The 72,089-nt window shown below is 40.0% G+C and overlaps 5 protein-coding genes and 2 long non-coding RNA genes across 14 annotated transcripts in view; 2 read left to right on the forward strand and 5 right to left on the reverse strand.

Moving 5' to 3' along the window:
• Positions 1-5,537, reverse strand: part of LOC133738518 (disease resistance protein At4g27190-like) — an 8,609-nt gene extending 3,072 nt beyond the window's left edge. Inside the window, exons 1-2 of the mRNA XM_062166075.1 lie at positions 5,481-5,537; positions 1-2,874 (exon numbers count right to left, since the gene is read on the reverse strand). The exon at positions 1-2,874 is cut by the window's left edge and continues 1,305 nt beyond it. Of these exons, the coding sequence (XP_062022059.1) occupies positions 1-2,274 (2,274 nt within the window). The 5' untranslated portion in view covers positions 2,275-2,874; positions 5,481-5,537. The remainder of the gene's footprint in view (positions 2,875-5,480) is intronic.
• Positions 5,538-7,807: 2,270 nt separating this feature from the next.
• LOC133738522 (uncharacterized) lies at positions 7,808-11,174 on the reverse strand. 2 transcript variants are annotated; one of them, XR_009860149.1, is made up of 4 exons: positions 10,657-11,174; positions 9,420-9,627; positions 8,296-8,556; positions 7,808-8,202 (listed from the first exon to the last, which is right to left on the reverse strand). It is a non-coding gene; the product is annotated as an uncharacterized LOC133738522 (long non-coding RNA). The 2 variants fall into 2 exon arrangements; XR_009860148.1 differs by having other exon boundaries at positions 8,296-8,559.
• Positions 11,175-21,485: 10,311 nt separating this feature from the next.
• LOC133740536 (uncharacterized) lies at positions 21,486-26,976 on the forward strand. Of its 7 annotated transcripts, none has more exons than XR_009861288.1 (10): positions 21,486-21,636; positions 22,042-22,098; positions 22,199-22,488; positions 22,596-22,720; positions 23,072-23,178; positions 23,262-23,512; positions 25,115-25,199; positions 25,327-25,430; positions 26,254-26,334; positions 26,649-26,976. It is a non-coding gene; the product is annotated as an uncharacterized LOC133740536 (long non-coding RNA). The 7 variants fall into 7 exon arrangements; XR_009861286.1 differs by having other exon boundaries at positions 22,596-22,672; positions 22,955-23,178; XR_009861284.1 differs by having other exon boundaries at positions 22,596-23,178; positions 25,291-25,430.
• Positions 26,977-28,961: 1,985 nt separating this feature from the next.
• LOC133737676 (disease resistance protein At4g27190-like) lies at positions 28,962-31,391 on the reverse strand. The gene has a single exon (XM_062165186.1). It carries the CDS (start codon positions 31,389-31,391, stop codon positions 28,962-28,964), a length of 2,430 nt encoding a protein of 809 aa, XP_062021170.1.
• A 76-nt stretch (positions 31,392-31,467) lies between these two features.
• On the reverse strand, positions 31,468-35,299 carry LOC133738520 (disease resistance protein SUMM2-like). Its single transcript, XM_062166076.1, has 3 exons — positions 34,928-35,299; positions 33,899-34,745; positions 31,468-33,723 (listed from the first exon to the last, which is right to left on the reverse strand). Exon 3 carries the CDS (start codon positions 32,734-32,736, stop codon positions 31,537-31,539), a length of 1,200 nt encoding a protein of 399 aa, XP_062022060.1. The 5' UTR covers positions 32,737-33,723; positions 33,899-34,745; positions 34,928-35,299; the 3' UTR covers positions 31,468-31,536.
• Positions 35,300-43,957: 8,658 nt separating this feature from the next.
• Positions 43,958-48,945, reverse strand: LOC133737677 (uncharacterized). The gene is made up of 2 exons (XM_062165187.1): positions 45,259-48,945; positions 43,958-44,722 (listed from the first exon to the last, which is right to left on the reverse strand). Exons 1-2 carry the CDS (start codon positions 48,943-48,945, stop codon positions 43,958-43,960), a joined length of 4,452 nt encoding a protein of 1,483 aa, XP_062021171.1.
• A 22,387-nt stretch (positions 48,946-71,332) lies between these two features.
• Positions 71,333-72,089, forward strand: part of LOC133736285 (type I inositol polyphosphate 5-phosphatase 2-like) — a 1,711-nt gene continuing 954 nt past the window's right edge. The window contains exon 1 of the transcript XR_009859489.1: positions 71,333-71,445. The gene's annotated coding sequence lies outside the window, so the exon portion shown is untranslated. The remainder of the gene's footprint in view (positions 71,446-72,089) is intronic.

Here is a 72,089-nt window from a genome sequence, read left to right on the forward strand (position 1 = left end):
AAATAAAACCTTGAGATCTTCCATTCCATCAAAAATTGTGGCTGGCAGCTCCAGTTTATGAAAATCTGTGCATAGCAACAGTAAAAGCTCAGTAGTACTCATATTGGTTGTCAGTGAACTACAATAAATAGATTCCTTGTTAACACTATTCTTGCGCCAATGGTTCAATTCTTCTCCCCGTCTTAACACAACTCTCCTTTCAAGCTGATCATTCTTCTTCTGTCTCATCTCTTCCGAGGCAATATACATGGCTACATGGCGCACCACATCATGCATTCTCAAGTTGCCTTTCTCACCGTTCAACAATAAAGAACGATCTTTGAGTATGTCAACCAAAGATTCCACATAGTCCCTTCCTTCAGATATTGAATTAATGCCTCTAAAAAGCCCAAGCACAATCCCAAAAACAACCAATAATCCAATTGTAAAATCTTCACTCTCGGGAAATAGACAACATAGCAAAAAACATGATTTGGCTTGCTCGCTTGGTAAACAATTATAGCTGAACTCTATTTTTCCATACACATGCTCTATCACTCCTGGAACGTCTTTTGGGCAAGCTTGTTTTAGTTGTCTGAGTGCACTTCTCCATACTGGAATTTTTCCATCTTGTAGTGCCCTTCCAACCGTAGAAATTGCAACCGGTAACCCACCACATTCATCCAGAACCTGTTCTGCTATAAGACGCAGATCAGGATTTTCAATGGAACCTCCTGCTACCTTCTTAAACAAACTCCAGGCATCATGTTTTGGCAAACTACCAATGAGGAAATTCTTTTTGGTTCTCATCTCTTTAAAGATATCTTGATTCCGTGATGATACCAGAAGTTTGCAACTTTTTGGATCACGGGAAATTGGAATTCCTAGTTCCCACAGATTTAGTTGTCCCCAAACATTGTCCAATATTACAAGGACCTTTTTCGTACCCATAGATAATCTTTCTCGTAACTTGGCTGCTCTGTCATCCTCTACTTTAAGTTCCAGACCTAGAGCTTTCGCAATTTTACCCTGGATTTTGATCAAGTCAGGTTCTTGTGTAAACTCTGCAATTGCAACATCATCAAATAGATCTACTTCACTCGCTTTGGCACCAATTTCCATCACCAAGGTTGTTTTGCCAATTCCCCCCATGCCACAGATTACAATGGGGTTGGATTCATCATCCGTCAGGGCATCCATTACATCTCTTATGACTGAAATTCTTGATTCAAACTCAACAGGTCTTGCTATGGGAGTGGATTGTAATAACAATTTGAAATTGCTCTGAGTCCCCATTTCACCAAACACATTTGATAGTTGTGAAATCAACATGATCTTGCAGCTTTTCTTGATATCAACACGAGAAATTCCAATTGCTTCCAAATCAGGTATTCCACAGACATCAGTCAGTATTACAAGAATCCTCTTGGAATCGGATGCCTGTAAAACAGCACGTAGCCTCTCTGCCCGTTCAACCAAACTCCCATTCTCCAATTTCAGGTCTAGCATTTCTGCAATTTCACCTTGTATTCGTTTCAAGTCTGGATCCTGGGACACAACTGCCATGGCAACCTCTTCAAAGCGCTTTTTTTGTTTCATTCTTTTCATGAACTCTTTAGTTGTTACTGTATCTATCTCTCTGATTGTCCCAGAAATGCCAATCATACTGATCTTGTCATCTTGCAGAGCCGTCAAGAGATCTTTTGTGTAAGGCAACCTATATTGCAGACGCGCATAGAGATCCATAGGTGCAGGTGGTTTAGCAGGATTGGATGTTCCTGAGGAGGAGCTAGCCCCTTCATGTGGCTTGGCCGGTGCCTCAGTGGAATCCTCAAAATATGGTATGGCTGGATATTCAAATTTCGGCGGAGGAGCAGGACAAGTTATTGTGGTGAAATTTCCATCTGTAATAAGGTGATCAACCTCTGGAGCCATCTTCGCTGCTTTCCTACTCAAGGAATGACGAACCTTCAGATTTGGACACCACCCATTTGAGCTGCAGCATGTTGTTGCCTTGGCTACTCTTCCTTTTTCAAAACATGTCTCCTTTTCTTCTATGGTCTGCTTTACTCGTTCCAACCAGTTGTCAACTAGAGGAAGAATATCCTCTAAGTTCCTCTTCGCTGCATCTACACTTTGTTGTACCCCATCTCTTTTGGCAGTCAGAGTTGTAACCTTCGCGGTGAGATCTTCAACATTGCTCTTGTAGTTAATCAGATAACCAAACTGTCGCAGAACAGGTGCGACTGTGTACTCTGCTAATTTTCCAACAACTGTAATCACAATATCTGCCATTTGTCTACTCTGTTTTTCTTTTTGATGATCAAGGAAAGAAAGAAAGGAAGGAAGTAACGGCAAGAGGTTATTTTCTTGCCCAGTGAATGCAGATTCACAGAATAATGGAATTGATGAAATCAAAATCAAGGAAATGAAAAGAACTACCAACTAAAGTGAAGTGTTGTTTTGATTTTGGTTTTTGGTATTCTTTTTTTATTCTGTGTATACAAATTCACAGAACAATTGAATTGATGAAAAATAGCGATGACACGAGGACAAGCAAAGTAAGGATCAAAAAGAGGATGCAATAACTTTTTTTTTTTTTTCTTCTGGCTGAATAAGCAAATGGCAAAGATACTTTTTCTATTTAGTTTTTCTGGTGATTACAGTATGAAGATTCAACTAGAGTAGAGCACTATCAAAGTCCAGAAGCAAAAGGAAAGAAGCAGGGAAGCCAAAGTAAGGTGGATTCAATTGTAATTTGCAAGGTGTACCTTTCTCAAGCAGCTGTTAAATTTGTTTGGTGATAGCAGAAGTGGACACAAATGCGACAATATTCTTCTGAGGGTAGAGAAGAGATGAGCTTAATCTGTATAGTGTTTATCTTGAATCTAAGTCCTTTTTCCGAGTAAGCATCACCTAACACTCCCAAGTCAGAACTTATTCAGATAAAAAAAGGGTAGTTCTGTTGTCAAAATATAAAAGACACAAGTAGCTAAATAGAAAATGTCAGAGTGATTCATTTGTTACCGTCAATTCAAGCATCCTAGTCTTGAAGCGGGTGACAAAGATGTAAAAGCATCTATCTCTGCTAGTCTTTCCCGGCAAACTAGGGTATTGTTGTTGGCCATGTGATTAGAATCCATCTCCCAATGCCAACTTGACTTAAAACACACTTTACCGGGTGACGAAGATGTAAACGCATCTATATATCTGCTAGCTTTTCCTGGAAAACTACGGTATTGTTGTTGGCTATGTGATTAGAATTCATCTCCCAATGCCAACTTGACTTAGAAAACGCAAATAATTTTTTGAATTGGAATTTACTATATACTAAAGCCTCGTGCCTCTGTTCGTACTGTTTATTCGATCTTAAAATTACGGTTTTGCCCCTCTTTTATTTTGTAATCACAGCCTTGCCATTCGTAGCATGCTCAGCTTTTTTAATTATCATTAGGAACAAAAGAGTTGGCTTATAAACAACCTTTTACACAGAATATATGCAGCCCACGTTCACATTACCTATCAACGTGGTAAGTGGCTAAGGAAACAGTCAAATATGCAAGCAGTAAAACAACAAATCCTAACAACTGTAACATTCTCCCTTAATGACATGACTAGCTCCGGATTTCACCCTGAAATTCAAGGACCCATTTTATGAGTAATTCTACCGAAAATCCAGCAAAATTACTCCTAAATATGGATGACCCAAAATATGTAAAAACATTCTAACGCTTCTCAATAATCATATTCATTCTTATCTCCTAGAGCCTACACCCCTACATGCTCCTCACAATTCATAACCAACTCCCTGATAATACCATGAGGGCAGGAGTGAAACCTTTTGATCCTCTTTTGATAAAAGAAAAAAAAAAAAAAAAAACAACTCCCAGATAATTTCAATAAATTTAAATCTACTTAAAATAAAAAGTTATACAAATGTTGGTAATCAGAGCAATCTAAGGATTAAACCGATATATCACATAAGTAGGTTAAATAATAACCTACAATGAAGATTGATGTAGTGGACACTATGCCTCGACTAACTTGCAGACTGGGCACAAAAAACCGAAAAGCCTTGGGAAAAGCATTTGAAAACTGTTAGAGTGAGTGGACGAAAAACAAATAAATTTTAAGGAAATAAAATAAAATTTAATGTTTCCCTAAATTTGTTTTCATATATAACCAAGCTTGTAGTAAATTCTCGTGAAAATATTCTTAACCAGCCTCTAGTACTGAAATCTCAAAATAATTCAAATCATCTGTAAATCATCTCGACACATGCTCTGATACTGATATCTCAAAATGTACTGTAATTCAACTCATTTAATATACGAATATCTCATAAACATTTCAGAAATTTCAATTAAAACTCTCTCATGATAAAATAGGCGATGACTGGAGGGTACTACCGACTAGTCATCTCATGCCACCTGAAGGATACTGCCGACTAATCATCACATGTCATCTGGAGGGTATTGCCAACCAGATGACACATTGAAGGATACTGCCAACTGGAATATATAAATTGTGGAGGGCACTGCCAACTGGAATATATAAATTGTGGAAGGTATTGCTAACCAGACTATTACCTAGACGGTACTGCCAACCAGCTAATACATGCATGCGTTATCATCATCATTTTTCATAATTTATCTCCTCGAATACATAATTCTAAACACATAATTTCTCATAATATTTAACTCATTATTTTTCATTTCATCTTTGACTCATCAACTGATAATATTTAAATCACAATTTCTGAAAGAAATCCTTAATAATTCATAAATTGTTGAAGGAAACCTAATGTATGTGTGCCTGATCCAAACAGGATTACTTGCTCTCATTGTAATATGGTAGAATATTATAGATCTCCTAATCAAATATTGATTAGGATTCGTCGTACTCCAAAATATTGTATATGTAATCCTCTATATAAAAAGGCCCATATTATGAATGAAAGCATCTAAGTATTCTCTCAAATTCTCTTGTCCTTAAACACGTTATCAGTAACGTAGCTCTAACCCTAATCCAAAAAGCCAAAACCCTAGAAAATCTCAAAAACCCTTCAGCTAGCCAGCGTCTAGCCAAAGCCCAACCAGCCTTGCCAGTGCACCTCCGCTCACCCCCCCGCACCAGTTAGCCTCGCTAGCGACCTTTTTAAGGTAAACTTTTCTAAAAGTTGCTTTTGATGATGACTAAGAAGGATCACAAATGGAATAAACGAAGGAATACTAAAAGGACAAGGACTCGAAGAAATTAAGGACGATTTTTTTGTTCTTCTAAGAAGTAAAGGGGAGAGAGGGTGGACAAATGAAAGCAGTAGTTTTTTTTTTTTTTTTCCTTTGCTTTTATTTTTCTATTTTGGGGTGGGGGTTGTAGGATGAAGAATAAGCAAGACCAAAGACAAGAAAGGAAACAAATCTAACTAAAGCTTAAGCAATATATTCGAACAATAGAAAGAAAGCCAACAGAATTGCGGGGAAATGGCAACTAACGCGTACCTTTCTCGTTCGAATTGTTTGGTTGTTGATCAGAGAAGGGAAATGCAGAAATTTCTGGAGCCAGGAGTACAGAGATGATCAATAATGATCTTATAATTCCAAGTCTACTCTTGCTCTTCACCACTCAACTAAAGCAAGTCAAGCAGTGAAGTCTGGGCCCAGGCTTTTATTAGTGGGCGCGGTAACTCTTTAATCATGTTCATACCTTTTCAATGAAAATGTGGGCCTGGTGAACAATGGAAACACATATACATGAATCACTAGACCTTTAATTATGAAAAATGGGAACACATATCTCGATCTGGATGAGCTCTCAATTTGGAGCTCTTTTAAGTTTTGAAATGCCAAGAATGTTCTTTTGATTCCACACATATTTCAACTGATGGATCACTCAATTCCATTTTCTCTAGGCAAGGGAGTAATGTTGCAGTAGTAGCAGACTTTTCTTTCAATTCTAGACATTCAACGTCAAATTTTCTGGCTTCTGCTTTCTTGAAAAGCAATCGTTCTCTTTTAGTTTCTCGTAAGAGCCGATTAACTGCAACAGCCTTCCCAGTTTTAGAGTGACGAGCCACAAATATGAAGTTCGTGTTGGCGACGAAAAATTCCGAAGGGGAATTTGGCTCGCCAATGGATTCTGACTGGAGCAGGAGCTGATCGAGAGTGATCGAGAAGCTTCCTTCGTCGTTGACTTGGAGTTAACCATCGGCGCAAAGGAGGGGGGGGGGGGGTACCTGCAGAAAACTATCCAACGCAAATAAATGAGTTGTGTGCAATAGAAAGAGTTGGAATCAGATATCTTATTTGGTCATTGTGCCCCCTATTTATAGGTGAGGGAGTGCTTGCAGCACAAGTGGCGTTTAATATCACCTTTATTACCTGTACTTATTATCGCCATCATGCCACGTTATTATGATCGTCATTATGCCGCGTTTATTAGCCTCCTTCATTGCAACATTTACAATGGTAGTTTTCATCGTATTCATGATTGTCATTACTCGCACACTTATAACGATGTTTAATTGTCATGAAGGTGAGTCAAAGTCGTTGACTACGCCCACAGTTGGCTGAAAGGGCTAGAGAATAAGAAATGTCACAGCCTTCTACAAACAAATTTTCTTTTTATCAAGTCGAATCAGTCACAGCATTAACCAACCACTTCCCGTGAACAGGAGCACAATTATGTATAAAGAATTATCAATTTAATTTGAAAATAATGTTAGATTCAATATCCCACCAGGAAATTGCTAAAAGTATCCAACGCAAATAAATGAGTTGTGTGCAATAGAAAGAGTTGGAATCAGATATCTTATTTGGTCATTGTGCCCCCTATTTATAGGTGAGGGAGTGCTTGCAGCACAAGTGGCGTTTAATATCACCTTTATTACCTGTACTTATTATCGCCATCATGCCACGTTATTATGATCGTCATTATGCCGCGTTTATTAGCCTCCTTCATTGCAACATTTACAATGGTAGTTTTCATCGTATTCATGATTGTCATTACTCGCACACTTATAACGATGTTTAATTGTCATGAAGGTGAGTCAAAGTCGTTGACTACGCCCACAGTTGGCTGAAAGGGCTAGAGAATAAGAAATGTCACAGCCTTCTACAAACAAATTTTCTTTTTATCAAGTCGAATCAGTCACAGCATTAACCAACCACTTCCCGTGAACAGGAGCACAATTATGTATAAAGAATTATCAATTTAATTTGAAAATAATGTTAGATTCAATATCCCACCAGGAAATTACTAAAAGTATCCAACGCAAATAAATGAGTTGTGTGCAATAGAAAGAGTTGGAATCAGATATCTTATTTGGTCATTGTGCCCCCTATTTATAGGTGAGGGAGTGCTTGCAGCACAAGTGGCGTTTAATATCACCTTTATTACCTGTACTTATTATCGCCATCATGCCACGTTATTATGATCGTCATTATGCCGCGTTTATTAGCCTCCTTCATTGCAACATTTACAATGGTAGTTTTCATCGTATTCATGATTGTCATTACTCGCACACTTATAACGATGTTTAATTGTCATGAAGGTGAGTCAAAGTCGTTGACTACGCCCACAGTTGGCTGAAAGGGCTAGAGAATAAGAAATGTCACAGCCTTCTACAAACAAATTTTCTTTTTATCAAGTCGAATCAGTCACAGCATTAACCAACCACTTCCCGTGAACAGGAGCACAATTATGTATAAAGAATTATCAATTTAATTTGAAAATAATGTTAGATTCAATATCCCACCAGGAAATTGCTAAAAGTATCCTTGATGATGTAAAATGCATCTTTTAGATGTAGACTATGAAGCAAGTAGCATGAACTTGAAATGTTATCATTTCTAGTTTTGGATCTGAAAAGAAGAAAATTCTTAGCCCTACACTCCTACAGGAAGCAATTTCTACCCTAAAATGACTTATCCCAACTTCTCAAGTCTTGTGAAGATGTTAGAACAAGTAATTTGCTAACATTCTCTCAAAGTTGCTACTTGTACAGTTACAGGAATTCAAAGAATTGACTCGCTGCAGTTTAATTACATCAAAAATGGATTGAATTTACAAAGACTTTAATTGCCATGAGTTCAACGGACTGTTATCAACCCTTCATATGGGGTATAGGGTTCTATAGACGTTATGACTGGTCAATCCTTCCAATATAGTGTATAGGTCTTTATTCTTTGTCCCAAATATCTCACCAGCCTTCTGCAGAGTCTCCTGAAATGTTCAAGTTATTTATAGACAAGTAACAGTCACTAAATCAACCGTAAAATAGCACCAAAATTGAGCTGACAGAGAAAGAGCATGTACCTCTTTTCTTTGCTAGTGGGAGTTTAGTTCCTTAACATTTGCCAAAAAGTGCCAACTGCTCCCAAGACAAATGACTCTTGGCAATGCTCAAGATCAGAAGGTCAGAAAACTTAAAGCATCCACCTGGTCATGCTAAAAATGATTTCTCATGGCAATAAGAGGAAGAACTATATACATCTCACACATCACAGAACTGTCAATAGTCAAGTCGGATCCCATCCATCACCGGCATTGTTGGTTGAGACCCATTGACATTCTATCCTGCTACAATGTATTATTAAGAAGTTTATCAACGTCAAATACAAGTGATAACCACAGCAAGAAACAGGGGTCAAAGAAATATTACATAAGGGTTTCATTATTTAGAAATGGAAAGTGCTCTCTGTTCTGAACTATATGCATTCACTCAATCATAATCCATTAACTCTAGACTCTGAACCCCATAATATAAAGCATTCGAGTATGTGACCAAAAGACCAAGCATCTGCAGTTCTACACATAGAGAGTATGTGCCAAGAACCTTCATTCACACAAGTGATGTTGAAATCACTCAAAATATGCACACCTCAGTAATGCAACGGAGAAAAGTTCAATCATTATAAGTGAAACATGTCAAAATTCTTGATTTGTGCCTTCCATAATGTGGAAACTCTCAATGTAATTTGGGCTGAGATTAGCAATTCCAGAAAATGAGAGGAGAGAGTTGGTGAAGTTGCTATGCTCATCAATATCAGTTCTTCTCTTACTATCAGTCTGACTAAATGGTGGAGATACTGACTAGAACCATCAGACTTGAATGATGTAGTGCTGGCTGCACATGTTGTCTCAGCATATGCAGACTACTCTAATGGATCCAAGGACCCACTTTTAAGGGTATAAGTTCTGCACTAAATGAATGTGACTCGATAGGATCAACATAATCTCTTCCACATGGATCCTTAAGACTCCTAATGTAGATGGAGAACTACCTCTTTCAACATTTCCAGAAGCTAAACACTTAGGTAACCAGATGAAAGAAAAGTTTAATTAATGTCTGCAGAATCCACTATATACTTGGAAAAAAGTAAAAACATATATGTGAATAATCCTAGAATTAGAGCCAGAGCAATGAATTCACGAATAACCTGAAACGGAAGGGGCACCCATGTCAACTCCCATGTGGAATAGCAAACTCCGAATCTCGCTCTTGTTGCTCTTTAATTTGAGTTCTTCTTCAAGCACTTAGAAGCTTGATTTCACTTTGTCCTTTTTCCCCAGACAAAGGTTGTTCCATATCTCTTTCAAGTTAAGGCTGCCACCAATTTATAGCCTCTCCAAGACTGGAAAATCAACCTGTAAATGTTAAGTTGTGTTAGTACATACCTTGACCTGTATAACATTTCATAATAGCTAAATCAGATTCAACCGGTGAGCTGTGGGCGGTAACCGATTCTTTGCGGGTCATGGGTTCAAATGTCACTACCATCATGGGATGCGATGTCGATAGAAAAAAAAAATTAAAAAAAAATTAGCTAAATTACCATTCAATACGAACAACACTTTATCAACCCTTACATTGCAGAAATAAAGATTTATGTGATATAACAAAGTCAAACGATTGAATTCTCATATGATGAAAGCAATCATACATTGGATAAGTTTTAAATACCCGAGTCTGAGAAACTATCAACACAGTACAACATATTAACAATATCTATTACTAAAAGGATTTTTGTTTTGTCAGCAATAAGAAGGAAACTTTGTCTTCGTTTGAGAGAACAAATTCTCCATATCTCCATTAAGTTTCATTGGACATGAACTATACGGTTGAGAAACTCAATTTAGTTGTAGAAAACACCAGTGCAAATTCAGTGCTCTATTGTTCTCATAGAGGTAGAAAAGAGCGGCAACTGTCTGTTAGTCATAAGTTTTAAGACCATTCCCATGACTTTCACAAAACAAAATTCAATTCAAAATTGTGGCAGCTCCTTCGGATAATGCTTACGGTTATCTTATTACTTTCCGACTCGGCATGAAAATTGAAAACAGCCGCAAATACCAGCAAACAAGACATACTCCTCATTTTCTATCTCCAAGGCCACAATTGTTGAGAGTTCAAAAGGTCAGGCTTATTGAGTTCAAAGTGCAATTCAGCCTAATGATCACAAATTTTCGATAAATGCACTGGTCTAATGGCATGACATATAAACACATTTGATTTACCACTTGTCTTTTTCTTTCTCAGCTATTCATTCCCCATACAATCTACTTTGATATGATCCACATATGTATGACTCCATAACCAATCACAACCCAGTTCAAGTTACCAAATTTGAAGCAAAACCCAAAAATCCAAACACAGAAAGACTAAAAAAGTGTTACCTTGACAGAAATGGTTCCAGCTAAAGCATCAAGGTCTTCAAGCAGTTTCCCAATTCGGACCTCATTCCAAGGATCCCTGTACTGCTCCCTCAGTATAAAATCAGTAGAGAAATTGTACAGAATTGTAGTCCTGCTCTGAGACGGAGTCTTGTTCAGCAACTCGCTCTGCGGAGGAGCGTCTGCTGGTGGGTCCAAGAGCCTCTCGAACTTGTGAGACCTCGCTTCCCACAGTGCCTGCGTCACCGGCGAGTGGAACATTCCGGGCCACAAGCTGATGGGCTTCCGGGTCAAAGAGTCCGACCCGAAAGCGGGGAGGGTTGCCACTACCGGAATGGTCGTGTTGGAATTGGAATTGGAAGGAGATGAATTTGGGTCCATGGAGTTTCTTGGGGGTCTTGGAATTTTGATTTCTGGGGAAATACAGTGTATGGAATTGACTTGATTCCGTTTTGGTAGTTTAAGATTTGGTCAAGTATTAATTATGGTTCGCGGCCTCCGTAAATATGGGGGCTAAGGCTATACACGTTTCTGGCCTATTGACTCTTCCTGTCTATGACGCTATGTAACGATATTGACCCATATCACATGCTGCCTTATTTCTTTAGTAATGTCATTTTTTTTTTGTTCGAAAGGGGTTTGGAACCCAGCTAGCTCAGTTCCACGTCCGGTTTCATTTATTATATTAATATTAGTACTTTACAAGGGAGGGGGACATAAAACCTGAACCATGTACTACAATAGAAGCTTAGTAATGTCATCTTTAAACATGTTACAATTAGTTTTGTTAGTACACCAAAGGCTGACTCAGCTGTTCAATGATGACCTCCCCACCAATAGGCCTGGCAACAGTGCGGTCACGGGCGGGTTACGGGCAGACTTAACGGGTTGGCAGTCTTAACGGGCTCAACCCGTTATCTTAACGGGTTATAACGGGTTGAGCCCGATGGGTTCGCGGGTTACCCGTTCGAACCCGTTAAGACCGCTAAGGTTTTTTTTTTTTTTTTTTTTTTAATTTTAAAATTCTTTTCTAATCAATTACCCACTAAAACCCGTTAATACCTGTTAACAATAAATTGGCCATTGAAACCCGTTAAGACCCGCTAACATAAAAATGAATTTATTTATTTTTTTTTTTTGCATTTTTTTAAGGGGTTTTTCCCGTATACCCAAAAAGTTCCTGTATTTTTCCCAACTGCCCAACACTTTTGTATTCTACTATTAACTTTGGGGAAAGACTGAAAGGGGTAAGTCTTTATCTAAAATGTTTTTTGTATCCTACGTTGACCTGTAGTTTTGTCAATATTATTTGACCAGAATTTTTTTTATTTTAAACGACAAAAACAAAAACAAGACTAGCCTTCAACATGCCTAAGTTTTTCTCCTAACGGCCTCTTGCCTAACGGATACTTTAACAGGCGGAATCACTGTTGCTTGTCCTAATTTTTGGTTTTAAAACTGGTTTTTTCAGATAAATAGTACAAACTTGACTTTGGATTTCTATAAGATACAGACATTTTGGATAGTGACATATGAAGAAACATGAAGGAACATGATAAATAAGGAAATAATTAAAATGACAACGACATTTGTTGAAGAAGTGGATGAGTAACCACATGAATTTATTTATTCAAAATATATACATGTTAAACATTCAGAGCCTCATTCTCAGGTAAATTTGCTGTTTAGCTATCCATAAGAATGAGAACAAGTACTTACTTGTACTGAAAGCACACTACTTCACACTTTAGACAGGAAGGGAAGCACACTGCTAAACTATTTGAGAGAAGACTCTTCTACTCAAGGTGTTTGAATCTAGAACTGATATGGCTATTTTCGAATATTGGATGGATGTTTCCGTTTTCGAATTCCTTACAACTTAAACTAAAGCTCCTTATATAGAGAGCGGAACTCAAACTAGAATTCAAAACTCAAAAATGTACAGGACAACTCCGTGATCTTCTGCTTTTCTGAGTACTCCTGCTGGTGGAGGTCGTACGGGAAAAGCAAAAGCATGTTAGGTGAGAAGTGAAGTGTTTTTTACTTTTCCTTGTCTTTTTCTTTTGAAAAGGGAAAAGCAAAAGTAGCCTTTTAGAAAAGTCTAAAGGTCTACAGTTGCTATCTTGGTGCTGATTCTTCACCTGCTGCTTCACATGTTCTCATCTGTTTCTGAATGGTGGCCAAAGACAAAGGAGTTGTTGTCTGCCTGGGCCATGCGAGTTGTTGTTGCATTGTCCTCGACGTCTGTATCAACATACATTTTGTAGTGGTTGTCAATTTCAAGTTTTTCCACCCAGTGCGTGCATGCCATTGCCGAGTCTATCTCTTTTCTGGTGAGAGATAGGAATAGGTCACTACTGACTACGTCAGGATGATCGTAAGCAGTGATGATTGTCTTTTCTCCTGCTGCCAGGAAGGTATTGTGGACATCTTCAGAGATGATTTTTTTGATGTAGTCTAAAGCCATGGCCTTCATCCACGGGATGCTTGAGTTTGGTTGGCCATTGTATGCTACACAGGCTGGTTGAAGATATTTTCTTTGAATAATTCTCACATAATGATATGGGGGAATATATTCAACCTCACCGTTTGCCTTCTGGATCCATTCTGGAGGAGTGGATCTGAACTTCAGTCGAAGTGTACAGTCTTTCTTTCTGATATTTTTGACTGTGTTGACAATGATGGGAGGCAAACCTTTCAGATCATCATTTGTTTTGCTCCACAGGTTATGGACAAAACCATTTTCAACAAGCCAAAGCTTGTGTTCTTGGGGATGTTCACTCTGAACATTTACCAAGTATCTTCCAACATATGATCCTGAGACAATGAAGAGGGTTGGAGGAACTAGGTCTTCTGAATTGTGCCTTCCTATCAGATTGTGGAATTCATGCCAATCTGATTCATTGAGTGCTATGATAGGGACCCTAGCACTTTCTGGATTTTCAAGGAAGTTAATTTTTTCTTTCTTGACAGCACTCTGCTGTAGTTCTTCGAACTATGGCCTGCCATTTTCATAGAGTTCCTCAGCTAAGACAAAGAGAGCTGGAAACATTAGACCACTGCTTCTTTCCTGAAAGGCAAATAAAAGGTTATCCAAAATTGCCTTCTGGTGGTAAGCAAGTCTCCTGCCAGTTCTGAACACAGGAGTATCGAAAGTTCGAAGTTCATAATTGAAAACATTTATTACTCCAGTTGGAGTAGGTTTGCTTTTTGGCAAAGCAACAGCTGTCAACGGTCTTGATGAGCCTTTACCATCTGCCGTTTGAGACGGGCTAGCCAATCCTTTACCCTGGGATTGATCAGTTGTGGCTAGTCCTTTTGGACTTAGCAAGAATCTTTTGAGGATTTTTTCTTTGGGATCCTCAGTGTCTTCGTGTTCTTTCCCAGCTCTTCTGCTTCTGGGATTGCGACCTTCATCGTCATCATCTCTTCTGTTGAACATGGCTAATTCTCTTGTTAAGGCGTCTGGAAGATAGTTCTTGTTTCCTGCAATTAATTCAACAATATAATCGTATTGGTTAAGAAATAATTGCCAGTTTGCTAATCTTCCTCTATCAGCAGCTTTATCAAGTTTGAAATTTTTGAAGTTCTTTACTCTGGCACAATCGGTGCGAACAGTAAAGGGTTTTCCAAGAAAAGCTGGAGAATTTAAAATAGTTTTCTTAACAGCCAAAATTTCCTTTTCCCCTGTGGGATAATTCAGTTCTGCAGGGCTGAACTTGCCACTACAAAATTTACAGATCTTTTCAATGTTAGTTCCAGGCGCTTTCGCTAGAACCACACCGGACCAGTAATTATCACTCGCATCTGTCTGGAGGATAATTTCATCATTCTCTTCTAGTTGTTGAAGAGGAGGGAGGTTTTTGGAGAGATTTTTTATCTGCTTCACAGTTTTTTCATCATCTTCTGTGAAGTTCCATTTTCTTTTGGAACTTGTTTTTGGAGATAACATTGCTGTTAATCCCGAGATTTTAGGGATGAAATCTCTCCCATAGTTTATGACACCAAGGAATCTTTCTAGACTCTTAGCATCTGGAATTCTATCTGGAAATTTCCAGATCTTCTCAAGGATATGAGGTTGGAGTTTTATTACTCCATTCTTGATGTTTATTCCTAGGAAATCGACTTCATCGAGGATAAAGAAGACTTTCTTTTCTCCTAGGATAATTCCATGCTGAACTATCAGCTTTACAACCTCATAGAGGTGTTTCATGTGTTCTTCTCTGTTTTTGGAGAAGACAAGGATGTCATCTATGTAGACGACGCAGAACTCCGCGACATGCTTGAAGATGTTGTCCATCTTTCTTTGGAAGATTGAGGGAGCTTGCTTGAGACCAAAGGGCATTACCAGCCATTCGTAATGACCTTGTGGTGTTCCAAATGCAGTGAGAGGTACACTCTCAGGATGCATCTTGACTTGCCAAAAACCTGACTTTGCATCGAATTTTGAAAAGACCTTGGCTCCTCTGAGTTGATTGATCAATACTCTTACTTGAGCAATTTGATAGCCGTTTTTGACAGTCTTCTTATTGACATCTCTGTAGTCAATAACCATTCTAGCTTTTCCTCTAAGGGTTTCCGCATGATTTCTCACGTAGAATGCTGGAGCATGATGAGGGCTAGTGGAAGGTTGAATTAATCTCTTGTTCAGGAGATCTTCAATATCTTTTCTGAATTCTTTTTTATCTTCCTCTTTGTACTGAGGAATGGCTTTGACATGACAAATAGCATTCATGTCGTGCAGTCTCAATTCACAGACCACTGGGTCTTTTTCTCAAAACTTTTGAGGATCTGTGTCGATGTTCTCTTCAAGTAGTTTCTTGATTTTCTCAAGAGTAGGAATTTTCTGAGACTCAAGCTTATTCTGAAAATGCTTGAGATTATGCTCATGGATGAAACTAGCTTCTTCTTCTTCACTAGTTTCTTCTTCTTCTTCTTCAGAAGATTCTTCAACAAGCAATTCTTCTTGTTGTTTGATTTGGAGTATGGGTTCGAATTTGGGTTTGTAGGTAGTAAGATCACCACTATTCTGTTGCGATCTCTGATATTGGGTAGTGAAGTTTGGTCCTACCACACTTTTGGCCTGAGTAAGCCGATCTGCCCAGAACACCCGTTCTCCTTTTCTGAAGCCTATCGTTTCTTCATCCTGAATAAATCGCTGTTGGAGAATAAAATCATTTCCCAACAAGAAATCTGAGTCTTGGCCTTCAGATTGCCAGACATTGTGGATGATAAATGTTCCTCCACCAATGGTGATATGAACATTTTTTGCTACTTTATTCATGGTGAGATGGCTTCCATCAAAAGTTACACCAGTAGCATATCTTTTCTTATCTTCTTTCCAGAGTTCTTCTGGAATTGCAAATCTCTATCTTTGCAACAGTAAATCCTGATCCATTATCTACAAAGGCATGTAGATGATATTTTTTATGATCAAGGAATTTGAGTCCAATCTCTATGTAGTTGCTGTATCTACTAGTAGAGACGACCTTCGATGGTTGAAGCTCATTTTCTTGAGCTTGTTCCTTTGGAATGAATGGTTTACATTCTTCTGGAACCTTTTCCTGAGTGGGAGATACATCTTCATCCCAGTTTGTAGGAATTATCTCTCTGCTGTCTGGATTACTGAACCATGACGGAGGGTCATATCTGACCTTATAGTCAAACTTGCCAGAAGGTTGGCCAAGTAGATCCCATGTTTCAGTATCTTCCATAGCTCTTTCTAAGAGATGAACAGTTTCTGGTGGTTTCACCAGTTCTATCTTTTCTGGTATTTCAACCAGTTCAATATCTTCATCGATTTTTTCTTCATCGATTACTTTTTCTTCTTCTATTTTTGAGGAAGATGGTTCCATGGTTTCCGGGAACAGAGATTCAACTTCTTTCGCCTTTTTCTCAGCGAAATACTCTTCATATTCTTGTTCAACCAATTGGCTGACAAGACCATTCTTGGTTTTTCTTCTTGCTTCAGCTATGAAGCATTCTTTGTGATAAGTCTTTTTTGACTCTTCACAAAACATAGGGAGACCATTCTTTTCGTGACATAAGCAGTAGTCACAAACGAATGTACCAGGGTTCACCTGATAAGAAGACATTAATGATTCTGTCTTACTTTCTTCCCAGTTCTTGATTCTTAGAACATTCATTTGTCTGGATTCGAAGTACTCTACTTCAGAATCTGTCTCAGACTCAGATGATTCGTCTTCATCAGACCAGGCAGAGTATACTGACCTGTCATCTTCTTCATCATCTGAATAGGCTATTTCGTAGCCTTTCATGTTAGCTGTTTCTACTATAGGCTCATACTCGTCAAAGAGAGCTTTAGTAGATCTTTTTTCCTTTTCCGGGCATTCATTGGCATAGTGCCCCTCAGCTTTACATAACCAACATCTGCAAGCTTTCTTGCTGGGTTGTTGTTTATGCTGATGAGTATTCTTCTTTTTCTTGAAGAATTTCTTTTTAGGATTTTCCTCCTGTTGTTTCTTGTAATTGAAACTTTTCTTGAATTTCCAATCTCTTTTCTTATTACCTTTGTTGAATCTTTTGGGGTAATATTTTTCTTTTCTTTTTCTGTGGAACTTGGATTCATGACATCCCCAGTTTGTGGGTACATCCAATATTCCGTAGCAGAAATTTTCAACTCCTTTGAGTTGTTTCTTGGCCATCTTTGCTCTAAGATTGGCTTTGCATTGTTCTTTCAGTAGTTGCCGGATTCTGTCGGCAATTCCTCCAACTGAAAATCTTTCAATTGGTTTTTCAGCTATGTTTTCTCTCACAGCTGTTCTCCATGGTTCAGGGAGTTTCCTGTGCAACAGGTTGACTAGATCAGTGTTCTCTAGTTCACCAATTGTACAGTAATATTCTTGAAATTCATTCAAGTATTCTTCAAAATATCTCATGTCACAAATCTTTAGTGCATAGATATTTGATTTGGCCGTTTCTTTAGCCTTCTCACTGAAATTTGAAAGATCTCCACAGAACTGATCGTACAGTGGTGCTGCAAAATCATACGGAGATTTTGAAGTTCTGATCTCTTCCAGCCATTCTTTTCCTCTGGCGGTTTCTTTGAAGGAGAAGTAATACTTCTTTGCTACTCCAGTAAGAGTAGTTTCAAAGTACATCTGAAGATCAGGAGCTTCAAATTTTCCAAGGGTTAGAGCGGATGCCATCATCAGGCTGTCTACCCATTGGTCAAGAGTTTTCCTCTTGTCTAGAGCTTTGTCTAGATCTAGCCAGATACCATAGTTGGAAATTGGTACTCTGGGAATCTTGTCCTCTGGGACAAATCTTTGAGAATTTCTTTCTCCATTTCTGCCCGTAGGGGCCTTCTGAACAGGGAGTTTGATCTTTCCCTTTTCTCTAATGATAACTGTTTTGGAACTGGAGCTATCTCCTTCTTCCATTTCAATATCCTGATAGGGAAGGAGTTTTCTTTCCTTTCCTGGTTTGAATTTTTTTCATTTCTCCGATTAGTTTTTCTAATCGTTCAGGATTTTCGCAGGACTCTGCTTCTTCATAGAGATCATAGAGCTTTTGTGCTTTAAGAATATTAGTTGGTCTGCTTAGATCAGCTTCCAATTCTTTTTCATTGATGGATATGGACTCTGATGGTTCTTCAGAGCTTTTTGTACCACTGACACTAGCTTCTCTAGTGCTGTAGCTTCTTCTGAGAAGATTGTTGTTTATCCTGAGGTTCTCAGGACCAACATCACTTTTTCTGTGATTGTCAAAATTTAGACTGATTTCTCCAGTCTTTCTACTTTCATAAATTTTAGCTTTTGCACTCTCTGCTGGTAGCTTCGGATCAGATAACTTCCATTCAATAGGAAAAGTTACTTCCTTCCAAGTAACCTTGTGAATCTGTTGTGAATGGTTCTTCTGACTGGTGAGGAATCCAGTAGTAAGACCAGGGATATTTGTTATCCTTGTCTTTGGCTCTACTGTAGTACTCATCAGTTTGTAGTATATTCTGTATACTATTGCCAATTCTTGCATATCCTTTTTCATAGATATGCCATCTGTCTTGACTCTCAGTCGGAGACAGTGGGCTGCATCTTTCAAGCTGGTTGAGAAGTTGGGGAAGCAGTTGAAATACGCCACCTGGTTGCACAAAGATGCTTCAAGGGTTCCCAACAGACTGGCTTGAAAGTTCTTTGATATAATCCAGTTTGTTTTCCAATTTTTCTAATTGGTGGATTATCAAAGGAATTTTTTCTAGATGTTTTTGATATCTAGATATTTATTTCTGCAGGTTCTGATATTTTTCATCAGATGAAGTTAATAGAGAATTCAGTCTCTCTATTATCAAATCAAACATTGTCCCCATGGGGGGTTCTCATGCTGAGCTCCGTTTTCAAGCTTTGATACCAGTGAACTGCGGATCTAACCAATGCTCAAATAATCAAGAGGTTTTTGCTCCTCTTCTAGAACATATAAAAGATTATCAATATCTTGTTCTAGTTTATAAATTCTTGTTTGAAGTCTATAGAGGATATCCCAATAATTGGGAGTTTCCCTAGGAAGACGTTCTCTATAGTCTTTCAATTTTCTCAATTTTTCTCTTTCCTGATTCAATTTGTTTGGACCCAAAATGAACATTTTGGCCTGACAAGGCATGTGTTGGAGAAATTGAGCCAATGTCAGTGGCTCAAGCTATATATTGTCGACAAGTTCGAAATATATATTTAGAGGCTAAATAAAGCCTACTATGGAAGTATGACAAGTCAACTTTAGCACATTTTCCTACTTCGGCTAGGAGAAACCGAGCTAAACAAGGAAGGAGGGGCGGCAGACTGACCAAATGAACTTGAAATGAGCTGAAACTCTGCAGATCCATTCTAGACAGCCCAAGGATCATTTCTTATGAAGAGTGCCAGAGCTTTTTTTGAGTGGAAGGCCTTCAAACAATCAGCCCAATTTTCTACAGAAGCAAAACTGGAAAACTGGACCTGTAAGAGGTCCAGCAGCATTTTCGGCCCAACCACATGGAATAAAAATCTGAAAATTTGTCAGGATGATCTACACTCATAGTGGAACATTTCATATGAAGAAGTCGAAGGCATATAATGAAGTCTTGTTGGAGAAATAATTGAAGGAATAAAGGGGCAGAAACTGACCTAAAACCAGCTCAATATTCACATGTTCATGTTTCCTACCCACATGAAGAAAGCTAGATGCTTTTCTCTTTTTCCTTGGATATATTTTTCTTAGATAATCTCTTTAATAGATCATCATCACTTCCATGTTTTTGCACCTTCATGCCTTGCTTTCATTTCATCATTTCTCTATCTTTTCCATATTTTACAAATCACTTTCATACTCCACTTTCATTATTTTTCTTCCACTCATCATTTCACTCTTCTTTTTCTTCCCTATATAAACACCTTCTCTTCTCATTCTAAAAGACACATTCACATTCAACAACAACATCTCTAAGATGATCTAAGTTCTCTCTAGAGCAAACCTCTCTAAGAGCAACTCCTCTCCCTCTCATTCTCATTCTCTTAGCGGTGATCTCACTCCTAGTCCTAGTCTTCTCAGAAGCCGACTTTCAGTGCCACCAAACCCTCTGTCAACGTGCTTCGGTCCTAGTCTCCTCGGGAGCCGACGGTAGTGCCGCGACCACAACGGTTACAGAACCAGCCAAGCAAGGGTAACGCCCTAGCAACCCAGTCAAGCTAAAGTCACGCTTTAGCAAGTTCTCCTCACTTCCCGGTGGTTCTCGCTCTGCTCGATCTACAACATCGAGTATCGATTTGGTGATTTTCAAGAAGCTCAGCAAAAGTCCTCGCCACGAGGCACAAAGAATCCCACGACGAGGTTGGTGCTCTCCTCGTCCACAATCGCTCAACAGAAGTCAGGTCAAGGGACACCCCCGACAACCGCACCCGAACGGTGCTGGCACGCCCGCGCAAGAAAAGAGACTGTTGACCAGCTGCAGCAAAATTGGAGCCAAACACAATTCTTTGCTAGTGTTTTTGCAGATAGCATTCAACTCAAGTCTGTCAACGATAGAAATTCTGAATAGTAAAGTGCACTGTTTACCTTTGAAATAGAGGATGATTGCAACATCTGTATATATATTTAAACAAATATATTTCTTATGGGTTTACCTTTGAAATAGAGGATGATTGCAACATCTGTATATATATTTAAACAAATATATTTCTTATGGGCCCACCACGTTTCAACAAATTTAAGTAAAAACAGACTGATTGAGACACGACCAAAGTGACAAAAATAACCAGGAGAGGGTATTGCTGGTAGAGGTTTTGATAAGATGGGTTGGTAGGAAAGGAAATGAGGAAAAGTTGTGTAAAGAGGAATAAAAATAAGACACTGGGGTGTATGAGAAGTATTTTCAGGGATCTGGAGTGTATGAGCATTATCCTTTTTTTTAACTCTTTTTCACACCCATTATCTATTAAAACCCTTCTCAAAAATAATAATAAAAAATGTTTTTATTTTTAATTTTTTTTTAAACCCTCTTCCAACCCATTAAAACTCTTTTTCATTGTTGATTTTCATTAAATCGAACTATCAAAAGTTAATACATAATTGGGCTACAATTCTCAAAAGAATTTTTTTTTTTTTTTTCCTCTTCTAACCGGGCTCGATGGGTTCCGTCGGGCAGACCGTTTCCGCCCGTTAACTAACGGGTTGGCAGCCCATTAACACGTTAAGTTATCGGGCGGAAATAAATGGGTTTTTAGCGGGCGGTTAATGGGCGGTTAACGGGTCATGGGCTGAATTGCCAGGCCTACCCACCAATATGACAGTATAAGGCCTAAGTGTTGGACGATTTTACCCCTTATTTCTAGTCTCTTCAACTGTTTTGCCCCTAGCTAACCCTGCATGGCTTGGTTGCGTGGCTTGCAGAGTGGATCTTCTCGCTGTTTGGTAGAGAGAGAGAGAGAGAGAGAGAAGATGGAGATTCTGGGTTGCGCATCTTCCAGCTCCGGCGACGACTAATTAAATTTCTTGGTAATTGATAGTGGGGTTCTCCAAAATTGAATCTTGATTTTCCTAATTGGTTGAATTTTGATTTTCTTTTTTCAATTTCTTGATGATTAGTCAAGTTGTTTGGTTGTGGTGGTTCTTCGAAATTCAATATTGAATTGAATCAGTTGATGTGTGTATATGTTGGATATCTACTGCGGCCATGTTTATTGATTATGATGAATATGGGTTGGATATGTCTAAATTTTTGTAAATTTTGCTGTGAGATTTAATTCTGTAATTAGTTCACTCCCTTTTGGCTGTTATCTCTATAACTTAAAAGACTGGAATATTTACAAAATTGATGCTTTAGTTTCTTCTTCCCTGTCTTCTAGACCATTTGCTTGCCCTTTGTTTTTTTGGTGTGGCAATGAAGATTTTTCTATGTAGGTGGAGTCGTATTTGCGCATAATTGGAGAGCCAAAGCTTTAGTCTGTATTTCGTCAGGTATGCTCTGCCCTCTCAATTCTCTTCATCCTATTTTGCTTTAATGTAGAAGTTTATGAAAGAATATTGTTGATAGTTTAACGTTTAGTTGTGATTACAGGTCATTTGTTGGGTTTTGGGGGAATATGGAACTGCTAATGGAAAGCATTCTGCTTCATATATCACTGGAGAGAAGGGAAATTGTATAGTTAATGAACAATTGGAAGGAATATGTTCAAGCCATGAGAATCTCGCCTGTCTTTCCTGAGAACCGTTTACAAATTGGTCAAGAGCTTACCAGGGGTCTTGGTGCTGGAAGAAACCCATGCCAGATGTTGGTGTGAATGCTGTCAAAGAAAGCCTAGAATCATAGAAGAAGCACTATATGGGTCAGACATGGTATTCATTATGGTAAGCTCAAATTATGTTCCCTTGTTCTTTGTTCCCAACCTTAGCCCCTTTGAGATATTATCAGACTTATTTTAGCCATTCTGCATTTGACGTTGAATTACATGCAGGCTAGAATGGGTGGAGGAATTCGCACTGGTGTTGCTCCGGTAGTTGCAGGTGTTGCAAAATCAATGGGAAACTTCAAGTATCCTTTTCTGACTATGGTTGTAATGAGATAATTCGGAATATGAGGGTATTACGTTTGGATTTGATTTTACAGCATTTTAGAATTTGATCTCAGCTATGTAAAGTCATTGACATTTTAAGAATATATTGGCTGATGAGAGGTTCAAAGAGATTATGAATGAATTACCATCTCACATTAGGTTATAAACATGAATTCAGGAAAAAAAAAACATAACCCCGCAGCATTGAGTGGGCGAGTTGCCTAGTTACCTATTTTAAACCTCTAAATCCTTATGAATAGTAATTTGCCCTGCTGCTTTGCCCATATTTTGCTCATTACCCTTGCCACCTGTTGATCTGTTGAGCCACCACCTAATTACTTTGAGCGATGGCGGGTCGCCCCTTCTCTGCTGCGCAGAAGAGACAGGAGCTGAAAGAGAGACGTTGTTTGCCTGGCAGAAAGAGAGTTGAAGAGGTGGATTGATAGAGGGCGACATACGCAGAGGTTGTATTCGTTTTGCCCAGGTACAGTAGCTTTTTTTCAAAGAATTTCTTTAAAGTCATTCTCAATCTGTGCATGTCACTGATTTTGGGTTTGAGTAATGCAGGCGTTGTTGAGATTGTTATTCATTTTGAAGCTTATGGATTTTCAGGGAGGATGAGCATAGTATCAAAAGAAATTGACTGAGGAATGTGCAACCAATAATTTTCCTTAATCTGTTTCAGTTTTTGCTAAATTCTGTCATTTCCAGTGTTTTCTGAAATCTAACTCACTCAATTTAATGCCTTTTATGTTATTCTTTAGGTGAGACAGAGATGATTGTTCCTCTTCTTTGCTACAGAAATTGAGCCGCTGGAGGTATTATATATGCTATCATGCAGTAGTTTGATGGCATGCTACTCAAGCATAGCTTCTAATACTTTCCATTTACTTTTTCTCAGATTCTCCATCCTTTGAATTATTTGGGTGTATAGTTGCTGTTGTCTGTAACTATAATGGTTACAGACTACAGCAATTCCATGTTATTCTGTGATTGTATGGAATTACAGACATGTGATTCACTGATTCTCCATCCTTTCAATTATAGTTGTTGTAGTATGTAACTATAAACCTATTGTATATCGACAAAATTGTATTTTCCTCTATGCATACTATGAAGGGAATCCTGGAAATGCAATAGCTTGAACACGGCTTAGTGTACTGGAGTATCATTAAAATGAGATGTATTGTTTGACATATATTACCTAGAACCCCCACTTATTTTCGAAACAAAAAGAAATTGAAATGGTTGATTGCTTTTGGGGTCTGTTAGTGAATGCGAAAGTAGTTAAGATTGTTTAGATTTTAGGTCGTATTATTGGAAATTAGGAATGTGTTTTCAGAACTCATTGCCTAAGATAGCTCTTTATGTGAGTGAACAGATTTTTTTGGGGGGGGTGGACAAATTCTTTCTTATGTAATAGGTTTAGTTAACTCAGCGAATGCTTCAGAGTTCTGATGGTGTACAGGGTTTGCTCAATACATAGTATGAGCGTGTTTGCTTTAACTACTAAAGCTTAAAGATATAGATAGAAACAAAAATTGATTGCTTATCTATAACTATCAACTATGTTTATCTTCCACTCTTTTAATTTCACTTTTGAACAGAACCTCTCTTCTATTTTTTCCCCCTTTTGCATGTGCGCAGTTGCAACTACTATGTTATATATACATATGTGTGTGTGTGTGTATCTATATATATATATGAATAGCAGAGCTCTGCACAAAGCTATTGGGTGCGGTCTTGGTTTCAGGTACTTTGATTAGCAATGGTACTTCGAATCTATGACAACTCCAATAACAAATAACCATGACCCTTTTGCATTTTCTTGAACCTGTGACCAGTTCCTCTTATTCTGTTTATGTTTATACTTAAAATAACTGCTTACCAAACATGACTTCCCTGTTGCTGTTTCATGGTCCAAAATTCAAGTATATTAATCTATTTGAACAGCTCTAGAGTCTCAATTTTAGCTGCATGAGTTCTATTTGAATAGCATTCTCCATTCACAACCTGCTGATTGTTTTTACAAACACAGACCGCAATGCTACTCATTTGTATTTTATGAATTTTTGTGTGCATCTTCTCTCTTTGGCCTGGAACTTGAACTTTTAATTGAAAATCTCTTGGGTTGTGAGATAAAAAAAAGAAAAAAAGATTTTTCTTTTTGTAAGTGTATACCATGATTCTTCTGTCTATCTCTGATTCATTGCTTTTGATTATGGGAAATGGGTATTTGGTGAATTGGTTTTTGGTTACAGTTAGAAATCAGGTATTGAGATTCCTGGGTTTTGTTGTCTTTATTCACTGTGGCCTTTGGGTTCTAGCTCAACTCTTAAAAGGTTTTTCAAATTAATGCTGCAGTGATGCATGTTTGATATAATAAATCCCTGTATTGATTCTGAGGGTTCTTATTGCAGGTTTCATTTGCAGTAGTTGTAATTATTTCTTATATCAATGCTGTGATTTGGTGTTGAAGCATCTTTCAGTCATGCAAAAACAAAGGTATGCCGCTACTCTATTAATATGCATCAGCTGATCTGATATCAGATTGAGAATAGGATTATTGAGTCCCTGCGTAAAATAAAATTGACAGGGTTTTTTGTGGTTTATTGGATTCCCCACAATCCAGGCTGAGGGACTTACAGTGGAGGTGATACTTTAAACCGTGAAAATAGGGTGTTACTTGATCATTGGACGTTGGAAAAGATGAGGGATGCTGAACGCCTCAATGAGGTACTTTGTATCAGTGTTATCAACCGAAATTGTGTGTTTGATAGTAGTAGGTTTTTGCTGCTTAAGGTGTGATATATATTAACCTTAGTTGATGGTTCTTGATACCTCCGAATTTTTGTATTGGATGACTATGCCAATCTATGCTTTATTGCATACATAATCGTGCCATTACAAATTTGAGCATCGCAAATGAATAACAGTGCTTTACTTTGTAGGCATGGGGTTTGACCCTTTTTCACCAGTATTTATAATTATTTGACATAAAGCCTCTAGAAACCAAACCTAAGTGTATCAAAGTGGTTATTGAACCTTTCAAAAAAAAAAAAGTGGTTATTGAAAGAGGCCCTTACTGTCATTGTTTCTCATAACATGGGACATCTTGGAGTTCTAATTTCTCAATTAAAACACATATGTTTTTTTCTTTAAGTTTATATTGTTTTTAAATCTGCCCTATTTTGAATAAATTTCGGGATGAAATGAAGCAGCTAGCTAAGATTGAGATATATAAAATGTAGCAAATTTCCTGCTCTTTGTAACCAGTGGTAAGGCATTATCAATTTTGCTAACTAGAACGATTTTGAAAATAGTTAGATTCTTTCTTACAACAGTTGATGAGATAATAGAGAGATAGCATTGGTTGAGCGAAGACTATATTTTAGTTTTGAGCAACTAGGAATGAGTACATTTGGCTGGCACAATCAACATATTGTGTTGGACATGCAAAGTTGTGTCCACGTTGTTCATAATGAATTACTGTTTGTCAGCTCTGTTTTTGTTCTTTGTATATCTCCAGATTCTGTACTAATTATGCTTGCTCGTGCAGGGTGACATTGTCTTTGCATCTGTTATGGCAACTCTTGGACTGCAAATATTGCTCGAGTCTGCTTGAGAACTGATCTCAAAGGTAAGCGATCCATTTGTTTTCCCTACTCCAACCTGAAAATTGGAGCCGAACGATCTCTAGATTTCGGACTCTGATTCTGTTGGTTTTGTGGAATGTATTGCTGATATGCTCCCTTTTAACTGCTTCTTAGAGGTTCCAATTTGGCATATTGTAAAGATTTCTGTGGAGGCATATCCATAGATTTTCACTGTTATTGTATCACCTGAATTAGCAAATCATAAGAGTTAAAAACTGGAATGCTAAGTTCTGTTATTCTATATATTCAGTAGTTCGGTCAGACGTATCTTACTTCCTGTATCCTTCATTGGCTACAGTCCCGACCAGAAATGGATGATGGGCAGGAGAAGTGGAAGATGGTCTACTGTCACAGTAGTGAAGTTTCTCCACATGGTCTACTGTCAAAGATTTAAAAATGAAATTGTACGGGCAAAGGTGAATTTCATTGAATTTTGAAGATAACAGTATTGACAAGGCAGGGTGAATTAGTAGCTGGGCTAAAATGTTGTCTGTTGAAAAATTGGGAAAAAACCGAAAGAATGCGAAAAGAGTCCACATACTCTTTCGATAAATGATCGTATCAAACTATCAATGAGCATCTCCAAAAGGCTAAATTTAAGTATCATGTTTTTAAGTTTGGTTTTATATTTTGGCTAATTGTTGTAGTTAAACATATATCATACCCGCAACATCGCGCAGGGGTTGATGCCTAGTTACCTACTATTTTCATATCAAAGTTGATACCAATTATCTTCTACAATACTATTTTGTCCACAGCAACTGTGACCAGAAAGAGTGGTGTGGGGGTAAAGATTTTCTACTCAAGTTTGCCTATTTTCTACTTGAGAGTGGTGTCGACAAATAGCAGCCTACCTTATTTTATTACAAGAAAAGAAAAAAAAAGTTAAATCTTCATATAGTAGGATTATTATGAAATGCAATTTTTGTGTTAATAAATGTTTGAGCAGTTTCATATTACCAGTATTATTCCTCCATTAGCTACTTAAGTACTTCCATAGTTCCCTCCAAATTTTCACCAAATTGTCTCACTGGTATGTGCATGCACTTACAATAATTAATTTTGTAAGATATAACACAATCATGTCCACGAAGTTGTCGAAATATACTTAAAAGTTTTGAGAATGCAATAGGATTGACACTTTGAATAGTAGATCCTCGTCTTCGAGTGGTACAATACTCATAAATACGTTTGTATATTTAACTACTGTCGTGTTTTATTTCATGACTTTGATACATTTAGTCATTTAGACATACAAGAATATGTGCATTTACTTTAACTAACCTGTAAATTTCACAAACGCATTGAAGAAGGAAAGACAAATGAAACACAACACAACTACAAGAAGACACATAATTATGTAGTTCACCTCGAATTTGGCTATGTCCACCACAATGAATATCCAAATCACTAAAACAAAAGAAGCAGGAAAAGATTACAACACAACTACTTCTTGTTGTTTCCAAATTCACAAGAAGATAAGAAATCCAAATTACAGACAAGATCACAAGAATGGGCCAAAACTCTCAATATCAATCACAGATAACTAACACACTTTTTTTTCTTTTTTCTTTTTTAATCATCACACAAATATCACTCTTCTCTCACCCAAATTATCAGATAATTTGGGTGAGAGAAGACTACAAAAAATCTGAAATACACACAAGGATTCAAACTACAAGAACAGTCGTTTTTTTCTTATCTTTTCTACTCATCACTCAACTAGATTAAACAAGTGTCTGTCGCCACCAGCCCACCGCTCCCCAGGCTGAAGTGAGCTCGAGCGGAAAATGCGGCAGACATAAAGAACATCCCAACCGACTTGTACCAAGCCACTCCTAGATTAACTTCTCCACGAGCAGAAATGCACTGCGTCCAGATCTGCAAAATTTGATTCACATTGAAACAGATTACACATTTATCCTGATGCTCGGTCAAAACACATATGATATAGGACTGTACTGCTGTAGAATTGCAATTGCATACCTGATCAGCTTTCTTTCTTGCTATCATTCAGCTCCTGCTCAAGATTCTCACCAGAATCAGAGACATCTATGCTCACTTCCCTTGAGATGCTGAGGGATCCTGAACAGAAGTTGTTCATTTGGTTGCATTTGCGAATCTCGATCAATCTCACTCGCGGCCAATTAAAAGTATATTTGCCTTGCGAAAAGCTTCCAAGATGCGGTAGATCCCCAAGAGACAAATCAAAAAGCTGAGGGAGCATGCTTTCATTCTCTGTTTCTTCACCCTCATCTGCTGCGACTATTGCTTCGATCTTCTCGCAAGATATTATCCATAGACGTTCGAGCTTGACAAGACCTCTGGCAATCGAAGGAGCGAGCAGGTATCTCAAACTGCCACAAGATCTAACATATAGTTCAGTTAAATTCTGAAAGCCTTGACAAGATTGTTTGAAATCCATGATATCATTTATTTGCATCCCTTGATCAGATTGGGAAATATGCTTTTTTATATCGACACATATTCATTTTTATATCGATATTATTCTTTTTGGACTTCAATTAAGCCTTTATATATGCTCATTCAAATTCTTCTTTCATCCAACCTTGGTAAAAAAAAAAAAAAAAAAAAAAACAATGACATAACCTTAGTAGTAGATAGTCAAATTGTAATTAGTAATTTGAAAAAGTAAAAGATGGAAATTTACTTCCAAAGATGTGACAAAGTACAACTTTTCTAAAAGGAAAAATACCTTGGGGTCAGAGAAAAGTGAATGTTCAACGGCCAAACTATTGGGATAGAGACTGCTGCCTTCCAGTTGCCTTTCCATCCCCTTACAAGTACTTCTGCTCATTCCAGTGAAGCTCGGGAGACCTATAAGTTCCAACCGTGTCAAACTAAGGAAGTTGATCTCTTTGACATGATGTTCCGATCCTCGCAAGGCAAAAATTGCTTCCAATGACTGGCAATCCCGTATTGATATGCAATGGACAGCTGCCAGATCTCCCAACCATCTAGATTGGCTTCCAATAGTCCAAATAGTCGTCAATGCAGGTAGATTCTGTAAAGTTAGCCTTTCTAGTTTCTGAAGCGATCCCAGTGGCAGGTCACCATGAAAAATCTCTTTCAGCCGTCTTGCTCCATCGATTTCCAGATAATTCAAGACAAGAAAGACGCTTCGTGGAGTATCTTGCTTAAGAGTCATGTCAATCAGATATTCTAGAGAATCACAGTCTTTGAGGGTAAGTGACTCCAAGTTTGCACAGCAGTTTACATCTAAGACATTGAGAGGGTCAGTCAAATTCTTCATTTTCAACTCGAGCTTGTTAGTTTTCTTTAACAACAAACTGAGTCCAGTATCCGCAAGAGAGCTTGCATCAAGATCATGTACTCTCAAGTAGTTACCCTCTAAGTCCTCCAAGTCCTCATGCTCATCCCATCCAATAGAGATCTTAAATCTTTCAAGCTTATGAAATAGCTTGCTGGTTCGCAGAATCTCAATTGGTGGTAAAACCACTTCTAAAGTAGTCAAATGGGTCAAGGAAAGTAGCTCTGAAAGTAATCCAACTCTCCAGTCCATAGAGTTGGCCCGATGGTCGTAGTTTTCTAAATCTTCAACATACTCTGCGAACAGATCTCCAAGGCTGTCGAGTTCCTCTGGTTCACTTCTTTCCTCATCCTCCTCCCGTTGAGAGACCTGATCAGTTGTTGTTTCTGTTGAGGCTAGTTTCTCAACCGCCAACCTGTTGAATTTCTTCCATATGTCGACATCAACCTCAGATTCTTCTGATTCGTCTGATGCTTCTTCTGGTTGGGCATCAACCTCCAATTGAGAGATCCAATTGAATGTTTCTGTCGAGCCCAGTTTCTCAACCACCCAATCTTCAAAGCTATCCCACATGTACAATTCTTCTAGACGAGATAAACTCGATATAACACCTGGTGAGATTACTTTAAGCTCTGTACATCCTGTCAAGTTTAACAACCTCAGATTAGATAAATTTTTGAATGTATCAGGCAACTGTTTGACGTCGTCACATTCAAGGAAATAGAGTATCATGAGTGACCGTAGCTCTCCAATGACATCAATATTGCGACAGCAATCCACTAGAATGAGTGTTTGAAGATTCTTCAGAAGTGAAAGGGATGGGAGGATTGAACACTCGATCATTAAAACCTTGAGATTTTCCATTCCATCGAAAATTGTGGCTGGCAGCTCCAGTTCAATTTCATCTGTGGGTACCAACACTAAAAGCTCAGTAGTACTCATATCGGCTCTCAGTGAACTGCTCTTGAGCCAATCGTTCAATTCCACTCCTCCTCTTTCCATATATCTCCTTTCAAGCTTATCACTCTTCTTTTGTGCTAACTCTTTGGAGGCTATATACACGGCTACGTCACGCACCACATCATGCATTCTAAACCAATCTTTCTCATGGCCGTCTAACAACAAAGAACGACATTTGAGTGTTTCAACCACTGTTATTACGTAATCCCTTGCTCCAGATATTGAATCAATGTCTTTAAAAAGTCCAAGACCAATCGCAAACATAACCAAGAATTCAATTGGAAACTCTTCACTTTCTGGAAATATGCAACACAGCAAAAAACATGATTTGGCTTCCTCGCTTGGTAGACATTCATAACTGAACTCTATTTTTCCGTACACACGCTCTATAACTCCTGGAACATCTTTTGGGCAAGCCTTTCTTAGTTGTCTAAGTGCATTTCTCCATTTTGGAATGCTTTCACCTTGTAGTGCCCCTCCAACCGTAGAAATTGCAACTGGTAACCCACCACATTCAGCCAGCACCTGTTCTGCTATAGGACGCAGCTCGAGATCAATTTCAATGGACCCTCCTGCTACCTTCTTAAACAAACTCCAAGCATCATGTTTTGACAAACCACCAATGAGGAAATTCCTTTTGGTTTTCATCTCTTTGAAGATATCTTGGTTCCGTGATGATACTAGAAGTTTACAACATTTTGGATCACGGGAAATTGGAATTCCTATTTCCCACAGATTTAGTTGTGTCCAAACATTGTCCAATATTACAAGGACCTTTCTCGTACCCATTGATAATCTTTCGCGTAACTTGGCTGCTCTGTCATCCTCTGCTTTAAGTTCCAGACCTAGAGCTTTAGCAATTTTACCTTGGATTTTGATGAAGTCAGGTTCTTGAGTAAATTCTGCAATTGCAACATCATCAAATAGATCTACTTCACTCGCTTTTGCAGCAATTTCCATCACCAAGGTTGTTTTGCCAATTCCCCCCATGCCACAGATTACAATGGGGGTTGGATTCATCATCTGTCAGAGCATCCATTACATCTCTGATGATTGAAATTCTTGATTTAAACTCAACAGGTCTTGCTATGGGAGTGGATTGTAATAACAATTTGAAATTGCTCTGAGTCCCCATTTCATTAAACACAGTTGATAGTTGTGAAATCAACATGATCTTGCAGCTTTTCTTTATATCAACACGAGAAATTCCAATTGCTTCCAAATCAGGTATTCCACAGACATCAGTCAGTATTACAAGAATCCTCTTAGAATCCGATGCCAATAATACAGCACGTAGCCTATCTGCCCGTTCAACCAAACTCCCATTCTCCAATTTCAGGTCTAGCATTTCTGCAATTTCACCTTGTATTCGTTTCAAGTCTGGATCCTGGGACACAACTGCCATGGCAACCTCTTCAAAGAGCTTTTTTTGTTTCATTCTTTTCATGAACTCTTTAGTTGTTACTGTATCTATCTCTCTGATTGTCCCAGAAATGCCAATCATACTGATCTTGTCATCTTGCAGAGCTGTCAGGAGATCTTTTGTATAAGGTGACCTGTATTGCAGACGCTCAGAGAGATCCATAGGTGCAGGTGGTTTAGCAGGATTGGATGTTCCTGAGGAGGAGCTAGCCCCTTCATGTGGCTTGCTCGGTGCCTCAGTGGAATCCTCAAAATATTGTATGGCTGGATATTCAATCTTCAGCGGAAGAGCAGGACATGATACTGTGGTGAAATTTCCATCTGTAATAAGCTTATCAACCTTTGGAGCTAGCTTCTTTGCTGTCCTACTCAAGGAACGGCGGACCTTCAGATTTGGACACCACCCATTGGAGCTGCAGCATGTTGTTGCCTTGGCTACTCTTCCTTCTTCAAAACATGTCTCCTTTTCTTCTATGGTCTGCTTTACTCGTTCCAACCAGTCGTCAACAAGAGGAAGAATATCCTCCAAGTTCCTCTTCGCTGCATTTACACGTCGTTGTACCCCATCTCTATTGGCAGTCAGAGTTCTAACCTTCTCGGTGAGCTCTCGAACATTGCTCTTGTAGTTAATCAGATAACCAAATTGTCGCAGAACAGGTGCGACTGTGTACTCTGCTAATTTTCCAACCACTGTAATAACAATATCTGCCATTTGTCTAGCTACTGGGTTTTGTTTTTTATGATGACTAAGAAGGATCACAGATGGAGTGATCGAAGGAATGCTGAAAAGACAAGGACTTGAAGAAAGGACAATTTTTGTATTTCTTCTGGTGCGTGCTTTGAAACTGAAGGAATTCAGATTCACAACGCAAGTGAAGTGAATGTCAATATGCAACAAGAGGGAGGACCAAGAAAGAAAGGAATGAACTACAAACGAAAGCCAGGATTTTTTTTTTTTTTTCCCTTCTTGTATCACTCAAGATTCACAGAACAATTGAATTGATGTAACAACAACTACGAAGCAAAGGGGAGAAAGGGTGGACAAATGGAAGCAGTATTTTTTTTTTCTAATCTTTTTTTTTTTTTTTCCCTTCTTGTATCACTCAAGATTCACAGAACAATTGAATTGATGTAACAACAACTACGAAGCAAAGGGGAGAAAGGGTGGACAAATGGAAGCAGTATTTTTTTTTTCTAATCTTTTTTTTTTTTTTTTTTTTGGGTGGGAGGTTGCAGGACGAAGGAGCAGGACCAAAGACAACAAAGGAAACAAATCTAACAAAGACAAAGCTTCAAATATTGTAACTGAATAAAGAAAGACAACAGAATCGCCTGGAACTCAATTGGAAATGGCAAATAACTCGTACCTTTCTCTTTCGAATTGTTTTGTTGTTGTTCAGAGAAGAGAAATGCAGAAATTCTGGAGGCAGGAGTAGAGAGTAGAGAGATGATCAAGACTCATTCCCAGTTTAGTTTTGATCTTCACTACTCAACTAGAACAATAAAGCAGTAAAAGTCCCTTTATTAGTGGGCCCAGGCTTTAATTTCATATATAATCCACGGACAGGATCTAATGAGTTGTGTTTGGACGTTCGGATATCAAGTAACAAATCCTGCTCGGAAGGTAAGAATCTTATCCACCTGGACATGACCAAAAAAGCAGATAAACGTCTTCCGACCTCATCCATCTTCATCTTCACTGAAAGCAAAATTAAACATGATGCTACAGTCATGTGATGCTTATCTTGAGGTATTATTTCTGAAAAGTATCAGTTCTTAGATTTTGCTTTCTCAAGTATAAATTTTTCAATGCAACGAAAACACTCTTGAAATTATACCTTGAGTTAATTTTAGGTTTTGAATCATATTCATACCTTTTGAGTGAAAAAGTGGGTCTGGTGACTTCCCGTTAAGGCAACCGGCGCGGTGAGCACCAACGTGTCCCATGATGGGCCGTCAACCGTACATGGAGAAGGGCAAATTGTTCTGAGGCAAGTTGAATCCTTAAAATGGAGATGCTTTACTTGGGAAACAAGTTTGTTTTCCTCTCCATCTCTGCCTCCTTCATTTGTGATGATGTCTTCCATCCGAGAGCAGTTATTTATACATGAATTCTAGTTTCACTAGACCTTTAATTATGAACAATGGGAACACATATCTCAATCTGGAACAGCTCTCAATTTGGAGCTCTTTTAAGCTTTGAGATGTCAGAATGTTGTTTTGATTCCACACGTATTTCAACTAGGATAGATCACTCAATTTCATTTTCTCTAGGCAAAGGGGGTAATGTTGCAGTAGTAGCATACTTTTCTTTGTATTCTAGACCTTCAACGTCTAATTCTGGCTTCTGCTTCCTTGAAAAGCAATCGTTCTCTTTTAGCTACTGGTAAGGGCCGATTAACTGCAGCAGCTTCCCAGTCCTAGAGTGACGAGCCACAAATATGATGGCTGAAAGGGCTAAAGAATAAGAATTGTCACAGCCTTCTACAAAACAAAATTTCTTTTATTAAGTCGAATCTGTCACAGCATTAACCAACCACATCACATGAAGAGGACCACAATTTGGAGCAACAGATGGCGCATTGGATGTGCCAGAATGAGAAAATCCTGAGTATGTAAATTGGGGCTACTTTGGATGACATATGGTTCCTTTGCTAGTGGGCGTTTAGATCCTTAACATTTGCCAAAAAAACGCCAAACGGCTCCCAAGACAAACGACTCCTGGCAATGCACAAGATCAGAAGGTCAGAAAACTTAAAGCATCCATTGGTCATGCGACAAATGATGTCTGATGGCAATAAGAGGAAGAAAAATTACAAAACACATAATGAACTCACTTATTTGACTTTCCAGGAAACTAACTAATCTGTAATTTGAAAGTACAGGGCACATAATGAACTCACTTATTTGACTTTCCAGGAAACTAACTAATCTGTAATTTGAAAGTACAGGAATGTGTGTTCTCCTGTTGCTAACAACTGACAGGAACAAATACCATCAAAAAATAAATAAGGAGGCGAGAAAACTGGAACATTTACAATTTCCCAATGGCCCCTAATCCACTAACCAAGAGTGAAACCGTCATGCTGTGCTTAAATGAACCATAGTGCCATTCTCAATCCCAACAGTTCATAACGAATGTAAAAATGAACCGGAACGGTCAAACTCAGAGGTTTGAAATTAATTATTAAATTTTCAGTGTTGCTTAACACTCACCTTCAAAGATTTGCACTGCATTTGAAACATGTGAATTTGTTAGCTAAACAATTATTAGACAATTTCTCTATATGGTGCTGTCAATCTTCTGTTCCTTTGGTTCTTAGCTTTCTTCGTTGAGGTCTTATCAAACAGTAACTATTAAAGGGTCCTCAGGCGCAGTGGGAACCAATAAACAAATGCTAAATTCCCAGAATTTGTAGAAATGTGAAACAAATTAAGCAGCAAAAGATAACCCACGTGGCTGAATACTCAATCAATCACAAAAATGAGAGCTCATCAACATTAACCAAGCGAGTATAAGAAAAAAACAGAAAAGTATAAAATTTCTGAGAAGTCGATATACAGAAATGAGAAGGAACCTTGTAAGATGGATGATTCATGTTTTTGACATACAATCTCACACATCACAGAACCGTCCATTTGTCAAGTCGGATCCCATCCATCACCGGCATTGCCGATTGAGACCCATTGACATTCTATCTCGCTACAATGTATTATTAAAAGTTATCAACTTCTAAATACAAATGATAACTACAGCAAGAAACAAGGGTCAAAGAAATATTACGGAAGAGTTTCATTATTTAGAAATGGAAAGTGCTCTCTGTTCTGAAATATATGCACTCACTCAATCACAATCCATAAACTCTAGACTCTGAACCCCATAATATAAAGCATTTGAATATGTGACCAAAAGACCGAGCATCTGCACATAGAGATTATGTGCCCAGAACCTTCATTCACACAGGTCAAAATATTCACACCTTAGTAATGCAACAGAGAAAAGTTCAATCATTATAAGTGAAACTTGTCAAAATTCTTGATTTGTGCCTTGGTAATGTGGAAACTCTCAATGTAATTTGGGCTGAGAATAGTAATTGCAGAAAATGAGAGGAGAGAGTTGGTGAAGTTGCTACGCTCATCAATATCAGTTCTTTTCTTACTATCAGTCTGACTAAATGGTGGAGATACTGACTGGAACCATCAGTCTTGAAGGATGTAGTGCTGGCTGCACATGTTGTCTCAGCATATGCAGACTACTCTTAATCGGTCCAATAACCTATTTTTAAGGGTATAAATTCTGCACTAAAAAGGAAATTTTACATGATGAAAAGGCACCTATAGGGATCTAATATGTTTGACTCTTTAACCTTCCTTTCAGCATGGAAAGTACCCAATGCCTTAAGGATGCCGTTTAGAGGTTAGGGTTTAGGGCATTGGAAAGTACACAGACATTTACCTCAACCTTGTGTGTGCACTTGAAAACATAAAACATGTGTATCTTTTCACAGACTCTAAAACATTTTTAACCATAATGCATGCCTAAACCCTTAAAAAATTTCCAAACAGAGGTTGCATGTCTATTTTTCAGAGATGAGTGCAAACCATCACTAAATTCTATAGCAAGATATTACACGGAAGCCAATTTCCCTCGTCTTGACATGTAGATAAGAACTAGATTTATGACTCAAAGGCATTACAGGGAATATTTCATGGAGGTTCTTTTTCTCTTAAATTTCAAGACTATTAATAAAGGAAAAAAACGTATCTCCCAAGACAAACATCAAAGGGAGACAGATGATTAAGTAATTTGGTCCTGAACACTGAGCTTAAAAGGATTTGCATCCTCACTACCCTGATGCAATAATAAACGGTCTATACTACTTCAGTCCACGAATAGAAATGAGACACCTAGCACTAAGAATACAAGAGTGAAGTCTATGAAGGTGAGCACTAACAATAGTACACAAAACAAACAGGATACTAGAAAGTATCAACAACGTGATCTACATAACTGAATAGTGTGTCCTAATGAATGTGACTCGATAGGATCAACATAGTCTCTTCCACATGGATCCTTAAGACTCCTAATGTAGATGGGGCACAACCTCTTTTAACATTTCCACAAGCTAAACACTTAGGTAACCAAATGAAAGAAAAGTTCAATTAATGTCTGCAGAATCCACTATATACTGGGCAAGAAGAAAGAACACATATGTGAATAATCCTAGAATTAGAGCCAGAGCAATGAATTCAAGAAAACCTGAAACGGGAGGACACCCATGTCAACTCCCATGTGGAATAGTGCACTCCGAATCTCGCTCTTGTTGATCTTTCATTTGTGTTCTGCGTCAAGAACTTTTGAGCTTGATTTCACTTTTGTGCTTTTTCCCCAGACAAAGGTTGTTCCATATCTCTTTCAAGTTAAGGCTGCCCCCAATTTGCAGCCTCTCCAAGACTGGAAAATCAACCTGTAAATGTTAAGTTGTGTTAGTACATACCTTGACCTGTTTAACACTTCATAATAGCTAAATCAGATTCAACTGATGACCTGTGGGCGGTAACCGACACTGTGAGGGTCATGGGTTCAAATGTCACTACCATCATGGGATGCGGTGTGGATAGAAAAAGCACATTTAATTTAAGCTAAATTACATTCAATACAAACAACACTTTATCAACCCTTAAATTGCAGAAATAAAGATTTATGTGATATAACAAAGTCAAACAATTGAATTCTCATATGATGAAAGCAATCATACTTTGGATAAGTTATAAATACCCGAGTCTAAGAAAATATCAACACAATACAACATATTGACAATATCTATTACTAAAAGGATTTTGTTTTGTCAGCAATAAGGAGAAAACTTTGCCTTCGTTTGAGAGAACAAACTCTCCATATCTCCATTATGTTTCATTTGACTTGAACCATACAGTTGAGAAACTCAATTTTGTGACCATGGATCACTCATATTTAAACAAAAATTATCATTTGGACATGACAACATTGACACTATACTTGAAAAAGTACGCATCATGCTACATTAGTCATCTGATTTTTTTTTTTGGGAAGATAGTCATGTGCTAATAACAAGAAAAAACGCTTGAAATTATACTGTTAGGTCTATTTTGGTATTAGATCATGTATTCATGTTCATACCTTTTCAGTGAAGAAATGCGTCTGGCCACTTCTTTTGGTTCTAAAGGTCATGTTATGGCAACCAATGAGCACCAGGGTTTTCCAACAATGGGCAGTCAACATTCCAAGGAGCAGGACAAATTGTTGCGAGGTAACCTAAATCCTCAAGATGGAGACGCTTTACTTGGAAAACAAGTTTGTTGGTTACCTCTCCATCTCCGCCTCCTTCATACAAGATGATGTCTTTCAACCAAGAGCAATTGCTTATATACATGGACTCTAATTTCATTAGACCTTTAACTATGGACTGTGGGAACACAAACCTGAATGTGGAACAGCTCTCTTAAGTTTTCAAATGCAAGAAAGTTTTGGCTGTTCCACACATATTTCAAAGCCGGTAGATTACTCAATTCCATTTTATCCAGGCAAGAGAGTAGTGTTGCAGTAGCATGCCTTGCTTTGAATTGTAGACCGTCAAGGTCAAATATTGTCTCCAATGTGGCGCATTCTCTTATTTCAAGTTGCACTAGATTCAGTTAGTTCTGGACCGAACTGGATGAGAAAATACCAGATAGTTTTGCACATCCATCCGCCACCATATATTGTAGCTCACCAAAGTATTTTACCTGCAAAGTTAATGTGGTTGTTAGTAGACATCCCAATTAGAAAGCAAGTGTAACATTAGAGCCATGGATTAAAATCTTTCATTGGATCAATTCTTGAATTTCATTTAATGGAACATTTGAAAGGTGCCGCAAAAAAATAGAGCCACAAATGAGTTGCATAAAGAGCAAAAATACCTTGGGGACAACTAAATGTAGTATAGTAGAGAGAGCCAGTTTTTGGAGCTGAACTATTTGGATACATCAGACTGATGAGTTGTGGCAGATTTTGGAGCTTCAATGTGATCAATTGAGGAAAGTTCATGCTATAATTTTTTTGCTGATTGCCATGAGGCTTAATAGATCTTTAAGATTCAAGACAATCAAATTATGGAAGTTGATCTGATCATTAGTTTGTTCGCCGTTGCCCCTTCCTTCTAGGCCAATAAAAATCTCTTCCAGTCCCTGCAGTTTTGTATGTCAACCGTTTCAAGCTCCTTCAGATTACTAGCATCCGGCAATTGGAACAGAGACTTCAATCTTTCACATGAACACACTTCAACACTTCTTAGATTTCTCAGGTATTCAGGTTGAGATTCTATCTTCCAAAAATTTGTCAGTGAAGGTAAATTTGACAGAGACAACTTGCTTAGTTGCTTGCGTGACCCCACTGGAAGCAGATCCTCACCATGACAAATCTCCTTTAGCATTTCGGCACCTTGGATCGTCAATGACTCCAATACAGGAAGGACAATGCATGCAATCACATATTCCAGAGCATGGCAGTGATTCAGCTCAAGATACTTCAAGTTTACACAACACTCTGTATCTAAGAGATTGAGAGCATCCCTCAATCTAAACATGTTTAACACTAGAGTGTTGGTTCTCTTTAACAGTATATTGATTCTGCTACCCACAAGAGAGTCTGCATCGAGATCAATTCTCAAATAGTTCTCATAAGGATTTCGATCCGATAACATATCATCCATCTCTGTTGTAGAGATCTTAAATCTTTGGAGCTGATGAAATAGCAGGATGTTGTGCAGAACTGCAGATTGCCTCTCATTGGAAGAATCGTTTCTAAAGCAGTAAAACAACCCAATGAAAGAAGCTTTTGAAGTTGTGCATTAGTATCAATCTCTGACTCCTGAACCCCCCATTGCAAGCAGCTATTCTTCATGTACAGTTCTTCTAGTTTCGCTAAGCTTGGGATAAAAGCAACATCCATTGTATTGCTTTGCAGACTTTTACATTCAGTCACATCTAGCAATCTGAGATTTGACATCAATACAATTTTGTGGCTACCAACATGAGGGATTTCAGTGGCCTCCAAATCAAGCATTTTCCAAACATCAACCAATATTACAAGACAATTCCTGGAATCCATGGACATTTTGGCCCGCAATATAGTAGCTCCTTCAGATAAACTCTTATTTTCCAAACTCAATCCTAGTGTATCTCCAATCTCATTTTGTATATGCATCAAGTCCGGAATTTGGGACACAAGTGCAACCACAACTTCAGATAGATCCTGTCTTTTGACTCTCTGCATGAACTCTCTCGCTGTCACTGTATCACCTCCTCTGATTACCCCACAAATGCCAATCATGGTAATATTTTCATCTTGTAGATCCTCCAATACCTCCTTTGTATAAGGTAATGTATAGTAGTCGAAACTTGGTGAAGATGCAGGGTTGGATGTTCCTGAGGAGCTGGCCCCTTGATGGAACTTGGTCACAAGCCGAGTAGAATCCTCAGAATATTGTGTGGTGTGAAATCCTAGCTCCGGGGGAGGACCAGGATGGGCTACAGTCCCAAAATTCCCTTCTCTAAGGAGTCATCAACCGTCTGAGCCGTTGCCTCAGCTTTCCTCCCAAAGAAATGACGGCACTTCAAATTTGGAAACGACCAATGACTGGAAGTTGATTTTTTCAGAAACTAACTAGCATCACTGATGGAATAATGAAGAAACACCAAATACTCAAAGACAATGAATGAATGAAAGAAATGAATGATCAGAGATTTTTCTTTCTTTGGGTGAAAACACACTCACAGGTGTATTTATGCATGGATTAAAAGAAATACGAAATTCAAAAAGGCAGGAATGGAACAACCAGAGAAAGCAAACAAATGTTGTCTCTTTTGGGATTCACAGATGTAACTGATGAAGCAACACTAACAGGATAGACAGTGAGGCCAGACCAACTACCGCAATCTTCTTCCCATTATTTTTCTGAGTAATACAGGAGTTGATGAAGCACAAAGGAGAAGGGCAATGAACGAAAGGAAGGATGAAAGCTATCACATATTTTCTTTTTCTCTGGATGAACAGAAACTCACAGAATACCAAACTCAACTGAAGGACACAACTCAAGAACTCAATAACAAAATGTGCTCTTCTTTTCTTTTTCTTTTCCTGAGCAATTACAGACTCATGAAATAACTAATGAAGGCAACAAGGAAAAAGTAAGAAATGATTTTCCTAAAGCATACTCCTATTTTCGTTTTTTTTTTTTTTTTGGGACTAACAAGAGAACATTGATTCAGATTAGAAACAAAGAAAGAATGCAACAAACTGAACGAGAGATTAATTTAATGGCAAGGCATGCATACCACTCTCTGAGTAAAACTTGTTAATTTGTTGATCTGAGAAATGCAGATAGATTCTTGGAGTACTGGCAACGACTATAATGGTTTGGTGTTTCAAGTCAACTGATGATAAGGTTCTCTATTCCATTACTCTAAAAGACTAAATTATGTGGTACCGATATTTGGCAAAAGAAAATAGAAGAAGTAATCATCCAATTGTTTTAATTGCAGTAACTGATAATACCAAAGAGATGAAATCAAGAAAGGAAAGCAATTTACTATCAGGACCTGCCTGAGTTAAGAACCACACCAAAGGAAAAGTAAAATGAAACGAACAAACTAAAGCATCAACCCAAAGTGAAACGAAAAACCAAACACAGATAGAGAGTAACGATAGTACTATTTGTTAGATTAAAAAGCAGCAACGGTCTGTTAGTCATAAGACATAAGTTTTAAGACCATTCCCATGATTTTCACAAAGCAAAATTCAATTCAAAATGTGGCAGCTCCTTCGGATAAGGTTACAGTTATCTAATCACTCTACGACACAGCAAGAAAATTGAAAACAACTGCAAATATCAGCAAACAAGACATACTCCTCATTTTCTATCACCAAGACCACAATTGTTGAAAGTTCGAAAGCTCAGGCTTATTGATTCAAAGTGCAATTCAGCCTAATGATCACAAATTTTTGATAAACGCATTTGATTTACCACTTGTCTTTTTCTTTCTCAGCTATTCATTCCCCATATAATCTACTTTGATATGATCCACATATGTATGACTCCATAACCAATCACAACGTTACCAAATTTGAAGCAAAACCCACAAATCCAAACACAGAAAGACTAAAAAAGTGATACCTTGACAGAAATGGTTCCAGCTAAAGCATCAAGGTCTTCAAGCAGTTTCCCAATTCCAAGGATCCCTGTACTGCTCCCTCAGTATAAAATCAGTGGAGAAATTGTAGAGAATTGTAGTCCTGCTCTGAGACGGAGTCTGGTTCAGCAATTCGCTCTGCGGAGGAGCGTCTGCTGGTGGGTCCAAGAGCCTCTCGAACATGTGAGACCTCGCTTCCCACAGTGCCTGTGTCACCGGCGAGTGGAACATTCCGGGCCACAAGCTGATGGGCTTCCGGGTCAAAGAGTCCGACCCGAAAGCGGGGAGGGTTGCCACTACCGGAATGGTGGTGTTAGAATTGGAATTGGAAGGAGATGAATTTGGGTCCATGGAGTTCTTGGAATTTTGATTTCTGGGGAATCAGGGGATACAGTTTATGGAATTGACTTGGTTCTGTTTTGGTACTTTGGTAGTTTAAAATCTGGTGAAGTATAAAAGAAGGGAGCTTTGCGTTTATGTTCGCGGCCTCCATAAATATGGGGTATTCACGTTTCTGGCCTATTGACGCTTCCTGTCTATCATGTAACGATATTGACCCATATCACATGGTACTGCATATCAGTTTGACAAGATTGAGAACACACAGCAGCCTACCTTATTTTATTACAAGAAAAGAAAGAGAAAAGTTAAATCTTCATATCGTAGGATTATACTATGAAATGCAATTTTTGTGTCAATAAATGTTTCAGCAGTTTCATATTACCAGTATTATTCCTCCATTAGCTACTTAAGTACTTCCATAGTTCGCTCAAGATTTTCACCAAATTGTCTCACTAGCATGTGCACTCACAATAATTAATTTTGTAAGCTATAACACAATCATGTACACGGAGGTGCCGAAATATACTTAGAAAAGGTTTTGAGAATACAAAAGGATTGACACTTTGAATGGTAGATCCTCGTGTAACAGTGCTACAGTACTCATAAATGCTCGAGTGAAATTAGGCCAGCATACAAACACGTTTGTATATATAACTAGGTCATGACTCTGATACATTTATAAACATACAAGAATATGTGCATTTACTTTAACTAACCTGTAAATTTCACAAACAAATTGAAGAAGGAAAGACAAAGCAAACACAACGACAAGAAGACACATAATTAAGTGGCTTACCTCGAATTTGGCTACGCCCACCACAATGAATATCCAAATCACTAAAACAAAGAAGCAGGAAAAGATTACAACAAAACTCTCAATATCAAATTCACAAGAAGATAAGAAATCCAAATTACAGACATGAATGGGCCAAAACTCTCAATATCAATCACAGATTCACGGATAGTCGTATTTTTTTTTTTTTTTTTTTTTTTTTAAATCATCACGCAACTATCACTCTACTCTCACCCAAATTATCTGCAAAAAATCTGAAATACGCCCAAGGATTCAAACTACAAAGATAAACCGACAGTCGTTTTTTTCTAATCTTTTCTACTTATCACACAACTAGATTAAAAAAGTATCTGTCGCCACCGCTCCAGGCTGAAGTCGGCTCCAGCGGAAAATGAGGCAGACATAAAGAACATGCCAACCGACTTGTACCAAGCCACTCCTAGATTAACTTCTCCACGAGCAGAAATGCACTGCGTCCAGATCTGCAAAATTTGATTCACATTGAAACATATTACACATTTATCCTCATGCTCGGTCAAAACACATATGATAGGACTGTACAGCAGTAGAATTGCAATTGCATACCTAATCAGCTTTCTTTCTTGCTATCATGCAGCTCCCGTTCAAGATTCTCACCAGAATCAGAGACATCTATCCTCACTTCCCTTGAGATGTTGAGGGATCCTGAACAAAATTTGTTCATTTGTTTGCAATTCCTAATATTGACCCATCTCACTAGTGGCCAATCAAAATTATATTTGCCTTGCGAAAAGCTTCCAAGATTGGGTAGATTCCCAAGATGCAAATAATATAGCTGAGGGAGCATGCTTTCATTCGCTGTTTCTTCACCCTCAACTGCTGCGACTATTGCTTCGATCATCTCGCAAGATCCTATATCTAGACGTTCGAGCTTGACAAGACCTCTGGCAATCGAAGGAGTGAGCAGGTATCTCAAACTGCGACAAGATTTAACTTGTAGTTGAGTTAAGTTCTGCAAGCCTTGACAAGATTGGTTGAAATCCATGATATCATTTATTTGCATCCCTTGATCAGGTTGGGAAATATTTGAATGTATTTTGTCTGACTGAGAAATTGAAGCATTCCCTTCATTGACGGTCAATTTTCCGACTTCAAAAATCTCTTCCAGTGAAGAACAGTTCTCTACCAGTATGTACTTCAATCTCTGCAATCTATTTTGCATTTGAGTTGGTCCCAAATGCAATAGTTTGTCACAATTCTCGACACGGAGCTTTCTTAATTTAGAGAAGGAGTTGGGTGAAAGTTGGTTATTCCATATCTCCTTCAAGTTGCCCAGGCCTTCAACCTTCAGGTCTCTCAGGACTGGAAAGACAACCTGCAAATAAATTGAGATATGTAATTAATATGGTACTGTCTCCCAAAAATTACTTGTTCCCGTACGTTGTCCAACCATTTGTAAAAAAACATCACAGTAACAACAATACATATATTTGGGAATTCCTTTTTTGGGTCCAGTAAAATACTAGCTGGTTGGTTTATTTTGCTATAAACAATTGAGAGAGGCTGGGTAGGGAATTTTGTGACCATTAATTTTACCATATTCTCCGGGTAACAAGTTTTTACATTATCTGGTGCAACTGTGAAACTTTAAAATAAGATAAATTAACACATTCATTTTCATATAGGTTTTTTTTTTTTTTTGACTTCAATTAAACCTTTATTTATGTACATAGAAATCCCTTCTTTCATCCAAAATTTAAAATTAGGACCAAAAAAAAAAAAAACGATGATATAACCTTAGTAATGGATAGTCAAATCATAATTGGAAATTTTAAGAAGTAAAAGATGGAAATTTACTTCCAAAGATGTGACAAAGTAAAAAAGAAAAGTAACCTGAAAAGGGAAAAATACCTTGGGGTCAGAGAAAAGTGAATGTTCAACGGTCAAACTATTGGGATAGAGACTGCCGACCTCCAATAGCCTTTCCAGCCCCTTGCAAGTACTTTTGCTCATTCCAGTGAAGCTTGGTAGGCCTTCAAGTATCAACCTTGTCAAACTAAGGAAGTTGATCTCTTTGACATGATGTCCCGATCCTTCCAAGGCAAAAATTGCTTCCAATGACTGGCAATTGCATATGTTTATGGAATCGACAGCTGCCAGACCTCCCAACCATCTAGATTGACTTCCAATAGTCCATATAGTCGTAAATGCAGGTAGATTCCATAGAAATAGTGTTACTAGTTTCTGAAGCGACCCCAGTGGCAGGTCACCATGAAAAATCTCTTTCAGTCTCCTTGCTCCATCGATTTCCAGATAATTCAACACAGGAAAGACGCTTCGTGGAGTATCTTGTTTAACAGTCATGTCAATCAGATATTCCAGAGAATCACAGTCTTTGAGGATAAGTGACTCCAAGTTTGCACAGCAGTTTACATCTAAGACATTGAGAGGGTCTCTCAAATTCTTCATTTTTAACTCAAGCTTGTTAGTTTTCCTTAACAACAAACTGATTCCAGTATCCGCAAGAGAGCTTGCATCAAGACCATGAACTCTCAAGTAGTTACCCTCTAAGTCCTCCAAGTCTTCATGCTCATCCCATCCAATAGAGATCTTAAATCTTTCAAGCTTGTGAAATAGCTTACTGATTCGCAGAATCTCAATTGGTGGTAAAACCACTTCTAAAGTGGTCAGATGGGTCAAGGAAAGTAGCTCCGAAAGTAATCCAACTCTCCAGTCCATAGAGTTGGCCCACCTTGTGAGATGGTCGAAGTTTCCTTCTAAATCTTCAACATACTTTGCAAACAGATCTCCAACGCTGTCGAGTTCTTCTGGTTCACTTCTTTCCTCATCCTCCAGTCGAGAGATCAGATCAGTTGTTTCTGTTGACGCTAGTTTCTCAACCGCCAATCTGTTGAATCTCTTCCACATGTCGACATCAACCTCAGATTCTTCTGGTTCTTCTAGTTCTTCTGATTCTTCTGGTTCTTCTGGTTGGGCATCAACCTCCAATTGAGAGATCCAATTGATTGTTTCTGTTGAGCCCAGTTTCTCAACCACCCAATCTTCAAAGCTATCCCACATGTACAATTCTTCCAGACGAGATAAACTCGACAGAACACCTGGTGAGATTACTTTAAGCTCTGTACATCCTGCCAAACTTAACAACCTCAGATTAGATAAATTTTTGAATGTATCAGGTAACTGTTTGATGTTAGATCTAGTTAAACTGAGTATAATGAGCGTCCGTAGCTCTCCAATGACATCAATATTGAGATGGCAATACGGTAGAATGAGTGTTTGAAGATTCTTCAGAAGTGATAGGGATGGGAGGATTGAACTCCAGATCATCAAAACCTTGAGATCTTCCATTCCATCGAAAATTGTGGCTGGCAGCTCCAGTTTCCTTGTTACCAACAGTAAAAGCTCCGTAGTACTCATATTGGTTGTCAGTGAACTACAATAAATAGATCCCTCAATACCAGTATTCTTGCATTGTAACACAGCTCTCCTTTTAAGCCGATCATTCTTCTTTTGTGTCGACTCTTCGGATGCTATATACAAGGCTACATCACGCACCACATCATGCATTCTAACACACTCGATCTTCTCACTCTCTAACAATAAAGAACGATTTTTGAGTGTGTGAAGCAATGCTTTTACGCAGTCACGTGTTTGAGATATTGAATCAATGCCTTTAAAAAGCCCAAGCCCATGCCCAAATGAAACCAAGATTTGAGTTGAAATATCCGCACTTTCTGGAAAAAGGCAACATAGCAGAAAACATAATTTGGCTTGCTCGCTTGGTAGACATTCATAGCTGAACTCTATTTTTCCATACACATGCTCTATCACTCCTGGAACGTCTTCTGGGCAAGCTTGTTTTAGTTGTCTGAGTGCGTTTCTCCAATTTGAAATGCTTTCACTTTGTAGTGCCCCTCCAACCGTAGAAATTGCAACTGGTAACCCACCACATTCATCCAGAACCTGTTCTGCTATAGGACGCAGCTTGGGATCTTCAATGGAACCTCCTGCCACCTTTTTAAACAAACTCCAGGCATCATGTTTTGGCAGACCATCAATGCAAAAATTCCTTTTGGTTTTCATATCTTTGAATATATCTTGGCTCCGTGATGATACAAGAAGTTTACAACCTTTTGGATCACGGGAAATTGGAATCCCCAGTTCCCACAAATTCAGTGGTTTCCAATGCCAAACATTGTCCAATATTACAAGGACCTTTTTCGTACCCATTGATAATCTTTCTCGTAACTTGGCTGCTCTGTCATCCTCTGCTTCAAGTTTCAGACCTAGAGCTTTAGCAATTTTTCCTTGGATTTTGATCAAGTAGTCAGGTTCTTCAGTAAACTCTGCAATTGCAACATCATCAAATAGATCTACTTCACTCGCTTTTGCACCAATTTCCGTCACCAAGGTTGTTTTGCCAATCCCCCCCATGCCACAGATTACAATTGGGTTGGATTCATCATCTGTCAGAGCATCCATTACATCTCTGATGACTGAGATTCTTGATTCAAATTCAACAGGTCTTGCTATGGGAGTGGGTTGTAATAACAATTTGAAATTGCTCCGAGTCCCCATTTCACCAAACACATCTGATTGTTGTGAAATCAAAATGATCTTGCAGCTTTTCTTGATATCAACACGAGAAATTCCAATTGCTTCCAAATCAGGTATTCTACAGACATCAGTCAGTATTACAAGAATCCTCTTAGAATCGGATGCCAATAATACAGCACGTAGCCTCTCAGCCCGTTCAACCAAACTCCAAATCTCCAATTTCAGGTCTAGCGTTTCTGCAATTTCACCTTGTATTCGTTTCAAGTCTGGATCCTGGGACACAACTGCCATCGCAACCTCTTCAAAGAGCCTTTTTTGCTTCATTCTTTTCATGAACTCTTTAGTAGTTACTGTATCTATCTCTCTGATTGTCCCAGAGATGCCAATCATACTGATCTTGTCATCTTGCAGAGCAATCAAGAGATCCTTTGTATAGGGCAACCTATATTCCAGACGCTCAGAGAGATCCATAGGTGCAGGTGCTTTAGCAGGATGGGATGTTCCTGAGGAGGAGCTGGCCCCTTCATGTGGCTTGGACGGTGCCTCAGTGGAATCTTCAAAATATGGTATGGCTGGATAATCAATCTTCAGCGGAGGAGCAGGACATGATATTGCGGTGAAATTTCCATCTGTAATAAGTTTCTCAACCTCTGGAACCATCTTCGTTGCGTTCCTACTCAAGGAATGACGGACCTTCAGATTTGGACACCACCCATTGGAGCTGCAGCATGTTGTTGCCTTGGCTACTCTTCCCTCTTCAAAACATGTCTCCTTTGCTTCTATGGTCCGGTCTACTCGCTCCAACCAGATCTGAACTTCGGGAAGAATAGCCTCCAAGTTCCTGTTTGCTGCATCCACACGTAGTTGTACCCCATCTCTTTTGGCAGCCAGAGTTGTAACCTTCTGGGTGAGATCTTGAACATTGCTCTTGTAGTCAATCAGATAACCAAACTGTCGCAGAACAGGTTTGACTGTGTACTCTGCTAATTTTGCAACAACTGAAATACATATATCTGCCATGTCTCTACTCTGTTTTTCTTTTTGATGAACAAGGAAAGAAAGAAAGGAAGGAAGTAACGGCAGGGGGTTATTTTCTTTCCCAGTGAATGCAGATTCACAGAATAATGGAATTGATGAAATCAAAATCAAGGAAATGAAAAGAACTACCAACGAAAGAAGTGTTGTTTTGGCTTTGGTTTTTGGTTTTCTTTTTTTATTCTGTGTACACAAATACACAGAACAATTGAATTGATGAAAAATAGCGGTGACTCGAGGACAAGCAAAGAAAGGATCCAAAAGAGGATGCAATGACCTTTTTTTTCTTTTTCTTCTTCTGGCTGAATAAGCAAATGGCAAAGATATTTTTTCTTTTTAGTTTTTTTCTGGTGATTACAGTATGAAAATTCAACAAGAGTAGAGCACTATCAAAGTCGAGAAGCAAAAGGAAAGAAGCAGGGAAGCCAAAGTAAGGTGGATTCAATTGTAATTTGCAAGGTGTACCTTTCTCAAGCAGCTGTTGAATTTGTTTGGTGATAGCAGAAGTGGACACAAATGCGACAATATTCTTCTGAGGGTAGAGAAGAGATGAGCTTAATCTGTGTAGTGTTTATCTTGAATCTAAATCCTTTTTCCGAGTAAGTATCACCTAACACTCCCAAGTCGGAACAATCTGAATAAAAAAAGGGTAGTTTTGTTGTCAAAATATAAAAGACACAAGTAGCTTTAGAAAACGTCGAGTGATTCATTTTGTACTGTCAATTCAAGCATCCTAGTCTTGAAGCGGGTGACAAAGATGTAAAAGCATCTATCTCTGCTAGGAAAAAGTCTTGGGTAGGGGCTGCCACGTGGTAGGGCAGTGCGGCCCACCAATCAAAACTTTAAAAAAAAAATTCTTGTTCCAAAACTGTCCTCAATTTGCAAAATAAAATACCCAAAATACCCCCCCTGCGAGGGGTGATTGGAGGGCCTCACTGCCCCACCACGTGGCAGCCCTACCTAAGACCTTCTCGACTAGTCTTTCCCGGAAAACTAGGGTTGGCCATGTGATTAGAATCCATCTCCCAATGCCGACTTGACTTAGAAAACGCAAATAACTTTTTGAATTGGAATTTACTATATACTAAAGCCTCGTGCCTCTGTTCATACTGTTTATTCGATCTTAAAATTATGGTTTTGCCCCTCTTTTATTTTGTAATCACAGCCTTGCCATTCGTAGCAAACTCAGCTTTTTTCCGTCTTTCGCTCTCCTCGCCTCTGCATCCGAAGACAAAAATTTCCAGAGCTTCTTTGCTCTTCACAGAGATAGAGAGAGATAGAGAGAGCAACGCTTTGTTTTGCTTTTTTGCTCCACAAAGAGAGAAAAAGAGAACGAAGGGAAGATATACCCTTAACCAAAGAACTTCACCTTGCTGGATACGACAGTGTCAAGGTTGGTTCTTACTTAATCCGATTTCTTTATGGGTTGTTAATCATGCGATTGTTGTTAAGAACCAGAAACCATAAACTGATATGCAAATTTGGGAGAATGATCTTATTATCATTAGGAACAAAAGAGTTGGCTTAAAGGTTGTTTATTACACAGAAACTGAATTGAATAATGCAGCCCACGTTTACACTACCTATCAACGTGGTAAGTGGCTAAGAAAACAGTCAAATATGCAAGCAGTAAAACAACAAATCCTAACAACTTTAACATCCTCCCTTAATGACAGGACTAGCTCCGAATTTTACCATGAAATTCAAAGTGGCCCTGTGGGGCCCACTTTAGGAGTAAATCTACCGAAAATCCGATAAAATTACTCCTAAAAATGCACTATCCAAAATCTGTTAAAACATTATAACGTTTCTCAATAATTATATCCATTCTCATCTCCTAGAGCCTACATGCTCCTCAAAATTCATAACCAACTCCCCAATAATTTCCATAAATTTAAATCTACTTAAAATACAAAGTTATACAAATGTTGGTAATCAGAGCAATCTAAGGATTCAACCGATATATCACATAAGTGGGTTAAATAATAACCTACAACGAAGAGGGATGTAGTGGACACTATACCTCGACTCTTATGCACGCTCGACCTTAACTAACCTGCAGACTGGGCACGAAAAACAGAAAAGCCTTGGGAAAAGCATTTGAAAACTGTTAGAGTGAGTTGACGAAAAATAAATAAATTTCAAGGAAATAAAATAAAATTTAATGTTTTCCAAAAATTTGTTTTCATATATAACCAAGCTTGTAGTAAAGTCTCGTGAAAATATTCTTAACCAGCCTCTAGTACTGAAATCTCAAAATAAATTCAAATCATCTGTAAATCATTCGACACATGCTCTGATACTGATATCTCAAAATCTATTGTAAATCAACTCATTTAATATATGAATATCTCATAAACATTTCAGAAATTTCAATTAAAACTCTCTCATGATAAAATAGGCGATGACTAGAGGGTACTACCGACTAGTCATCTCATGCCACCTGAAGGGTACTGTCAACTAGGTGACGCATTGGAGGGTACTGCCGACTAATTGTCACATGTCATTTGGAGGGTACTGCCAACCAGATGACACATCGAAGGATACTGCAAACCGGAATATATAAATTCTTGAGGGTATTGCTGACCAGACTATTACCTAGACGATACTGCCAACTAGCTAATGCATGCATGTTCTATCATGGATTAATTTCAGTTTACCTACTCCAACTTTAGGCCAATCTTCATGTTAGTCCCTCTTCTTTTAATTTCATCAAGATTGCCCCTGTACTTCCAATTTTAATCAGCCGTGTCCAATTTTTGACTCCATCCAAATATTCCGTCAAGTGATGACGTGGCAGTTTTGACGGGCCCACAAGAAGGGCTATAATGGACAATTTTCATTTCATCTGACCCATGCCTCACTATTTCTTCCTCCTCCGTCTTTGTTGACCACATTGACCCCAAACCCCAAATTCCTCAGATGACTAAAACGACGCCGGTTTTGTCTCATTCCCATTGCAAGAAGAGCAAGTCGATTGGACGTCGTGGTCTCGGCAGTGGAGGTTGAGGGACTTGCTGCAGCGGAGCAACAGCGAAGGCGTGAATCGGCCCATTCGAGATTCCCGAGAAGTTTCGAAATGGTTAGGTTGCGATTCCTGAGAGCTCTCTGCAATTCCTCTCTCTCTCTCTCCCTAATTCTCACCCACGCCAGATTAATTTCAATCTTCTCAAAGTTGTTCATGTCGGGTCGGAGATTGGGCCGTGGGTGGGGGAGTATGGTTCTTCTTTGGCTACCCCGTCTCTTGCACTCTTCAAAATTTCGCACATCTTGAGATTCGTGCTTCAATGACGCAAAGGCAATCTTCACTGTTGTGACTATTAGCGTCTTGTTCCGATCATCCTTGGCCTAACCCAGGTCCATATCTTCGACTTCTATGTACCCTACTCTCGATATGGGTGATCGTGCTTTAGCACATCGAACCATCATCGCTTGATCAGAATTTAAGTCCAGCCACCGAAACCATCATCGCTTGACCAGAATTGGCCCACTCACCGCCGACAACTCCAACCATCTTCAGGAAGTGACCTGGAAACTGGCCCAATTGGCCGAAACGATTCATGTGGAAATTTCAGTATAGAGGGTTTATTGCTAGTAGCTTAGTTGATCTAGATGCTTCTATGCTCAAACTCAGACACAGCGATCATCATGATCTTTCCGATGAGTCGTACAGCTTGTGAGTCATTGAGGCCGAGGGATGTGTCTCCCATTGGTAAAGCTGAGAGCTTTAGCTCGAAATCACCACAATGAGCATAGCCCAGATGATAAATGAGGTAGAATTTGATACCCAAATCAAATTTGAGGCTTTTGTGAAGAAATTAGAAGAACTCATATGAGGAATTGGGTAGAATTGACTAACCAAATCGGAGTTTGAGGTTTTTCTGAGGTAAACCAGATGAGATTTTGTTTTACCCAAGGACTGTTCGTGTTTTCTTGTGGAAATTGTATTTTCTGGGTTTTGGATCAGAGGAGAAAGAGAGAGAAAGATAGAGAAAGGGAGATGTAAACAAAATGGTAGAGAAATCAAGAGGGAAATGTTGACCAGGGGTATTACAGGAATTTAGCTATTCTGTCTCTTGCCACATCATCACTTGACGGACAATTTGGATGGAGTGTGAAAGATTGGACACGGCTGATTAAAATTGAGAGTGCAGGGGTAATCTTGATGAAATTAAAAGAAGAGGGACTAACATGAAGATTGGCCTAAAGTTGGAGTAGGTAAACTGAAATTAATCCTTCTATCATTATCATTTTTCATAATTTATCTCCTCGAATACATAATTCTAAACTCATAAATTCTCATAATATTTAACTCATTATTTTTCATTTCATCTTTGACTTATCAACTTGACCAAATGCTCAAATTGAATTCAATATGAGCCCACTTACTCCACCAAAAGATATATATGCCCACTTACCCAATATAAAAGTAAAAAGACAAAATTGGCCTTTGAGTAATTAAGAAATTACATCTCTCTCTCTCTCCCCTCCCCCCAGTCTACGGATCTGGATCGAAAATTTCCGATTGTCAGAGAGAACGTCAGTTATGTGCTCGGCTGCCCCTAACTCGGTTCAGAGATTCGGCTAAGTTCAAGTCGGACTGGAGTTAGTTAGTTAGGAAGTCACCGCTTTCTGTGCTCGGCTTCGTTGTCGCTGACTTGGTCTGGATCAAAGGAGCGAGTTCTGATAAGCGAGGCGCTGATAAGGAACAAGGACGACAAGGAATTAGAGAGGAATGTTTATACCTACACTAGCAAGCTAGTTCTCTCCATCACCAAGCATAAGTAACACCCACTTTGGGACATCCACGAGACATGGCAAGGCCCAACCGCGACATCCATCGTGTAGCCCTATGTTCAAGCTACGCCACGGTATCCGAAAGTCGCAAATCCGACGTCGGGAAGCCACCTTTCCGCCCTTGTCAACATGCCCTCACAACTAGGCATTTCTAGACTAGAATTGTGTGGTTGCTTGTCCCACATCGAAGAACAAGTAGAGGAGATGGCTTCCTTGACTTATAAAAGGAACTCTCCTCCCACTCAAACATATTCATTCATTCATTGATTCACTCCATTACATCTCTTGTAATCATGTTAGGCCGCAAGGCTCGACACACACTAGTATAAGCTTTCAAGTGGACGTAGTCTCCCGCTAAGGCGGGAGGTGAACCACTATACATCTCGTGTCAATCTCTCTCTCTCTTTACTTATCGTTAATTAGATCCCCAACGGATCCGAACATTAACATTTGGCGCCGTCTGTGGGAAGCCGGCACACAAAGGCTTCGTCACCTACCACGAGCTTTGGCCGATCAACGCTCGTTCAACATCAAATCGGGCTTGGTCAACGCCCGACGGGGTTGGTCAACGCCCAACCCATGAAAGTCAACGCTGGCACCACCAAAAAAAAAAAAAAATTCTGGGCGGCTAAAAATTTCTCTGGACACCCAAGAAATTGTTCTCCACACCCACGTGCAGCGCTCTCCTTCTCCCGCTCCGCCCAGCTTCTTCTTCTGCTGCAATTTCCTGCTGCACGTCTCCGCTAGCCACACCAGCCAGCGACTGCAGCTCTGCAGCATCACCTCTGCGAGCCCAACCTCAGCGCCGTGCAACCACTCTGCTGGTTCCAACCGCTCCGCTAGGCCGCTCCGCTAGCCGGCACGAATCTTCCGCCGGCCTCCAAGTCTGCCACAACAGTCCGCCAGGGGACCCCGCCGGCATCCTCCTCCGCCGAGCTCCTGTTTCCCTACACTCCGGGCTTTCTGCGACGTGCGCCGAACTCCAGGCTTGCTTCTCGGCTCCGCCGAACTAGCTTCGACGTCCCCCGCCCGCTGCAACTGCTCCGCCAGCTGCAAATTTTCCGCTGAACTACACGACTCCACTGAGTCACCGCTACTCAAGTCCGCTGACCAAAACCTCCACCACTGGCCGGACAAGCTCCATCTCTGCCGAACTGGTTCTCCGCCGAACCGGTTCTCCGCCGAACTGGTGCTCCGCCGACTCCACCAGCTTCAAACTAGCTTTGTGCTCCGCTGGCCTACTCCTCCGCCAAGCGAGTCTCCGCCGAACTCCAGCGAACTCAACCGGAGACCCAGTTAGCGACTACGCTCCGCCCAGCTCAGTCGACTTCCGCTGACCGGTCCTGAGCTATGCAGCTCCAGTCCTCCGCTGGGGACAGCTCCGCCCGACTCTCCTTCTCAGCGGCAGACCTCTCTCCGCCGGACTTCTGCAGCTCCGCCACACTGAAGGTTCCGCCGGCATGACTCCGCTAAACTCGCTGCAGGTTCCGCCGGCCAACTCTCACACCGCCGAACAACCAGCTCCGTCAGCGGCATTACCGCCCAGCGTTGGTTGCCGGCACGAGCTCCGCCCAACTTTCGGACCGCGAAGGTTGCCCACAAGGGCTCCGCCTCCTCAGCTCCTCAGCTCCGCCCACTGCTGCAGTCTCCGCCCATCTCTTGCGGCACCGCCACACTGGGCCACCGCCGGACTGCTTCCCCCGCCGAACTTCTCCCCCCAGCACAGCTCCACATCCGCCAGAGCACCATCAGCGGCAATCCACCGCCAAGCTTCACCTGGGCTAATAACAAGATAAGTTCACCTGGGTGTCATGTTTACATGTGGTCTGCTATGGACATGAGCAGCACGTCCATACTTATATATATGCTTGGCTACGTGTTCACACCTACAATACACATTTTAGCTACTTTAAACATATGGCAGCTCATAACATTGTGTTTAGCTTCTATGTACCTACCATCATGTTTGGGCTACTGCTCCTCACTTGTCAACATGACACTGCTTATTACTCACCTCCCATATTCATATATTGTTTCACCGCTGGGTATTCATGCATGCTTTGACACAAATCGCTAAACTCTTAATTGCACTTATATAATCCATTTTGTTCCTTGATCGGTTTCTAAATATGGACAGAATGCTAATCGTTTACCTTATGTTAAGGGGATGCAACCACCGCATATCGCCGGAGCAATGGACCGTCACGCTCGGCCAAACTCCGCTAGCCTCCACATTGGCACAAGATAAGTCACTATTTCTTATCTTTTCCGCTCTCGCAATTTGAGCTACCGCCGATGCCATGACTATACATGTCTCTATGACACTTAAGCATGCCTACAACATGTTATTAGCAGCTTTCCTACAAGTTCATGCTACACACATACATGCTTCAATTTCACTTTCATGTGACATTCATCTAGAACCTTGTGACACTTATAGCTCAATTAAACATGCTCGGATAAATGCTTGCGAAACGGTTATGACTCGCTTAAGTATCAAAGCATGGCCGCGACTCGCTTGGGCTACGCCCCGCACGCTCATACAGCGCCTACACCTAACTTGCTCGAACACCTAACTCGCTACACTTATCCAACATGTTTTAGTTGCGCTCTCGGTTCACAATGCTTCTTACATGTGGTCTACCCTCCGGGCACTACACTTGTTCACATTTTCTTATCTATGGGCTAGCCTCCGGGCACCACACTGTTTCACGTTTTCTTACATGTGGTCTAGCCTCCGGGCTCCACGAGTCTATGGTTGTGCACCTCCGATGTAACTACATATACGATTTTTTTGGTCTTTTGTGATGCAGGATAGCGAGTCCCTTCTTGCTTGCGGAGCTCGGGGACTTGTAGGGGCCGTGCGCCTCTCGGATATTACTTATGCTTGATGACTTCATGATTTGAACTCCCCAACCAAGAAGCTACTCTTACTCGGGGACTTCGGGGACTTGTTTATACCTACACTAGCAAGCTAGTTCTCTCCATCACCAAGCATAAGTAACACCCACTTTGGGACATCCACGAGACATGGCAAGGCCCAACCGCGACATCCATCGTGTAGCCCTATGTTCAAGCTACGTCACGGTATCCGGAAGTCGCAAATCCGACGTCGGGAAGCCACCTTTCCGCCCTTGTCAACATGCCCTCACAACTAGGCATTTCTAGACTAGAATTGTGTGGTTGCTTATCCCACATCGAAGAACAAGTAGAGGAGATGGCTTCCTTGACTTATAAAAGGAACTCTCCTCCCACTCAAACATATTCATTCATTCATTGATTCACTCCATTACATCTCTTGTAATCATGTTAGGCCGCAAGGCTCGACACACACTAGTATAAGCTTTCAAGTGGACGTAGTCTCCCTCTAAGGCGGGAGGTGAACCACTATACATCTCGTGTCAATCTCTCTCTCTCTTTACTTATCGTTAATTAGATCCCCAACGGATCCGAACATTAACAAGGAATGACCTGGAATTGGAGGCATGGTCATGTTGAGGTTCACGGGGCTCTGATCATGTTGAGGTTCACGATCATCTTGAGTTTAGGGATTCCGATCATGTTGAGGTTCACGGGGCTCCGGCGACAAGTCGTATTTTAATTCGACCTCTGAGTGGGAGGTTTCACTTGGACGGCGAAGAGAGTGGTCTGAGGAGATTCTGCTTATTATTATTATTTTTTTTTGGTCTGTAGCCGGAGTTGATGAAATTACATTCTCCACTGCTTCTTTTTTTTTGTTCGGCGTTTTTTCTTGGTCTGTAGCCCTATTCTGCGCTTTTTTTTTTTTTCCTTTTGTCTGAGTCCCAATTACATTCTCCACTATCATTCTCTCTCACCCTTTGAGGCGGAGTTGATGACGACGTCGCAGTTTTTTTTTTTTTGGTAAAATGGGGGCAGAAGGCCCAGAAGGAAAGAAAAAAAAAAAAAAAAAAAACTATGTTCTAGATGTTTTATTGCCCCATAATAAAACACTTATTGGGGGGCAATAAAGTTTATTGTCCCCCAATAAAATGTTTTGATTGATGCAATCTTCTCAATTCTTCCTCAATCAACGTTTTATTTTTCTTATTTTGACGAAATTAATCTTCCTTCCTCGCAATAAACTTTCTATTGGGGGGCAATAAATGTTTTATTGGGAGCCAATAAACTTTCTACTGGGGGGGGCAATAAACGTTTTATTGGGGGACAATAAACTTTCTATTGGGTTTTAATGGGGCCAATAATATCTTCGACGACCTCTTTGGGGACATTTGGCGAGGTTTCTGGCGACCGGCGATCGGAGTCCGGCGGCCGGTGATCGAATTCCCGCTACTGGTGACCGGATTCTTGCGGTCAGAGTCCGGCGGCTGGTGACCGGATTCCGGCGATCGGTGACCGGATTACAGTGGTCTGTGGCCGGTGGCCGGTGACCAGAGTCCTGCGTCTGGTGACATCTCTCTAAGTGACTAAGGGAGGGAGGGCAAAATTGTCTCAAAAATAAACAAAAAACAATAAAAAAATACTTAATTGGATATTAGGGAAAAAAATATGTAATTTATTAGGTAAGTAGGCAATCTTATAAGATGTTTGGGTAAGTGGGGTTAGTGTAGGTTAAATATGGGTAAATAAACATTTTCCCTATAAAAATCACAATTTCTGAAAGAAACTGTCAAGCCCCGAATTTTGAATAAATAAATTCAAATCCGAAACGCGATAACTTAAAGTAGAAATAAGAGGACGAGGAGGTTTAAATTCGAGGAGTTTTGGTTATTGGAGGAGAAGTGCAAGGAGATAGTTAGAGACTGCTGGGGTAGTTTGAATGGTGTTAGCGTGTTTACTTCCCTGTGTCATAAGCTGAATCGGACTCGTGAGGTACTGGAGTCATGGAGTAAGGAGGGTTTTCATGGTTTAAGGAGAGATATTGAGAATGTCCTATCCCAACTCACTGTATTCTATGATGGGTCTTTATCGGCTCCTCCGAGGGCGGAGAGGAAGGAGTTAAGATCCAAGTTAAATGATTTGCTTCACAGGGAACATGTTTTCTGGCGTCAGAGGGCGTTTTCTGGTTGAGAGATGGGGACTTAAATACCAGTTTCTTTCATCAGAGGGTGAAAAATCGGAGGAGGAAGAATGCTTTAATTTTTTTTTTTTTTTTTTTGGCATAAGGAAACCAATCCAAACAAAGACAAATCTAAGGGGGCTGAGGGTCCCCATCAAACAACAAAATAAGTAAAAGGGAGGGAGGTGGTTCTTGTAGCCAAGAAACCGGACACATCCTCCGACGAGCCAGGGAAGCAACATGATCTGCAGCTTTGTTGGCATCTCTGCTGGTCCAAGCCCAGCTAACATTTGGGGCAGCTTCCGCAAACAGACGAAGGCCCAAAACTAGTGGTTGAGCTTGCCAATCCACTAGGAGTCGGTGACTGGAGATTGCTTGTATTAAGGGGAGAGAGTCAGAGTCGACAGTAATCTGTGAAGAAACCGGAAACTTTGTAATTAGAGAGCAGGCTAAGGAAAGAGCAAGTGCCTCGGCCACTATTGGGGATGGAGCTGTAGTGTGAACTGACAAGCCATCGAGAAGAGTGCCTGAAGAGTCACGTACGAGGGCAGCAAGACCACAAGTGAGAGACTCTGGATGCCAGGAAGCATCTGTGTTAATTTTGAAACAATGAGCAGGAGGAGGGGACCATCTGATCTGTCGGGGAGGAGGGATGGGGGGCCTAATCCGAACCTTTGTTGTGGATTGAATGAACTCATGGTGAGAGCGAGTCGCTCGGTCAATGACTTCCGATGGAGAGGGAGATTGGTGACGGAACACACATACGCATCGATGCTTCCAAATTTCCCACATGATGAAGCTAATGGAAGTGAATAAATTTCTTCGGTCATGGAGAGGCAAATGCCCTTGAGCCCCAATTAGGTTCCCAAGCCATCTATCCAGAGTGGTAATGGTAGAGGGATTAAATCTTAGACCGAGAGTGTGGCCGAACCAAACCATGGTAGTCCAGGGACAAGTGAAAATGATGTGTTCGATGGTTTCTGGGGCTGAATGACAAAGAGGACAGATTGGGGTATTAGCTAGGTGGCGATGAAAGAGGTTGGCTTTTGTGGCTAGGGAATTAGAGCAAGCTCTCCACAGGAAACATTTTATTTTGGGGAGAGAGTGAAGATGCCAAATCCACTTCCACACAAGGGCTGCTGTTTGGTGAGAGGAATGGGGGTTGGATATGGGAATAGGTTGCAAAGATCTCCGTAGATGGTAAGCAGAACGCACAGTATAGGACCCATTTTTCTCAAAAGGCCAAACAATCCTATCAGGGATCACATGAGAGATGATGGGGATTGATTTAATGGCTGTGGCTTCTTGTACTGTGATGTATGGGAGGATGGGTGTGAGGTTCCACTGATGGTGGTGCCAGTCAATGAGGGAGGCCACAGAAAGAGAGAGTTGGTGAGATGGAATGGGAGAAGAGAGGTGGGTAATATTGGGAATCCAATTGTGAGTCCAAACATCAGTTTTGAAACCATTTCCAATTTGAGAGAACATACCTTGTTGAAATAGGTCCCTGCCAGCTAGAATACTATTCCAAATCCAAGATGGGGAAGCTCCTCTTCTCGCTGCAAAGAAGTTGGAAGTTGGGAAATACCTGCTCTTGATGATTCGGACCCATAATGACTCCGGATTCGTGACAATACGCCAGGAAAGCTTTGCCAAAAGAGCCAGATTGAACTCATTGAAATTTCTAAAGCCCATTCCCCCTTGAATTTTAGAGGCAGTTAGGGAGTGCCAATTCTTCCAATGGATGCCCCTTTCACCAGATTTGCCCCACCAAAACTTAGCGAGAGCGGAGTTGATATCTTGGCATAAAGATTTCGGAAAGAGGAAACAGGCCATCGGATAGGCTGGGATTGTCGAGGCCACCGATTTGATGAGAATTTCTTTGCCCGCTTGAGTAAGGCTGGCTTGTTTCCAGCCTTGAAGCTTCTTTGATATGGAATCCCTGATGTAGGCTAAAGCAGAGCGTTTGGATCGACCCCAAATTGTAGGGAGGCCCAAATATTTACCGGGATTTGAAACCGGTTTCATTCCCAAGATGTTGCTGAGTTGGTTGATCAAGTCAGGGGGTGTGTTTGGGCTAAAAAATAGAGTGGACTTTTCTTGGTTGAGTTGTTGACCAGAAGCATCACAGTAAGCTTGGAGGATATGTATGAGATACTCACAATTGGACTGGGACGCTTTTAGGAAGAAGAGAGTGTCATCTGCAAAAAGGAGATGGCTAACCTGAGGACCATTGTTAGCGAGAGTGATGGGGGTAAGCTTCCTAGTTAAACAGGCCTTCTTGACTATTGCAGAGAGAACGTCACTGACGAATAAGAAGAGAAAAGGAGACAAGGGGTCCCCTTGTCGGATACCCCGAGTTGGGGTGAATGGCTGGGAAGCTTTCCCATTGATGAGGACGGAAATGTTGACTGAACGAACGCAGTTCATGACCAAGCGTGTCCATCGAGCAGAGAAGCCAAGCTTGTGCAGGACTGCTTCGAGGAAATCCCATTCTAGCCTGTCATAGGCTTTATTCATGTCAATCTTAATACCAAGATCATAATCAACACCGGTTCGAAGCAACTTGAGATGATGGTAACATTCATGAGCAACTATGACATTGTCATGAATCTGTCTCCCTGGGACAAAGGCTGATTGTTCCTCCGAGATAATGTTCGGCATCAAAAGTTGTAATCGGTTTGTGAGAACTTTTGCAAGGATCTTGTAGGAGAAATTGCAGAGTCCAATCGGCCTGAACTGGGAGGGGAGGGTTGGGGAATGAATTTTTGGGATGAGGACCAGGTTGGTTTTGTTTATGGAATGGAGAAGGGAACCAGAGGTCATGAAATCAGAGGTGGCTTCTAACAAAACCTTGTTGACAATTTCCCAATAACACTGATAAAAAATCCCGGAGAAACCGTCCGGGCTTGGGGCTTTGAGGCCTCCAAGTTGGAACACTGCATCGTGAATTTCTTGGTGGGAAACAGGGGCTAGCAGGGAGGTGTTTATTTCAAGTGTTATGATTGGGTCAACGAGGTCAAGTACATCAGACCAGTCACGAGGCCCAACAGTGGTGTAAATGCCTTTGAAATAGTCAGTAATGGAGGCAGTAATATCATATTTAGAGTGGAGCCACTGACCGTTTTGAGATTTTAGGCGTAGTATCTTGTTATGCTGCCTCCTCTGTAGTGTGGATTGATGAAAGAAGTGTGAGTTTTTGTCGCCGAGATTTAACCACTGTACTCGGGATCTTTGGTGCCAGTACATCTCTTCTAAGCCCCAGAGGTGATCGATCTGTGCAGAAAGCGATCGGATGCGCTGAGCATCAAGAGCGGCTGGGGAAATAAGGAGGGCCTCAAGCTCAGTTGTCAGTTCGTGTACCTTCTCTTTTGAATTGGGAAAAGCCGTCCTGCTCCAAAGTTTTAGAGCTTTTTTGCAAGAGTGGAGGTTCTGACTCCATTGGTTCATAGGAGTTCTATTCTGAGGGTCATGCCAGTGGTTTTGAATGACTGTGTGGCAATCTTCATGAGTGGTCCAAGAATGCTCGAATCGAAAAACCGGTGGACCTCTTGTTTCGACCGGTCTTGTATCGAGCAAGATAGGCCTATGATCAGATCCCAGTCGTGGGAGGTTGAAAGTTTGTGAATGTGGCTGTGCTGCACACCAGTGGACATTGCCTAAGCAACAGTCCAATCTCTCTTTAATGTAAATTTGGTTCTCTCTTTCACTGAACCAAGTGTGCAAAGGCCCCTGGAAGTTAAGATCACGGAGCTCAGTATGAGAGAGAAACTGACGAAAAAGGTTCATTCGCCATTGTAGAGGGGCAGCCCCTCCCCATTTTTCAAAAGCATACAAAATCTCATTGAAATCACCTAAACAGAGCCATGGATTGGAGGTGGGATTGAATCGCCTAGACATGGAGTACCAGAAGGAGGATTTTTCATTACTATGAGGGTTGCCATACATCCAGGTTATGTTACATTGAAAACCCTCAGAAACAAAAGTCACAACCGTATCAACAAAATTCTTACTGCTAGGGAGGATCACAACAGAGACTGTGTCCTTCCACAAAAGGGCCAAACCACCGCTTGTACCGACAGGGGATACAACAAAACTTTCCACAAAATGGAGATCGGTTTGCCATTTGGATATTACTTCATCAGATTGCCTAGTTTCCATCAAGAAGAGCATGTCGGGGTCGTGTTTTCGACGCAATCTTTTCAAACCTTTGCCTGTCAGGTTAGACCCCAGTCCCTGACAGTTCCACGACATCAGCCTCATGGCGATTTTGTAGCTGAATCAGGCCAGCTACCAGTACCTTGGTCAGATTGTTGATTGATGTTGCCTTGAACGTCTTCCAAAGTGAGATGAGGGATTACAGGGACTTCATGCTCAGGGATAACAGATTGCATCAGTTGTACAGATTCTTGGACTTGTATTTGGACTTCAAAGAGATTACCTGAGTCCAGGATGGAGCCACTGACCTGTGTCGTGTGACGGGTAGTGACCGAAGCTGCTGATTGACCTCTGCCAGTTCGAGCACCTCTCCGAGCTCTTCCTCTACCGCGAGGGTTGGAGGGGTGGATTCGGGGCCTACCCCGTCTGGTAGGTGCAGGCATGAGATTGGGGATGAACGAAGGGGGAGCTGGAGGAAGCCCAAGATCCAGAGTTGGTTGAAGAGAGGTGGGAGGGGCTGGTTCAGCTTCATCCTCAGTAGGAGGGAGCAGCTGGTATCGACACTTCTTGAGGATTACTTCCGTTTCGGTTTCCTCCACGAGGTGTCCTTTCGTAGCTGGAGTTGTTTGAACTGTTGAGACAGAACCTTGAGGGGAGCTGTGATGAGGAAGGTTGGGTCTTCAGTAGGGTGAGGGAGAGGGGGAGAAGTCTCATCAATAGTCTGATGGTGAGATGATGAAGGTGTTAAGGTGAGAGGTGTGGATGTAGAGATAAGAGTGTCTGAAAAGAGATCGAGGTTCGGGGAATCAGGGGAGGGTGAGGAAAAAGGGAAGTGATGAACCTGATCAGGGAGTGGAGAGGGGAAATCTGGATGAATAAGAATGCTTTAATTGGTCTCTTTAATAAGGTGGGGACATGGTGTACGGATGATGTAGAACTTGAGGAGATAGTGGTTGATTATTTTAATGGGTTGTTTGCCACTTCTAATCCTCAAAGTTTCTGGAATATTCTAGAAGTAATGCATGGGGTTGTATCTCCAGAGGACAATTCCTCTCTTACACGGCCAGTTGAGAAAACTAAGTCACCGGGTCCCGATGGCTTCTCTCCTTGTTTCTATCAGGCATTTTGGGAGTTGATTGGAGATGATATTGTTGGGGCTATCAGGGTTTCGGGTCTGAAGAACGTCTGCGGGCAATTAACAACACGTTTGTTGCGCTAATACCAAAAGTGGAAGTTCCCCAGTTTATGCAGCAGCTCCGTCCTATCAGTTTGTGCACAAGCAATTCCATCCTATGTGATGAGTTGTTTTGAGCTCCCCAAGCATTTATGTCAAGAAATGCATCGCTTGATGGCCCCTTTTTGGTGGGGGGATGATGACAATGGTCGGAAGATTCACTGGTTAGCATGGGAGAAATTGTGTTGTTCTAAAAGGGATGGTGGTTTGGGCTTCCGGAATATGCACTATTTTAATCTGGCTCTATTGGCGAAGCAAGGGTGGAGGATTTTACATAACCCTGATTCGACTATTGCTAAGTTATACAAGGCTAAGTACTTCCCAAGGTGTTCATTTATGGAGGCGGAATTAAAGGGGGGAGAGTCATACTCTTGGCGGAGTATCATTTCGGGCCGTGAAGTGCTTAGGATGGGACTGAGGTTTCAGGTTGGTAGGGGTAGCAACATCTCTGTGTGGCATGACCCTTGGGTACCTATTCCCCACTCTTTCCGGCCGTACTCCCCTATCATGGAAGGAATGGAGGATTTGTTGGTTAGTGATTTAATTGACCAAGAATCCATGTCTTGGGCTACAGACTTTATGCATGAACTTTTCACGGAGGGGGAAGTGGAGAAAATGGCAGCTATTCCCATTAGTTTTCGTGGGGCTGATGACCGCTTGATTTGGCATTATGACAAGAAGGGTTTGTATCAGGTTCGTAGTGGTTATCATGTGTATAATTTGGCTATGTCTCAGCAGCACATGGCGTCAACGTCGTCAGGGGATATTGGTGGCATAAATAGCAAGTATTGGACTAAGGTTTGGGGGGTCCGTACTCCTCCAAAAGTGAAATGCTTTATATGGAGGCTCTTGAAGAATATTATTCCTACAAAGGAGGCACTCATGCAACGTAGAGTAGCTATGGTGGACCCCAAGTGCATGTTCTGCATGGCTGCAGTGGAAACCGGTACGCATCTATTTAAGTCTTGTTTAGCTTTACATTGTTTCTGGTTATTTGGCCCTCTGAAATTAAATGCTACTGCACACCCGGCCAACTGTGTCCGAGATTGGGTCTTAGATATGATTGATTCCCTGAGTGGGGATCAGCGGGATTTTTTCTTCATGGGTTTATGGGCCATCTGGAAAGAGAGGAATAAGCTTGTGTGGAATGATGATCACTTCCAGCCTATGCATATGATCCAGTGGGCTACTCAAATGCTTGAGGATTTTCAAAAGTACCACCCGAAGGCAGTTCGGAAGCAGCGACGACCTCTAACTAAGTGGCAAAATCCTCCAAGTGGTCGTCTGAAAATCAATGTTGATGGGGCATTTAGAGCTGAGGAAGGGAGTGGAGGTATTGGGGTAGTTGTCAAGAATGATGCTGGTATGGGTATTGCTGCTTTGGCCAGGACTTTTCTACATGCACACTCGGTTCTTAATATGGAAGCGGAGGCGTGTAGGGCTGGCTTACTTCTTGGTATTCACCAAGGTTGGACTGACATAGATGTTGAAAGCGACTCTGCCATCCTGATTTCTGCTCTCAATAGTCGAGAGAAGAATTTCTCTGAGGTAAGTCAAGTTTTAGATGATTGTAGGGAGTATATTACTGCTTTTCAATCTGTTAGAATTCGACATATTTACCGTGAAGCAAATGGTGTAGCGGATAGGCTTGCTCACCTTGCTAGTAGTGGTTTCATTGATGATGTATGGTTAGATGAGACACCTGCAATCATTCAGGATGTTCTCTATGAGGATTATTGTAACTGTTCTACTGTAGCTCGGAGTTCAGGTTTTATGTCCCCCCCGATGCAAAATTCTACTATTAATTTAATAAATGGAACCGGGCGTGGAGCTGAGCCTCCCAGCTAGGCTGGGTTCCAAACCCCTTTAAAAAAAAAAAAAAAAAAACAAGCACAAGAAAAACACATAGAAAAATTTTCAATTAAATTAAGTAACTAAACAAACTGAGCTCACAATGTCAATACCGACTCGTTCTTTAGAGTCACATATTACATTACAGATAGTTTACAAATTAAACTAAATGACAATTCAATAAGTAAACACACCCACCATAACTCACTACACAGCGGAAGACTTAAATCTAAGAATACCCTTCGACGTCCACGCTACCGAACGTACCCCCCAGCTTCGACGACGATTAATCGATATTCTAACCTGCACAATAAACCCTACACCATAGAATAGTGCACCGGGTTGAATAAAACAAACCCGGTAAGCTTTTTAAGCCCGTATGAGTAAACTCAAATAAAGTGACTCACGTCACGCATGCTTATAATTTCTCAACTCGTGAGAAGAATTTAAGCAACAATATTTAATTCCACAAAATACATGCTTTCACCATCTTAGCCTAACAAAACAATATGCAATTATCACAACAAAAACGTCAAGTTCAAATTAATCAATAACATGCTCAATAATTTCAACCCAACTAAAAACCCACATGCTCTGTCTCTCAATTCATTTTATCTTATTTCCCACAATCTCCAATTATACAAATAACTCCCAATATTTTAAACATTTTACGTCCCCACAATCTATCAGATCACCATTCCCTTGCCCCAACGGCACAACCAGGAAATCATACTCATTTCCCCCAACATAACGTGGTTACCAAAATCATGCCATCCCAACTCATTTCCCAATCACTACAGATCACAACCCACATCTGTACCAACAATAAGAATTAAGCAAAATCAGTAATCCCTGCATAGAAACTTAGTTTAGGAGATCACATGAAAACAAACAAAAGAATTCATAGTAATCTCTGCATAGAAATTAGTTCAGGAGATTACTTAAAAATCAAACAAAGAAACTATAGTAATCCCTGCATATAACTTAGTTCAGGAGATTATAATTAAAACAAGGACTAAATTCTGCTTACTACCCTGTACTTTTAAGGGTTCATCAGTTCAGTCCCTGCACTTCTAATTTAATCAAAAAAGTTCTTACACTCTCCAATTTCATCAAATCGATCCAATCCATCACCACTCCGTCAATTTTCGGGGAAAATTTCCAAACTACCCATCTGCATTCACAACACTAACGCATCGACGGGCTGCCTAGCGATGGGTAGTTTGGAAATTTTCCTTGTGAGAAGGTCCCACGTCAGCATTTTAACAGCGAAAATTGACTGAATAGTGACGGATTGGATCGATTTGATGAAATTGGAGAGTGCAAGGACTTTTCTGATTAAATTAGAAGTGTAGGGACTAAACTGATGAACCCTTGAAAGTACAAGGGAGTAAGCAGAATTTAATCCTTAAAACAAACAATACAAAAGGCAGTAATCCCTGCATATAACTTAGTTCAGAAGATTACAATTAATTCAAACAATAGAATTCATAGAAATCCAAATCTCACGTAAACACTAAAGAAAGAACATCAACAACATTCTTCGAAAACAACGTACTCATGATGCAGTAACATCGTTACCACCATGACGGTACGCATGCAACAGACTACGTACTCATGATGCAGTAACCCAGTTACCACCATGACGGTACGCATGCAACAGACTACGTACTCATGATGCAGTAACCCAGTTACCACCATGACGGTACGCATACAACAGACCACGTACTCATGATGCAGTAACCCAGTTACCACCATGACGGTACGCATGCAACAGACTACGTACTCATGATGTAGTAATCCAGTTACCACCATGACGGTACGCATGCAACAGACTAGTGCTCTAACTGCATCGTAACCTGTCACCCCCGTCGGGGTTCAGCCTTACGTCGTAACCTGTCACCTCGGCCGAGGTTCAGCCTTACGATACATTTGCACCCAGGTTACCACTGTAACCTACAGACTTCAGACCCTTCGGTCCTCGGAACAAGACATTTAAGGAAATCCCACACGACTCACAAATGTCACACCATAACTCCAAATCACTCTTTTACACAATAATCAACACATCATGATAATTGTACGCTCGTAAGAGAAATGCTCGAAATAACAATTCAATCAACTCTCAATCATTACTTCACCAATGTCACACCATCCAATATATATATTCCACGTAAATATATATATACGTAGTCATTCACGCAGGAATGACCACTAATACCAACTATAGTTTTATAAATTATTCATCTCGAAAATCATTTTATATCAAAACATTGTTTTAACTTACCCATGAACCGTTGTCGATCAAGTTCATATATTTTAAAACAAATAATTTGTTTCGAAAATGATTTAACAATTAAACAAGTAATTCCGAGTAATAAATAAAGTCGTTCGTAAATGAACCACGTGAGATTTACTCACCTCTAATCCAGCTGCGTCTTCTTAACAGCTCAAAATCACAATCACAACCGTCCGTCCAAAACAAATCCGTCAATCACCTAATCAAATATGATCGCAACTTAGCAAACGAATCACAAAACACACTTAAACGACGATCCAACGGTTGGATCCTCATCCGTGACCACACAAAGTCATCGGAACAGCTCTATGATCAACATATCACAATTTGAAGTAAATCTGACTGTCGGATCCTCTCGGATCGCAAACCGAAGATAACGCGTAAAACCGTAAATCTAGCATGCATCAACTTTCTCCAAAATGACCTTATAATATAACAAAACGACCGTATCGATGCGTAGATGAATAAACTGAAAACAGAACACAAAAAGGACTCTGGACGCGCCGCCACGCGCCGTCGGCAGCGAGCGGTCAACGCCCGGTCAACGGCGGCAGTCAACGGAGGGTCAACGCCGGCTAACCACCTCCAATGGAAAAGTCACCAACTACAAACATGTTCATTTTGAAGAGATGAGCAACCTTCATACCTGGAGCTAAGCGAGATTCGGTCTAGATCGTTCTAGATCAACTTGGAAGTTGGATTAATCTCGGCCGTCTGATCAAGATTCCAGATCCAACCAGAACTGCTGATTTTCAAACCTTGATCAATCACTCCTCACGCAAAATCGTCCTACAAGGTAGGTATGAGGATGATCAGGAGGAAGAGACGATCCCAGAACCGTGAAGAAATCGGCCGGGAAGTCGCCGGAGATCGGAAACCAGTCGGGTCCCGATCGTACAACTAAGGGCCTTCGATCTCCCTCTGAGGTGTTCTACCGGTGAAACCAACACCAGGGGTCGACGACGGAGACTGAGGGGCCACTACTAGAATTATGCTCATAGACATCACGACAATTACATCGGTGAGAAATACACGCGATGTAAAACAATGTCATTAGCATCGATTCCTCAAAAACCGATTTCTATGCATATAACTAACATCGCTTTTTACTGTTGACCGATGTCTATATTTTGAATCAAAAATTTTCAAAAACGCGGAAAGACTAAGTTAAAAAATTTCAGGAACGGGGGAACAAAATTTTCATTCCCCACACTTATTATTTTTCCACTACTTTCACACAATTGAAAGCTGGCGACCTTCTCTCTTGTTATTCCCCGAACCCTAGCCCTCTCCTCCTTCCTCTCCCACTCTCTTTCCACAGCCACCACCGCTTCCCTCTCCTCCGCTCACTCCCGCTACTATCTCTCTCTCTCATTAACCGCCTCCGCCTCTTGCCGGCGCCATCACCTCCACGAGCAAGCTCTCTCTCTCTCTGGGATCTCGGAAGACTGAAAGAAGGCAAAGAACCCTTTTCTCAATCTCACTCTCGAATGGGGAAAATCAATTGCTTCTGTGAACCAAGACAACATCCCAGGGGCGACCGGCTACCACTCCTTGTCCTAAGACGACTAGGGTTTGGGAAATCCTAATCAAGCAAAACTTCTGGCAGGAAAGATTTTCCTAGAGAGATCGATCATCTCTGAAGCGGAATTTCGCTGCCTTTAATTTGCAGTGAAACGATGGGCAGAGGAAAGTACAAGAACAAGCCCACTGGTCAGCGCCAGTTCTCCAGTCGCGAAGATCTTCGTAAGCCCTCGTTTCTCTCCTCCTTTGTTTCATTCCAAAGAAAACAGCTTGATTCGTGTTTATTTCATTCTCAGAACATGAATAATGATTTCAATTCTCAGAACATGATAATGATTTCAGTTCTAGTAATGGTGTATTACTATTCGGATTTGGGTTGGAACTTGAGGAATGATTATTGATTATGAAAGACCAGAATTTAACAAGTCATTGCAAGGTCACCCTTTTCTAGCTTGAATTGTCTTAAGATTTTAGCTATGTTTGATGTCAATTGCAAGTTCAAGCAGCTGCCAACTCATATTTATTTTTAAGTATTGGCTGAATAATCTAGGAAATAATTATAGTTTTATTTTTACTTTCTCAATATGATCCCATGTAATGAAAACTTAAACACTAGTCGACATTCCGGAATTTCATTGTTGGTTTTCATTGTTTTGGGGATATTTACTCGGCTCTAGATGAGATTTCAATAGATTGTACCAATGAGTGTTGCTTCTTAATATGAACTCCCTGTAAGTTTTGATTGATTTGGGGAAGTTCTATTGTTCTTGAGATGGATAGGAGTGAAGGTTAGGCATGACACTGCCTTTGTGTCTTACTAAATGGTCTAATTCTGTTTCTTTGCCAAAACAAATTAATGACTTCCTTTTCATATGTGTAAAAGATAGAGGGAAGGGAAATAAATATGAAACTAGATGCCCTTATATTTATATTACAATTTCCAGTTTATTTTTGAAAATCATGATATCAACTGATTTGAACTTTGGAATTGTTGTGACTTGTTTTCGTACTCTTGCCGACATGCTCTATCTGCTTCATATTTTCATCAAGTTGAGGACAACTTATATATCACCAAAACTAGAGTTTTTGGGAGGGGTGAACTTGTTATCGATCCCAAAAAGATTGCTAGAAGGTATCTGAGATAAGATTTCTTCGTAGATCTTATAGCTACACTGCCTCTCCCTCAGGTATGCCATCATCATCATCATAAACATACTTTTGCTCAATTAGTATACTGGTCTAGAGTGATTCATCTACAATGTACTATTCATTGGCATTTTGATTTGTGAATTTGGCTTACTGAACATGATTAGATAAGTTTAGTCAAATTAAGTCATACAAGTGTATGCTAGCCCTTTCTGTTTAACAAGAAACTGTAGGATATTTTTAGTGCCATTTGGACTTTACTGCGCTATTGACTGTAAGAAACTGTAGGATATTTTTCTCATACAATCTGTTTCAATCTATCTTAGCTCCTATGGTCAGACTTTGACTACAAGCACATATATCAGTGAAACTTCTTTTGCTATACTCATTGCTATTTTGGGTCTGGTTTTGTTTGCACACTTAATTGGAAATATGCAGGTATGTTACCTTGTTTATGATCAAAACATCATATTGTGTTTTCTGACAAAGAAAAAAAAAATGCTGTAACTTCTTCCACTTCAGTAACAAGGTTTCTTCTTTTCTTCATGCTGATATTTTAGACACATTCTATGTTGTTAACTCATACTCTGTTTCAATTTTATATTTCCAAATAGCTTGAGTTTGACAAACTGAACTGATGCATGATCTTTGATAGTTTGTCTTTCGGTTCTCACTTTTCTTCAAAACTATATATGAGTTTGGATGAACTTATCAAATTGGACTATCACTTGTATAAATTATTTCAGAAACTACGGTTTCCAGACCCAGTGACCTGTTTCTGTAAAACTGTAATTTTATGTTAATAATTTGAAGTTATTTTCTTTTGAGAATTTGTAGTGGACTTGTTAAAGAGTATTTGAGACTTGGAATCTCCTAAAAAAGATTTTTCTATAATTAGTTATGATTTTTCAAAGTTATAGGTCTGTTGCAGGAATTTCTGAAAACAGTATCACTGTCATGTTCTTTATGTTTCTTTTAGTATCTTTTTATGTACAATCTTGCTTCGAGAAACCAGTACTTTAGAAGTAGGCATTCCCACCTTTCATATGAAACCAGCCTGCCTCCATTTGGAGTTCGTATGA

Source organism: Rosa rugosa, chromosome 3 (genome assembly GCF_958449725.1).
Source record: "Rosa rugosa chromosome 3, drRosRugo1.1, whole genome shotgun sequence".
Lineage (NCBI taxonomy): Eukaryota > Viridiplantae > Streptophyta > Magnoliopsida > Rosales > Rosaceae > Rosa > Rosa rugosa.

Excerpts from the sequence above, each read along its gene's own strand:
- LOC133737677 (XM_062165187.1), bottom strand. The coding sequence starts at position 48,945 with ATGGCAGATATATGTATTTCAGTTGTTGCAAAATTAGCAGAGTACACA. Across the intron at positions 44,723-45,258 it reads CACTTTTCTCTGACCCCAAG|GTTGTCTTTCCAGTCCTGAG; the intron begins GTATTTTTCCCT and ends ATTTATTTGCAG.
- LOC133737676 (XM_062165186.1), bottom strand. The coding sequence starts at position 31,391 with ATGGGTACGAGAAAGGTCCTTGTAATATTGGACAATGTTTGGACACAA.
- LOC133738520 (XM_062166076.1), bottom strand. The coding sequence starts at position 32,736 with ATGGCAGATATTGTTATTACAGTGGTTGGAAAATTAGCAGAGTACACA.